At 37.8% G+C, this 72,089-nt stretch overlaps 1 protein-coding gene and 1 non-coding gene across 2 annotated transcripts; one reads left to right on the top strand and one right to left on the bottom strand.

The window, feature by feature from the left end:
• Positions 1-20,596: 20,596 nt before the first annotated feature.
• LOC116144744 lies at positions 20,597-20,703 on the top strand. Its single transcript, XR_004130317.1, has one exon. It is a non-coding gene; the product is annotated as a small nucleolar RNA R71 (small nucleolar RNA).
• A 28,344-nt stretch (positions 20,704-49,047) lies between these two features.
• LOC116144729 (cation/H(+) antiporter 4-like) lies at positions 49,048-51,570 on the bottom strand. Its single transcript, XM_031430166.1, has 3 exons — positions 51,340-51,570; positions 50,246-51,241; positions 49,048-50,148 (listed from the first exon to the last, which is right to left on the bottom strand). The coding sequence occupies exons 1-3, from the start codon at positions 51,568-51,570 to the stop codon at positions 49,048-49,050; spliced, it is 2,328 nt and encodes a 775-aa protein (XP_031286026.1).
• Positions 51,571-72,089: the final 20,519 nt, after the last annotated feature.

Below are 72,089 nucleotides of genomic sequence, written 5' to 3'. Positions count from 1 at the left end.
GGTCAAAAATGGTAAAATCCACGATCATCTGGTAGTTTTCAGCCTTTGGTCTGGCCGACAACAGCCAGATTGATGCACAGTCGACTAGATCTGGCCTTTCCAAAGACTTCCAGTGGAGGTCGATGGCCGGCGGTCGTCTGCAGTAGTTGGGGTATTTTTTTAAATTTAAACTTTTGTTGTTATGGTGTTTTAGATAAATTCTCAAATCTAGGGGGTTAAAAGTAATCTATCTAAATAATAATAATAATAATAATAATAATAATAATAATAATAATAATAATAATAATAATATATTATTATTATTATTATTATTATTATTATTATTATGGGCAATCCAGTAAAAGCGTCTGCCGATAATATTTTATTCCCCCCAACCAAATATTTTAATTATTTATACTCACAAATTTAACCAAACATATTGATATAATATTTTTCCATAATCTTCAAGGTAATTTATCTCACTAGTTTTAGCATTAGAACATTCCCCGAACCAAACACACCCTTACAATGTTAAGAAAGTGGTCTATCAAAAAGCAATACTAACGTGAGTTATATGATAGGATTTAAGTGTTTTTATTTAAAACTTGTTTGATTGAGCTTATGAAAATTAACTTATAAGCAGTTAGTGCTTATAAGCTAATTTGAGCTTATAAGCAGTTAAAATTTAAGTAGTTACGTATTTAGTTAAAGTACTTATAAGTGACTGATAAGTAGTTGACACGTTTGATAAAACGTAACTTATAAGTACATTTTATTATTAAAATGACTAAAAATAGTACTACATTGTTAAAAATAAGGGTACAAGGTGGAATTTTAAAATTAAAAAGGGACAATATGGTAATATATTTAGTTAAAGTAGCTTATAAGTAATAAGCGAGTGGTCTAACAAAAACCAATACTAACGTGAGTTATATGATAGGATTTAAGTGTTTTTATTTAGTGCTTGTTTGATTGAGCTTATGAAAATTAGCTTATAAGCAGTATTTAAAATTTAAGCAGTTATGTATTTGGTTAAAGTACTTATAAGTGACCGATAAGTAGTTAACGTGTTTGGTAAAACGTGACTTATAAATACATTTTATTATTAAAATGACTAAAAATAGTAATACATTGTTAAAAATAAGGGTATAAGGTGGAATTTTAAAATTAAAAAGGGGCAGTTTGGTAATATATTTAGTCAAAGTAGCTTATATTTGTCTGAGCTAATTTTAGCTTATAAGCATTTGAAATTTTAAGCAATTACGTGTTTGGTTAAAGTACTTATAACTTATAAGTGACTGATAAGTAGTTGACGTGTTTGGTAAAATGTGGCTTATAAGTACATTTTATTATAAAATTACTAAAAAATGTACTACATTAAACAAGGGTATACTATAGAATTTTAAAATTAAATAAGGATAATATGATAATATATTTGGTCAAATTAGCTTATAAGCAAAGTGCTTATAAGAAAGAAAAAAAAAAAAAAAAGTACCTCCCCCAACTTTTTTTTGGCTTATAAGCTTAAAAAAGTTATAAACAAATAAGTCAGCTTAATTTGAGAGCTTATAAGCTAGTTTGATCAGCTTATAAGCTTAGACAAACACCCCCTAAGTAATAAGCGAGTGGTCTAACAAAAAGCAATACTAACGTGAGTTATATGATATGATTTAAGTGTTTTTATTTAGAGTTTGTTTGACTGCGCTTATGAAAGTTAGCTTATAAGCAGTTAATGCTTATAAGCATTTAAAATTTAAACAGTTACGCATTTGGTTAAAGTACTTATAAGTGACTGATAAGTACTTGAAACGTTTGGTAAAACATAACTTATAAGTACATTTTATTATTAAAGTGACTAAAAATAATACTACATTGTTAAAAATAAGGGTATAAGGTGAAATTTTAAAATTCAAAAAGGGCAATATAGTAATATACTTAATCGAAATAGCTTATAAGTAATAAGAACGGTACAAGGTGAAATTTTAANACAAATACATTAATTCGGATGCAACCGTTTACATCCGAACATCATTAATCTTATTAATGATATGTATTACTCTCTCTCCTTGAGCTTGGTTTTATGTGTGACCATTTTGGTTCACTGTGATCTAGTTGTGGGCCCAATATCTAATTTTGATATGTTTCGTTATAATTATTTATAATTGAAACTCCCACTGATTATGGTAGACGTCTAGCAATGTTCCATAACCCCTAAAAGACAATGAAGTGTAAACTCCAATGAACCTATTCTGATTGTACGTACCGTGTAGTTAAATCCCTCCGTTATCTAATCCCAATTAAGAATGGTTCATAGTATGTCAAAACCTTTAACTTAATCATTAATCGAATTGTCAATCGATACAATGGAACTCGTCAACATGAAACCACTTTTCATCAGACATTCATTATACTCTGGCCAAAGATTTCCCTTTTCCAATGTTTATTGACATTCATCTAGGAACTCGAGATTGGATTATTATGAGTTAACGGATCCCATCTTGACCATCACTTGTCCTTGCACATGAATAACATATGACCAAACCGGCTTATTACACAAAACATGACTAGTCTCGTGCTTATACACCATATGAACCATATGCATCCTATGTTGAATCCAATCGTGATGTCTTAGGACTAAGAATTAGATGTACAGTAGCATGGTCCTATAATGCATTATTGACCATATCCATGTGATTCATCATAATCGGTCGTATTCGATAAACAGTTCACTAACCATTTATTCATGCTGATGCCTTTGACATACCTCTTATAATCACCCACACTAATACCATCACATGATATTCAATGGAGACATTCAGCATGCCTACTGTGCAATGTTATTGCCCAATTGACATTACTTGCGTAAGGAATTCTTTGATGATTTGATCTTCTGAAGATCCGTGTCATCTAGACATTTCACATGCAATATTAAATATAATATAATATAAATGAAGCAGAAAATCAACATGTGAAATAAGAACACCTTCTTTTATTCATAATACATTTACAAGATATAATGTCCTGAAACCGACAACACGATTGGTTCCTAGGGCATACACTAACAGTTCTCCTAAGTTCTTTATGGAGAATCACTTCGATAACCAAGAGTTTACCTACTGCAAGCTCAGTATATCATTCCCAATCAAAAATATGTTGTCAATTGCAACACCAGGAATGCCATTGCGCTTCCACTTACTTTCTTGTAAACACAAGCCTCATCTTTGTTCTTGATGAAACCAAAGTATTTTATGGCTTTGTCGAAATGAATGTTACAGCTACTTGCAGCTTGCTTGAGTCCATGTATGGACCTCTACAACTTTCATATCCTTTTAGCTTGTCCATCAAGAACGAAACCATTAGGTTGTGTCATGTACACATCCTCTTCAAGGTTTTCATTCAGGAAAGCCGTTTTGACATTCATTTGCCAAATTTCACAGTCAGAATATGCAGCAATCACAAGCATAATCAAGATGGATTTAATTATGGCAACTGGCAAAATTTTTCGTCATAGTCAATACCATGAATTTGTTTGAAACCTTTTGGCGACCAATCGTGCCTTATAAGTATGCACCTTGCCCATTTACTCACTATGGGTTTCACCCCTTCAGGTGGATTCACCAGAAACCATGATTGGTTTTGGTATATAGAGTCTATCAAGATTTTATGGCTTTAAGCCATTTAACAGAATCTAGAACCGTATAGCTTCAACGTAGGTTCTGGGTTCATTGTCTTAGTAAACCAGTACGTCACCATGTTGAGTCACGAGAAAACCATATCTCTCTGGCTCACGACATACTCTCCTAGATCTACGTTGCTCTTGTGCTACCTGAGGTGGTTCACTTTGAACCACAAGTTGTGGAGTAACCTCCTCCTGATGTTCAACCACTTCTTATGGCATGTCATCTTGTCCTTCGTCTAATGTATCTTGTGGTACTAGAACTTCATCGAGTTCTACTTTTATCTCCCATTAGTACTTCTTAGAAAAAATTCCTTTTCTAGGAAGACACCAGTATGAGCAACAACAAGTTTTGTGCTCTCCTGGATGATAGAAATAGTATCCTTTGGTCTCCTGGGGATACCCTACAAATATACTTTCGTAGGATTTCGAGCCCAGCTTGTTCGATGTCAATTTCTTAACATAAGCTTTGCAACCCAAAATCCTTAGATAAGACAAGTTGGGCTTTCACCCACTCCATTGTTCATACGGAGTCTTATCTACAGACCTAGGCGGTACACGATCTGGTGTATGAGTCACAGTCTCTATGGCGACCCCAGAATTATGTGGGTAGATTACAAAAACTCATTATGGACCTAACTCCCCACATACCTTCAAGTATGTTTAACTTAACTTGCCACATTTGGCGTAGGTGTGACTTGTTAGGAAACGATCATGTCATGGCAGCGGAAACAAAAATTATTTACGACATGGATCGTTCCTTAGAACCGAGATCAGGGCACAAATATACAGTTTATACATTAAATAAGAATCTGCAGAAAATTTAGTCTAGAGTTAAGAAATCATACGCACGTTTAGAGGCTCCTCCAACTTGTCTCTGAACGGATTTCGCTACCGACCCAAGAGTAGGATCGAACCAATGTAGTCCACACGAAGACAACCCCAAGGAACTAAAGAGGGATTTGCTAGATTGATTCGTGCAAACACAACACCTAATTTTACCTCACTAAATTCTAATACAAAGTCGTGTAGTAGCAAATGGCAAGTAAGGGTCTTTCCCATAAAGGATTTGTGAACTCAATTAATTATCTACTTCAAACGGGGTTTGTGTAACAACTTCTTTCTACTATAATATTCGTAAAATATATTAATAAAAAGACAAGTATATTTATCAAAAAGGTTGGGCCCAAAAATTTTCTTTACTTAATAAATACATTCTTTACATAGTACAACATCATTTGTACAAAAAGACTCTAAAAAACAGTGGACAGTGTAGCCAAGTCTCCCCGCTTGCCGACGTCCATCCGACCACGTCCTCACCTATGTCCTGTAAAACATAGAAAACAACGGAGTGAGCACAAAGATGCTCAGTAAGTAAATCTTCTACTCTATAATCCCCGTGCATTACTCATCAATTCTGTTCGTACTCTTGTCACTTTCTCTAATTCAATCTCTCTTGCTCTTTCTCTACTTCTAGTTCTCACTATTCTTTTCTTTCTTTTTATTCTTATCACCCATGGAAAATATCATAACCATGCATGGATGAGACACTAAAGCATAACAATGCATTTTCTCTCTTTTCTTTTCTTTCTATTCTTCTCTTATTCTTATTCTTATTCTTTCTTATTCTTATTCTTTGCCGGTCTTGGTCGATGCATGGATTCGGAACCCTTGATCATGTGAGTGTACTCTCTCTCGTGTATAGCTCTCATCCGCATGTATTCTCACGGCTATACAAATTCTTTTTCTCATTCTCATTCCGCTCTCTCATGGCGGAGACCGCTCTCTCTCATGGCCGTTTACATGCGGGAAACTCTACACTCACAGGTTCCCCATCGCACAACCTATTTTCTTTTCTTTTCTATAGCACTTAATATTCATTTTATTCTCTAGTGCTAATTCTTTCTTTCTCTTTATTCTAAGAGAATTGGTTCTTTTCTTTATCTCTATTCTTAGAGTGTTTCTTTCTCATTTCTCATATTTCTTTCTCATGTGATTACTCAATTAAACATATGCATATGGATGGCTCATGCCTAAAATCTTTCTTATATGCATTCATGAAATGCAAATATGCTATGTTGCATAAAGTAAGGTTCTCTACTTCTACTCATGCTTCTTTTAGGCATTTCATCAAACAATATGTGTGCATACATAAACTCTATTCTAACTTTAATTATACTTCTTTCTTAACCATCCAAAATTGGAGTTCAACTCCTTTAAATCATCACACATCCTACAAAGAAAACACACTTCAAATATTCCTCTCAAAATCTTCTAATTCTCTCCATATTTCTACCAAAATTTATCAACACAATCCACCCTACTCATGGTGGAAATTTCTTCATAAAACAACATTGAACTCATTCATGAATTCATCAACTCATTTCAAACATAGAAATTCAAGCATTAATCATATATAAAATCTCTACACATCATTCAATCATGCAAATCATAACTTAGGTGGATTTACTTACCTTAGGCTCAAGTAGAATCCACTTAAGCTCTCTACTCTTGATGGCTTGATACTTTCTCTTAAACCTTCAATACAAACTCAATAAGGATCCTACTCTTTCAACAATAAAAAATTCACATCTAGAGTAAGGATTCTCACCTTTAAGTGCTTAGAATCAACTTGTATCAATTTCTAGTCAAAAGCTCTTCAAAGATCCTTGGAAAATTGAATGAAAGTTTGAGAGAATTGAAGGATGAAAGAGGTGGCAGAGAAGAATGAATGAAAGGGTTTCTAAAGCTAAACCCTTAATATCTCATATTTTATCCACTCTTTCCCAATATATCCTTGCTCCTTCTTTGAATTCCACCTATGACCTTTTATTCTTTGCAAAAACATCCCCATTCAAACTATTCTCCATGCAATTTCCTTGCATTTCATTCCCCACTTTTCCTGCTAATTAGGGGTAGAATGGTCATTAAGTCCCAAAAGGAAGAATTCTCTAAATCTCAAGGGAAAATGTCAGCCGAGTTTTCGCCGCGGCGAAGCTATTTCTTCGCCCTGGCGAAAACTCACAGCAGCTACACGGGGGTTGTAGCACTTCATCGCCGCGGCGAAGCTTCTTCCTGTAACATCAAAATTTCGCCAAGTATTACAAATTTTTTAGGGCAACCACTCAACCAAACCAATACACCCTTTCAACCAAGGGTCAACCAAACAATATTAACAACATACAGACTCAAATGAGGATAAATCAATAAACATTCAAGCCATTATCAAATCTTAATTATGTACCTCAAGTGGGGCGTTACAGTTTGTCATGAATTATAAAAACTCAACAAAAACTATCAAGCTGAAATTAAACAATCATGAAAGAGATAAGTAAGAGAAACTAGATTGAAGGTTTATTCGCCACCACTAGACATGAATTACATATAATAAAAGTACTCTTTAACTTTCTACCCTCTTAATCACATCAGCTCGGAAAATACCAAACGTTGATAAGTTCTATCTCTCCTTACTGGGTCGTTGGATTAGACACGATCATAACCCAATTCCCTATTTATTAGATAACCTAGGATACAATCTCTAGATTCAAAGTAATAAAAGCATTAAGTTGTGAGAGACTTACTGAATCAAGGCTAAACTCATATGGTCGATTTAGTTATCTTGAGTGATTACCCCCCATGTATGCAGGCATACACTTTACCACTAGTTATTTAGGTTAATAAAGTGATTCCGTACTAAACAACCTAAATTGGCATTAATAAATTAATCCTAACTATTTAATTATGCACTTAAACAATTAAGACAATCTATCTAAACCCTATTCACAGAGAAATAATCACATAACCAAGAGGGATCAAAAGATAAATAGATTCAGATTTTATTAATCACAAGACATGTCCAGGGTTTTGAAATCACGCTCAATCACAAAAGAATTAGTTCTTCATGAATAAATATGAGAACATCATTGTATTTTTCATAACAAATAATAATAACAAAGAAGAAGAAAAATTTAGTGAAACTTGGTTGGATTAATGAAGTTGATGATGATCTCCTCTAGTTCTTCTTCTCCAAGCCTTCTTTAATCTCCCTTTTTCTTCAGTTCTTGAATATCTTTGTTTTCTCTTTTTTATCTCTAAAAGAATTCCCCTAAAATAATGCTAAAAGACTTCTATTTATATCCCACAAGGGTTAGGGTTTTGTTTTCCTTAATTCTAGTTGGTTTAGGACTCTTAACCCTATTCTCTTACCTGAAAACGAATAATCAGTTTTTAACTTCTATGACTATGCCCTAGCACTGTGCTGCGGCACAGTAGCTACTGGAAAAGGTGTGCCGCGGCAGCTACTAGTCTTCTTCCCACTTCATTCCATTGTTCTTCAGAGATGGTGACTTTTGAACTTGATAATGATGAAATTTAGAAAAGTGGTAAGCATATGAAATGTATCCCTTTGAATCAGCTTTCCTAAAGTCCAAGAATTGTCTTAATCCAAGCTCTACAGCTAAAGTTATTCTCAAAATACCGAGGCATGCTCAAGTGGGAACGTAATCTATAATCTTCTCTTTACTTCAACTTCCATAACTTCTTCAATTCAACTCTGATTCTCGATCCATTTGTTTCCAGTTGTCACAAATTCTCTCGCAAACATCATCTCTCATTCGAATATTATTTCTAGTCGTTATTCCCTGAAAACACAACAAAAATACCCGTGATCCTGAAAAGTGCGTTTATGAAACAATTAAGTTAATTCATGCGAATTAATCCTAATTTCCCAAAAATGATACCTATAAACCACTAAGCGTATTTTCAAGCACTTATCATAGATCCATTTTAGCCTTAAGAACCAAGATGAAATCAAAAGAGATTTGATTTAAGCAAAAAGGCAATCTGGCGTGGGAAGAAGAGAAAGGGGCTGGAACATTTTATGTTAATGATTGAATGAATTAAATTAATTAATTCACAAAGTGTTTGATGCGTGATTTCATAAACATGCAAATGTAGCAAGTATACCAGTCGCTCAAGTAAGAAAGTGATGAGTGAGTATCGTTCCCACGAGGATTGCTAGCTAAGCACTAAGTTTCCTACTGTTCTCAAGTTGGAGCAATCGACTTCTTTTGGATTAATGGGAGCAAATTAAAAATAAAAACTAAAGCTGAAATTACTAACTTAAAAATTTAACTACGAACGCGAGATGAAGAACACAGATAAATTCAATTCAATTAAAATGGGTAGGGTTTTGACTTCATTCGGACTTTATGGGTTAAACCTATGAATTAAACTAAATTCATATTCATATGCATTGGCTGTTAATCGAACTCTCTAAAGTGTTAAACATACCTTCTCAGGCTATGTTTCCCTACTCTTCTTTATTAACCATCCGCACCTAACAATTTGAAAGTTAACAAATCCAAGCTCATTAAGCATAAGAATCCTATAATGATTTCATTAATTCTTGAATCTATCTCTAGCATCCAATACTACAATGGTTATTACCCAAGAAGCCTTACATGATTCATTTCTCAATCTCATCATGTTCATCACATATAAGCAGTAAAACTCAGAGCAAACACACAATCAAAGCATAATCATATGAAAATAAAACAATCATTCACTTAACCCATTAAAATTCGAATTACAATCAAAACCCTAACCCAAAATGGGTTAGTTCATAGCTAAATCAATACTACAAACAAGAAAAACGAAAATATTAAAGTTCAACATAATGAAAATAATAGAAAAAATAAGAAATCTCCCCAAATGACGAATCCCCTTGGTTCAAAATCGAATCTCCACCCTTGTTAACCTCTAAATCGCTCCAAAATCAATCTCAGAAAATGTAAAAGTTGCTAATCCTACTTCCTGAACGACCCTTTGCCAAAAGGGCTAAGTTTTCGTTTAGAACTTAGCCCCAAAAACCTCAAAAAAACCTAGAAAAATCAAACTGTGCGTTTTACAAAACTGAAAATTGCAGATGTCGCCGCGGCGAAGAAGGAAACAAATCTGGTTTGTGACTAGCGCATTTCGCCATAGCGAAGAACAAATCTTCACTACGGCGAAGCTTCTTGAAAAATTCTGAAATTACAAAATTGCCCTTTTGCTTGTATCTTCACTTGATTCTTCGATCTTTGGTGCTCTCCATTGCAAACAAGCTTCATAGTGCTTTATTCTGCTTCAGAACTCTCCCAACTTCTGAGATCCACTTACTTCTGAGTCCAGAATTTCCAATTTTGTCCTTGTTTGCTGAAAATGTCCATTTTAACCTGAGACACAAAATGTAAAAAATTAGGCAACAATTCAGGTAAAAAATGAACTAGAAAGTACCTGAAATCTGACTAAAAAGTCTAATAAAAATGGTATAATCCACGGATTATCAAATACCCCCAAACTAAAGATATGCTCGTCCCCGAGCATAAGGTACAAAACTAACAGAAACAAAAACAACAAACAACGAACAAAAACACCAAACACACACAACAAAACTGAAAAATGAACAAAAACCAACAAGACTCAAACTCAACATACGAATTGCCTAGAAATTACACAAGTCTCAAAAGTTGTTGAAAAATTATTATCAGAAAATATTCAACACTCCAAGAAGTTATAGGCTATATCGACTGTCTTCCTCAATCGGTCCACCGAGTAGGTGATCCCCACTTCAATCCACATTCCAACTTCCCGGATTATTTTATGCAAAAAATGTAAAGTTATCAAATGGTGGCAGACTCCATAAGCCTAAATATCGAACTACTCTCCACTAATGAGGACTAGACAAAGATAAGAATCAAAAGGTCTTTAAAAGCTTGTAACGTTAGGCTCGGGTAGTGGGTTCCAAGAAAAAGGATAGGAATAACAAAGTAAGAAAACTCGGTTTTCCTAATGCAAAAACTAACATCAAATCGAACTCCACTTCTTCTCAACCACCAATCAAAATGTCCACTAATGCACATCCTTCAATGTGTATCTTTCTTATTTCGGATACCACGAATGCGGCAGGGGAATTGCGTTTAAGGTGTACGTGGCGTTGTTATACCAGAGGTTGCCAAGTGCTGCTAGGCAGTTTTTAAGACGGGTTCTAGTTTCCAGCCGGTATACCCTTAAACTAGGCAGAATTCGTGTTTTTTTATTTATTTATTTATTTATGAAACAATTCAATTGAATTGAGGTGAACTACCTCTTTTGTTTTTATTTCTCTTCTCCCAACCCCCAAACTATTCTTTTGGCTAATTCATACAACTCTTTCTATTCCTTGTGTTTGCATTAGGACCGAATTCTCCTAAGGGTATGATAAAGTGTTTAGGGTAACAGGATTGGACAATTTTTTTGTTTTCCAAGAAAAATAAAGCAATAAAATTCATACGGCTTAAATGGGTGACTAAGGACAATTTCATTCATGGGTCGGCTAGAAAGACTCAGACATTCCGAAAAATGCTTAAATCATCTTCTCAACCATGTCTAATCCTAGAATTTCGCCTCAAGCACTTCTCTACTAGGTTCTAGAGTCCACCAACATTATCAAACTTCACCTAATCACATAAAATGAATCTAAGCATGCCGAAATAAATGAAAATTGTGGCTGAACCACTCAACAAACCTTAATCAAAATCCAGTCAATAAACATAAACTTGAAGCAATGCTTAACATTTCTCAACAATAAAATTGCAATAACCCTATTCTCATCATTGATTTATACAATTCATCATCGGAAAAAACAATCAAACTAAAGAAAAATAACTAAAGTTTTTTTTCTTCATTTAAGGTATACGTCGCGTTGTTATACTAGAGGTTGCCAAGTACTGCTAGGCAGTTTTTAAGGCGGGTTCTAGTTTCCAGTTGATATACCCTTAAACTAGGCTTTATTTCTATTTCCTACCCCCAAACTAAATACGACATTGTCCCTAATGTTCCATTACGCATAAATCAGGAATAGAAAAAAAAAAAAAAAAAAAGCAAAGGTACAAGAAAGCTCCCTGATTAATCCGTGAAGTGTCGCTCCACAATGCACACTTGGTGTCGAACTTTTCATCACCCAGAATTTGTCAAAACAATTGAAACTGTGGTGTCCCTTGTGTTAGCAAAATTCACAAACTAAATTGAAAATATTACAACCTAATCTCGTCCTTGCAACAACTACAAATTAAAAGAAAACAACTAAAACAACTACACAATCCAAAACCAAAAATATAAATTGAGTTTGATGTTTCAAATGAAAAACCAATTCAACTAAAACAAAATAAAATAAAGAAAAACAAAAATAGGTGCTACGGTGCTCATTCTTCTCCTCCCTCGTCTTCCTCATCTTCCTCTTCTTCCTCAGAGCCCATCCACTCATCTGAGTCCCAGTCAGCCCATTGGAATTCCGTAGTGTCAACATTGAGCTTGCTGAAACTGCTCTTCTGCATATCATACATCATCCGGTTCTATTCAGCCAACCAATCCTGTCGTTTTGTCAAACGTTTCATCATGCCCATCATCTGCTACATCATCTCTTTCTGTGTAGCTGTGGAGCTCGAGGATGTGGCAAGGCCTTGTGTGGTTCTCTGTCATTTTGTCCCCGCTCTTGGTTTCTCAGCTGCTGGATGATCAAGATGCTTTTGATAAAAATCTGAATCTAGGATTGGGGCAACATGAATACGTTGCTTATCATCATTAACCTTGGCTCCAGCTTGAATGCACAAAGCTGTGATGAGATGCGAAAAAGCGTAACTTGTTCGCCCTGGTTTGGAAGCATGCTTAATGCTGTTCTAGACAATATCTCCCACATCAATAGTCTTTCCTGTGGCAATAGAGTAAAGCAATATTGCCTTCTCTTTAGTTACTATGCTATAGTGCATTTCTAGCACCATCTTCTCACAAACAAAATACTGCCACAGTCGAGCCATAGGTGTTAAATCTGTTCCCTTGAGGGTTTTCTTTTGTTTCTTCGACACTGTCCAAGTTGCACCTAGTTTTGCAATGACCGGAAGAATTATATTATCGTCATAACTTGACCTCTTAAGACTCGCGTAATCATCCCGAAAAATCCTAAGCAATTTATAGAACTCATTGATGACCTTTTTCAAAAATGGCATATCAACCCCTCTCACAAATGCCATACCCTCATCACAATCCGGAAGGTTGGCATAAAACTCCCTCACAAGTGGCTCTACAGCCGGCTGTGCAGGAGCACTCAAAAACACTTCCCATTGTCTCCCTCGACTCCATTCTAAGGCCTGACTTGCGGTCAACCCGCGCTCAGGGACAAAGCCCTTATCCTTTCTTTTGATAGCCCCTTCATATCTTTGCCGGGCCTCCTCACTCACGAAGCGGTCATCCACTTTCTTTCCTTTTCCCTTGCCCTTGTATTGATGCTTGGCTTTGACCGGCATTTTCTCTAAAATTATAGTTCAACTCCAAAAATGCACCCCAAAAATTCAAGCATAAGGGTCTTACACAAACCAATTCAATCCTGCAACAATTGACAAAACTTCCAAAAATTTGNGTTGCCAAGTACTGCTAGACAGTTTTTAAAGTGGGTTTTGGTTTCCAATCGGTATACCCTTAAACTAGGCTTTATTTCTATTTCCTACCCTAAACTAAATATGACATTGTCCCCAATGTTCCATTACGTATAAATCAGGAATAGAAAATAAAAAATAACAAAGGTACGAGAAAGCTCCTTGGTTAATCTGTGAAGTGTCGCTCCACAATGCACACCCGGTCTAGGACTTTTCATCATCCAGAATCTGTCAAAACAATTGAAACTGTGGTGTCCCTTGTGTTAGCAAAAATTCACAAACTAACTTGAAAAATATTACAACCTAATCTCGTCTTTGCAACAACTACAAATTAAAAGAAAACAACTAAAACAACTACACAATCCAAAACCAAAAATATAAACTGAGTTTAATGTTTCAAATGAAAAACCAATTCAACTAAAACAAAATAAAATAAAGAAAAACAAAAACAAGTGCTACGGTGCTCATTCTTCTCCTCCCTCGTCTTCCTCATCTTCCTTTTCTTCCTCGGAGCCCATCCACTCATCTGAGTCCTAATCAGCCCATTGGAATTCTGTAGTGTCAACATTGAGCTTGTCGAAACTGCTCTTCTGCATATCATACATCATCCGGTTCTGTTCAGCCAACCAATCCTGCCGTTTTGTCAAACGTTTCATCATGCCCATCATCTGCTGCATCATCTTTTTGTGTAGCTATGGAGCTGGAGGATGTGGCAGGGCCTTGTGTGGTTCTCTGCCGTTTTGTCCCCGCTCTTGGTTGCTCAGCTACTGGACGTTCAAGATGCTTTTGATAATAATCTAAGTTGAGAGTTGGGGTAGCATGTAAGCGTTGCTCATCATCAGACACCTTGACTCCAGCTTGAATGCACAAAGCTATAATGAGATGTGGGAAAGTGTAACTTGTTCGCCCTGGTTTTGAGGCATGCTGAATACTGTTCCAGATAATATCTCCCACATCAATACTCTTTCTTGTGGCAATAGAATAAATCAATACTGCCTTCTCTTTAGTTACTGTGCTATAGTGCGTTTCCAGCATTATCTTCACACTAACAAAATACTGCCACTGTCGAGCTATCAGTGTCAAATCAATGCCCTTGAGGGTTTTCTTTTGTTTCTTCGACACTGCCCAAGTAGCACCCGGTTTTGCAATGACCGGCAGAATGATATCATCCTCATAACTTGACATCCTAAACCTTACGTACTCATCCTGGAAAATCCTAGGCAGTTTATAAAACTCATTGGTCACCTTTTTCGAAAACGACACATCAACCCCTCTCACAAATACCGTACCCTTTTCATAATTCGGGAGATTGGCATAAAACTCCCTCACTAGCGGCTCTACAGCCGGTTGTGCAGGAGCACTCATAAACACTTCCCACTTTCTCCCTCGACTCCAGTCCAGGGCTTGACTCGTGGTCAACCCACGCTCAGGAACAAAACCCTTATCCTTTCTTTTGATAGCCCCTTCATATCTTTTCTAGGCCTCCTCACTCAAAAGCGGTCATCCACTTTTTTTCCTTTTCCCTTGCCCTTATATTGATGCTTGGCTTTGACCGGCATTTTCTCTAAATTTATAGTTCAACTCAAAAATGCCCCCCCAATAATTCAAGCCTAAGTGTTCTACACAAACAGATTCAATCCTGCAAAAACAAACAACACTTCCAACAATTCGCACTTCACCCCCCAAACTTCGAATTTTTAAATTTACACAAACACTCAAATATTTTAAAACCCACACTCCTCACAATCACCCAATGCACGAACTACCCTTTAACAAAATTAACGCTCAAAATCACCCAAATTCCACAACTCAACCGTAACAAAAATTTTCAGATCTACAAACTAAAAATTGAAATTGTGCGATAAAAAGGTTACGGAACTTAAGATCTTACCAATATGAAGGAGTATTCACCACCAATTGAACTAGAAACAACCCAAATTGAAAAGCCCCAAATTCTTGATCCAAAAATTTTCGTGAAATTTTCGCGAAAATTATTGTTGAATTGAGTTGTTTTGGTGTTTATGAGGGTTAAAGAGTAAGAAATTTGGTTGGGAAAGCACTGGGAATGCAATGGATTGAAGTTTGAAAAATTTTCTCTCAAGTGGCTATGAAGAGTCGCGTGAAGAATGAAAAGAAAAAAATGGGTATTTATAGAAAAGGCTCGTTGCCGCGGCGAAGAACAAGCTTCGCTGTGGCAAAGTTCATCTTTCAAGAACCCTAAAAAACCTAGGTTTTACCGCGGCGAAGGAAAATTCTTCGCCGAGGCAAAAACCTCCAGAGGCTATACACTCTCTTTTCAGCTTACTTTGCCTCGGCAAAGAATAATCTTCGCCGCGGCGAAATGCCTTAGTCAAATTTAGTCCCACCTTCTTCACCGCGGCGACGACAATTTCTTCGCTGGGGTGAAAACTTCCAGGAGCTGACATGTTTTCCAGGTTGCTTCGCCGTGGCGAAGAATACATCTTCGCCCCGGCAAAGTTTGGGACTTTCAAAAACAATTTTTTCTTCAAAGTGCTTCACCGCGGCGAAGAATACATCTTCGCCCCAGCGAAGTCTGGAGCATTTTGTGTCCTTTCCTTCGTTGAAAATTTCACCTGAAACACCCAAAACATACCGATTAAAATTCAAACAAACTCATCATGAATTCAAACAAATTCAAACAACCAAATGAAAAACAAATAATTAAAAACACTTAGGTTGCCTCCCAAGAAGCGCTTGTTTATAGTCGATAGCTCGACTCTCCTATGTCTTTCATGTCGGAATGTCAAGCCGGATTGGGGTTGATTTGCAATCAACATCCCATCTATGTATGGCTTCAATCTCTGTCCATTTACCATAAAGGTGCCCTTTTCTTCATGTGACACTTCCACTGCTCCGTATGGGTGAATTCTTGTCACTGTGAATGGTCCGGACCATCTAGACTTAAGTTTTTCGGGAAAAAGCCTAAGTCTAGAATTGAACAACAACACCTTCTGTCCTACTTCAAAATCCTTCTTCCGGATATGCTTGTCATGCCACCTTTTTGTCTTCTCCTTATAAATCCGGGCATTTTCATATGCTTCGAGACGAAACTCATCGAGTTCGTTCAAAGTCAGCATTCTTTCTTCTCCAGCAGCTTTCAAGTCCATGTTTAGCTGCTTGACTACCCAGTACACTTTATGCTCGAGTTCAACCGGTAAGTGACATGCTTTCCCATAGACCATTCTTAATGGAGACATACTAATCGGAGTCTTAAAGGCAGTTCGATAGGCCCATAATGCATCATCCAATTTCCTTGACCAATCCTTCCTAGATGCATTAACTGTCTTTTCTAGAATCCCCTTAAGTTCTCTGTTAGAAAGTTCTACTTGCTCGCTCGTTTGTGGATGGTAAGGTGTTGCAACCCTATGTGTCACTCCATACTTATTCAACAGCGCATCCATTTGCCTATTGCAAAAGTGGGATCCTCCATCACTAATGATTGCCCGTGGTACCCCAAACCTTGAGAAAATATTTTTTCTCACAAACCTAATCACTACCCTAGCATCATTAGTTGGTAATGCAACTTCTTCGACCCACTTCGACACGTAGTCCACCGCCACCAAAATATATGTGTTCCCAAAAGAACTTAGGAAGGGACCCATGAAATCAATCCCCCACACATCAAAAAGCTCAACCACAAGGATGTTGTTCAACGGCATCTCATCTCTTTTTGAAATATTACCCACTCGTTGACATTAGTCACACTCCTGAATCATCCGGAAGGAATCCTTGAAAAGGGTTGGCCAATAAAACCCCGATTGTAAAACCTTGGCTGCTGTCCTAGCTCCTCCAAAATGGCCACCTACTTCCTTCTAGTGACAATGCCGTAGAATGTTTTTCATCTCCTCCTCTGGGACACATCTCCGTATTACTTGGTGAGCACAGTGTCTGTATAGAAATGACTCTTCCCAAAAGTAATACTTCAAATCTGAGAAGAATTTTCTCTTTTGTTGGAACGTCATACCACTTGGGAGCACCCTTGATGACAAATAATTTACAAAATCTGCATACCATGGTGCTTCTTCCATGCTCATCAATTTCTCATCTGGAAACGTTTCTCTAATTGGCATTTCCTCCTCAGTTCCCTTGATTGGTCTCTCAATCCTTGACAAGTGATATGCCACAACATTTTTCGACCCCTTCTTATCTCGAATTTCCAACTTGAACTCCTGAAGTAGTAAGATCCATCTTATCAGTCGAGGTTTTGCTTCTTGCTTCGCCAAAAGGTGCCTAAGTGCTGAATGATCCATGTAGACGATCACCTTTACACCTAAGAAATATGAACGAAACTTGTCAAAAGCAAAAACTACAGCCAACAATTCTTTTTCAGTAGTGGTGTAATTCAATTGTGCATCTATGAGTGTTTTGCTAGCATACTGAATTACATGCAACACTTTGTTTTTCCTCTGTCCTAAAACTACCCCTAAAGCAAAATCAGTAGCATCACACATTAATTCAAATGGCATTCCCCAATCGGGAACTACAAAAATAGGTGCAGATACTAATAATTTTTTAAGAGTTAGAAAGGCATGCATGCAATCATCATTAAAGTAAAAAACAACATCTTTATTCAACAGATTGCAAAGGGGTTTAGAAATCTTAGAAAAATCCTTGATGAAGCATCTGTAAAACCTCACATGCCCCAAGAAACTTCGGACCGCTTTGACATTTGATGGTGGTGGCAGCTTCTATCTTTGCTTAATCAACTTCTATTCTGTCCTTGGAAATCCTATGCCCGAGCACTATTCCCTCTTGAACCATGAAGTGACATTTCTCCCAATTGAGCACCAAGTTCGTCTCCTTACATTGCTGCAAAACAAGAGAAAGTTAGTTAAACAATTATCAAAAGACGAAACAAAAACTGAGAAGTCATCCATGAAGACTTCTATGAACCGTTCCATCATGTCTCCAAAGATTGACATCATGCATCTCCGAAATGTCGCTGGTGCATTACATAACCCAAAAGGCATCCTTCAGTAAGCAAAGGTGCCGTAGGGGCAAGTGAAGGTCATTTTCTCTTGATCCTCAAGAGCGATGGCAATCTGGTTATATCCTGAATACCCATCCAAGAAACAGTAATAGGCATGTCCTGCCAACCTTTCCAGCATCTGATCAATGAAAGGTAGTGGGAAATGATCCTTCCTTGTCGCCTCATTCAGTTTCTGGTAGTCAATGCACACTCTCCAGCCCGTCACCGTCCTAGTTGGTATTAACTCGTTACTCTCATTCCTTACTACCGTGATACCTCCATCTTCGGAACCACTTGTACCGGGCTCACCCATGGAATGTCGAAAATAGGATAAATAATCCCTGCATCTAAGAGTTTCACCACCTCATTTCTCACCACTTCCTTCATCGAAGGATTCAATCTTTGTTGTGGTTGCACTCTGGGCTTAATATCATCCTCCATGAGTATCTTATACATGCAAACTGATGGCGAGATACCTCTAATGTCCGAAATGGTCCATCCAATTGCTAGTCTATGCTCCCCCAACACCCTAATCAACCGCTCTTCCTCTAATTTACTCAAACCTGAACTAATGATCACCAGGAAAGTTTTTGAGTCTCCAAGATATACATATTTGAGGTGGGAAGGTAAGGGTTTCAATTTAAGCTTTGGAGGTTCTTCATTTTTTTCCTTCTCCTTTTCTTTGTCAAAATCAAACTCCTCAAATTCTACATCTTGACTCTCATCAATCGGTTGAAGTGCTTCTAACATCCTAGCACATTCATTACTAGCTGACTCATCTACCTCCACTATTTTTTATTTGACTATACATGCTTCTAGAGGTAATTGTGGGGTGTTCTCTTCAATAGCGTCCACAACGAATTTGTCCACCACATCGACACTAAAACATGAGTCTGATTCAGACAGAAACTTCATTGCCTCAAAGACATTGAAAGTTACTTTTTCATCTTGAACTCTCAACAGTAACTTTCCTTCCTGCACATCAATAAGTGCTCTCCTCGTGGCCAAGAATGGTCGGCCCAAAATCAGAGGAATTTCTTTATCCTCTTCCATGTCCAACACCACAAAATCTGCTGGAAAAATTATCTTGTCCACCTTCACCAACACATCCTCTACAATCCCCCTCGGGTGTTTTATTGACCTATCCGCTAGTTGCAACGACATGGTCGTTGGCTTCACTTCACCAATTCTCAATCTCCTGAAAACAGAAAAGGGCATCAAATTAATACTAGCTCCTAAATCACACAAAACACAATCAAAAGTAATATCTCCTATAATACAAGGAATAGTAAAACTCCCTGAATCTTTAAGCTTCGGGGGTAACTTTTTCTGGAGAATGGCACTGCACTCCTTCGTAAGCATCACCATTTCCTCATCTTCTAACTTACTTTTGTTCGATAGGATTTCCTTAAGGAACTTCGCATAACTCGGCATCTGCTGCAATGTATCTACAAAAGGAATGTTAATATGCAATTTTTTAAAAATTTCAATAAACTTTGAAAATTGCTTATCCTAATTCTTTTTCTTCAATCTCTGAGGAAAAGGCACGGGTACGGTGTGATGTGCCAACTCTGGTGGTATCTTGGGGAATGTCAATTTCTCATTCTTCTTGTTCTCTTCCTCTAAACCACTTGGTTTCTTATCAACAATGATCTCTTCATCAACTGCTTCTTCAGAATCTTCCTTTCTAGCTTGTTCAACTTCTTCCAAAACTGTCTCACTCCTCAAAATTATGGCATTTGCTTGCTCACGTGGGTTCGTTACTGTATTACTTGGTAAGGAACCCTGCGGTCTCTCATTTAACTTCTTGGCCAATTGGCCCATCTGTACCTCAAGATTCCAAATGGACGCCCCTTGATTTCTAAAATTTGTTCTCGTCTCATTCATAAAACCTTTGGTCTCCTGCATGAATTTTCCAAACATGTCCTTCAACTTTGTCACTCTTGGATCTCCCGGTTGATTATTCACCCCTTGTTGGTTATTTGGAACTGTCCTCTGGTTCCATTGATTATTTTGTTGGTTCTGATTTTCCCAAGCCAAATTTGGATGATTTCTCCACCCTGGGTTGTATGTGTTGGAGTACGGGTTGTTTGGTTGCCTCTGATTTCCTGCCAAGTAGTTCACTTGCTCCGATGATGAAGATGACGAAGCAAATGTGTTCCCTACTTGACACTCGCTGCTCACATGGTTTCCTGCACATAAATCACAAGTTAGTTGAGGTACTTGTACAGAGTTTACTGCATAATTCCCAACTATTTCTGAAGTGCCATGAGTTAGGCTGAGATGGTTGTGAAGGCATCAACTTCATGAAGACCCGACAATTTTCTTTGTGTTACTCTCTCATTTGGTCTTTGATAGTTGTTGCTTGCCCAAACCTCAAGCAACTCATAAGCCTCCTCTGGTGTCTTACTCTGCAAGGTTCCCCCTGATGCTGCATCCACCATGGTTTGCACATTACCCATCAGTCCATTGTAGAATGTTTGGACTTGAAGCTGAACTGGCAACCCATGGTGTGGACATTTCCTCATTAACTCCTTGTGCCTCTGCCAAGCCTCATACAATGACTCGGACTCATCTTGTAGAAATGATGTGATATCATTTCTGAGTTTTGCTAATTTAGTTGGAGGGAAGAACTTGGCCAGGAACTTCTGTGCTAGATCATTCCAAGTTGTGATAGTTCCCAGTGATAGTGCCATTAACCACCCCTTAGCTTTATCCCCCAATGAGAATGGGAATAACCTCAGTCTAATGGCATCATCTGATACTCCGTTCGATTTGAAGGTGTCACAAATTTCCAAGAAATTTGCAATATGCTGATTCAGATCTTCCTTCAAATCACCATTAAACCTTACCGACTGTTGGATATTTGGATGATTATCAGCTTAATCTCAAAGTTGTTGGCTTGCACCATAGGCCTAGTAATACTCGACCCACTGCCATTAACCGTGGGAACTGAAAAATTCCCTTAACGTCCTGTTCTCTAGTTCTGCCATCTCAAAAACTATTTCTTCTGTTTCAATCACGATATCCTCTCTTTCTCTTCTCTCTCTGTTAAGTCGTCTGGCGGTTCTCTCAATCTCAAGATCAATAGGAACCATTGGCTGACGTCTCGCTCTTTGCATAAACTGCACAGAATTAACGAAAGAAAGTGAGATCACAAACCAACTGAAAATTTAAAACAAAAATTAAAACTTCAATCTAGCTAACTATAGAAAAACTCAATGTTAACTTAAAACTCAATCCCCGGCAACGACGCCAAAAACTTGATGCGTGTTTCCTACAACATGCAATATGTAGCAAGTATACTAATCGCACAAGTAATATAATGATAAGTTAGTATCGTTCCCACGAGGATTGGTCGCTAAACACTAAGTTTTCTACCGTTTTCAAGTTGAAGCAATCGAATTCTTTTGGATTTAAGGGAACAATTAAAACTAACTAAAACAAAATTTTCTAAATTAAAATTAAACTATGAAAGCAAGATTTAAACGGGATAAAATCAATTCAAACAAACAGATAGGTTTTTGACTTCATTCGGACTTTATGGGTTAAACCTTAAGAATTAAACTAAAATCGTAGTCACATGCATTGATTGTAAATCGAACTCTCTAAAGTGTCAAACATACCTTCTCAGGCTATGTTTTCCTACTCTTCCCTATTAACCTTCCNGAGAAAAAAAGGGATCGAAACTGAAAAAATATTTATATTAATTGTTCCCACTGTTCTATTCTCACAAAGCATTTTTCAGCCCTCATTCTAGATTTTCTGTACATAATTTAAGATATTTTAATTATATAATAATTTACCGAATATTTTTCATTATTTTCATTTCAGAAAATTGATATCAAATGCCCTCTTAAACTAATCCTCAAATTAATATATACAAAATTAATTTTTTTACTTTCATATTGTTCAAATAATTTCCTTATTTTGATTCTAGGATTTATGTTGCTTATTTGTTTTAATCTGTTAAGGGTGTTTTTATAAATAATTAATATTATATATATACATATACATATACATACATATGCACTACATTAATAATTAATTAATGGAGCATGTCAAATCCAATGTATAAACATTGATAAAACAAATAGACTTAGTTTCAAAAAACTAGTACATATATCTATGTAGTACTAAGAATATGCAAAGTTATCTTAAAGTTTAAAATTTTGCATCCTCTTTAATATTTTTCTCTCAATGTAAATTCTATAACTACTGTTAGTAAAGGAGTGAAAGTGTCTATATCTCCTCCTAGGTCCAGCTTAAGGGAAGATGTTAGTAAAGGGGTAAAAGTGTCATCTGTTAATCTGTTAGTTGTTACCTTTCTATTAACATTCAGTTAGCAATAACAAGATTAGTTAGAGATTTGTTATACTCATGTTAACACTATAAAAGTGTACAGTGTAACTAAACAAATATCAAGAAAAACTAATATACCAAGTTTTCATATTTCTCTCTTTCTCGTGTATTTCTTTACCTTTCTCCCANAACTTAACCCATTAAAATCCGAACTACAATCAAAACCCTAACCCAAAATGGGTTAGTTCATGGCTAAATCAACAACACAAATGAAAGAAACGAAAATACTAAAGTTTAACATAATGAAAATAAAAGAAAAGATAAGAAATCTCCCCAAATGATGAATCCCCTAGTTCGAAATCGAATCTCAACCCTTGTTCAATCTCAAAATTCCTCAAAATGAAACTAAGAAAATGTAAAAGCTGCTCTAACCCTATTCGAAGACTCCCCAGGTAAAAGGCTAAGCGTTTTTCCTTTATACCTCACCCCAATTCCTCAACAAAACACGCAAAAGTTAAACTGTATGTTTTACAAAACTGGAAATTACAATCGTCGTCGAGGCGAAGAAAGAAGCAGACTTTGCGTGTGACCGGCGCACTTCGCCGCGGTGAAGCTTCTTGACAATTTTTGAATTTACAGAATTGCCCTTTTGCTTGGATCTTCGCTTGATTCTTCGATCTTTGGTGCTCTCCCTTGGGAACAAGCTTCATAATGCTTTACCTTGCTTCAGAACTCTCCCAACTTCTGAGATCCGCTTACTTCCGAGTCCAGAATTTTCAATTCTGTCTTTATTAGCTCAAAATGTCCATTTTAACCCGAAACATGAAATGTAAAGAATTAAGCAATAATTCAAGTCAAAATGAACTAGAAAGTACCTGAAATCTGACTAAAAAGTCTAATAAAAATGGTATAATCCACGGATTATCACCCTCATCCGCGTGTACTCTCGCGAGCTATACCAATTCTTTCTCTCATGCTCAGGCCGCTCTCTCAATGCGGCGTACATGCGGGAATACTCTACCTATCACTCACAGGTTCCCCATCGCACAACCTTTTCTATTCTCTTCTTTAGAACTTCTCTTTCTTTTATTCTCCATTTCTCTTTACTCTTAAAGTGCTTTATTCCTAGAATTCTATACTCTTTCTCAAGCTATTACACAAATGCATGTGGATGGCTTATGCTCATTAAAGGCACTCATGAAATGCAAATATGCAATGCTGCAAGAATTTAAGGTTCCCTACTCATACTCATGCTCCTCTTAGGCATTTCATCAAACAGTAAATGTGCATACAAAAAATCTACTTTAACTATAACTCTACTTCTCTCTTTAACCATCCAAAATGGGAGGAAACTCCCTTGTATAATCATAATTCCTGTCAAGGCAAACACTCCCAAAAAGTTTACTCAAAACTCCTCCAACTTCAACCCAACCTCAATCTCTCATCACATATCCAAAAACACTTCTCATAATTTAAACATATTCAACAACCATAAATAAGTACACATCTCATCTCAATATCTCAACAAGCATAACATATACATACATAAAAAAATCTCTACTCAAGTGATTTCTTAAACCTTAACTTGGATTGGCTTTACTTACGTTGTGATTGAGTGACTCCACTAGAATCTCTTTTCCTTTGGTAGATAGTTCTTTCTCTAAAACCTTAAATAATAATACTATAAGACTTCAACACTTCTATTAATAAATCTCACATATATAGCAAGAAATCTTATCTTATGATGCTTTGGCTTAACTCTTTACCAAAAAAACCACTCAAAAGCCCTCTAAAAGTCCTTAGAAAATGGAGTGAGGAATTGAGAGAAAATGGAGAATAGAAGAGGCGGCAAAGGAAGGGAAATGAAGGGGATTTAGACAACTAAACCCTTAATATCACATATAAGTAACACTCTTTCCCATTTTGCCCTTACTCTTTCTTGTGAATTCCATCTTTGTCCTTTAATTCTTTACAAAATCACCCCCATTCTAAACTATTTTCCATGAAATTTTCTTGCATTTCACTCCCCACTTTTCCTGCTAATTAGGGGTAGAATGGTCACTTTGCCCCAAAGGAAAAATTCTCTAGAAACTTCATCAAGAAGTTCAGCCGGCTCTTTGCCGCGGCGAAGACTTTTTCTTCGCCCCGGCGAAAAATTACTGAACCTTGTCGCCGCAGCGAAGATTATTCTTCGCCCCGGTGAAGTCTATAACTCCAAGATTTCGCCAAGTCTTCACCAAATTCAGGGCAACCACTTAACCAAACCAAATAACTAATTCAACTAAGGGCCAACCAAACAATATTAACAACATACAAACTTAATTAAAGGCAAATCAATGAACATTTAGGCGATACTACATACTTTAACTACATACCTCAAGTAGGCGTTACAATATATGATATGAGTGCACACTAATTGTGAGACTTGAGTCTTGGCTTGTTTCGTTTAGAGTGTGTGTGCACAACAGTTTGTGCCCTCACTCTTGATTCTGATATTTGCAACCCAGCACGAGTTGCATGACTGAAAAACTGAAAAAGATATTGTTTATCTTTGTCTCTCACTTTTTAGGATATTTTTACATGTGTCATAACATCCTTAAATGGTCCTAGGGAATAAAGTATTTTTCCCAATTTGCTTTGTGGTCCAAACCAAAAAGAAGGAAAACTTTCCTTATTTAGACAAACATGCATCAGTCCCTTGTCATTATATAATTCCCCTTCTTGCATGTATGAACCTAACCTTTTGACACTTTGTTTGATTGTATTCTGATTCTCTTAAAGTATTTTTCACTCTTGAGGTTCAAGATTCATTTCCATATTTTGTGCCGAAACCTCACCATGTCAAACACGTTATTGATCCACAAGCTACTCACGGGTGTGTTCCCGGTGTGAAGAAGATCTGAAGAAGTTGCTACGCGTTAAAAATTCAGAGTGTGGTGCTAAGTGTAAAGTTGAACAGAGATTTTTTTTTTACTGTAACTTATATCAACTTTAAACTATATATTGTAATGTGTTTTTAACTTAGTAGATTGCTTCGATCTGGACAAGGTTATATGGATTGTAGGCTAAAAGTGGATTTAGCCAAACCATGTATGGCTGTATTCTTTTTTTTTTTTTTTTTTGGCACTTGTGTTTGATGTGTTCAAATTGAAAATGTTTAATCTACTTGATAAATATTCCGCTGCACTTAAAATGAGCAACCACACTCTCTAATGTGAGTAAATCTCCAACTCTCTCCCCACAAATTTTTTTTTGGTAATTGAGATATCTAGGCACATTGAAGCTTGTCTAATCCTCAAAGCCACGGAATACCCTACGAACCCAATGAACCAAGGATTTATATATATTTAGTTCATGGTCTCTGGTTGACAATGTAACTTATAACATATAAAACAAATTTCTAATACCGAAAAACAAGCCAATTTTGGGTTGGTTTTAATATATTTGCTCTTGCAGCTCTTATGATAAACATGCTTCATTTAAACTATTTTTTAAGGTCGAGCGGCGGGAAGAACCTTTGATTATCTATCTTTTTATGAATTGGATTCACGTTACTGCCACTGAAATGTTAGAGTGTAATTATCTTAATGAATCAAAATATAAAAGCATGATGCATCTTGAACTAGTTGAAATCCAGAAAAAAATAAATAAAATAAAAATTCCTTGGCATATCGAAAGGATAACAAAGCCAAAGTTTTTGTATCCTCAAATTCCGGAAAATGTGAAAAACTTTTCGGTGTTCATTTCATTTGCATTTAGAAATATAAATATTATTGTTTTAAAATTCCTGTGAACAAAGAAAAGAGGTACGAAACTGAAAAAATATTTATATTAATTGTTCCCACTGTTCTAATCTCACAAAACATTTTCCATCCCTCATTCTAGATTTCTGTACAATAATTATGATATTTTAATAATTATGTATAAAACTGTACCTTTCAATTTATAAGAATTTACCGAATATATTTCATTATTTTCATTTTCGGAAAATTGATATCAAATGTCCTCTTAAATTAATCCTCAAATATATACAAACAAAATTAATTCTTTTGCTTATTTTTCAAAGAATTTCCTAATTTGATCTCTTATTTGATTTCTAGGATTTTGTTGCTTATTTGTTTTTTATAGTTAAGGGTGTTTTTTTATAATAATTAGTATTAAATATATATATATATATATATATAATATTATATATTATATATATATATGCACTATTTAATAATTATGGAATTTGTTGTAGTAAATTAAAAATAATAGATTTCTAATTAATCCCAAGATCATGTAACATGTTCATCAATGCAATCACATTAATATAATCAACGAATTGCAATAAACAAAATCACAGCATAAATACTAGAGATGGCAATGGGCCGACATTTCGGGTACCCGGCCCAGCCCAGCCGAAAAGGGCGGGCTTTACCCGAGGTTGGCGGGCTTGGGTTTGGGCTTGATTTTAAGGCCAACCGGGTACGGGCCGGGCATGGGTATATCTTTAGGCCCGGCCGGCCCGAAAATTTTAGTATTAATTTGACTAATTTACCCTTATACTATATATTTAATTACATATTATCTCTATATATATATATATATATATATATATATATATATATATATATATATATAATTTTTTTTTTTTTTTTTCCTAAACCTAACCTCAATTTTCATCCATATGAAGGTTAACATGTTAAAATTGCCTTTAAATAGTTAGATGGGTTGGTTAACTTATAAAAGTGGATTTCACCATAACATATTATGCACTGCTGAAAAGTAGTAAATAAAATATATGGAGTTTTAATTGCCCACTTATACTTAAAATATTGTGGAAATAGCTTCAATTAATATTTAAAAACTATTTCTAAAATTTAAAATATAAAAAAAATTGAAATTTATTAATATTTAAAAAAAACATTATTAAAAAAGGGGGGCTTGGGCCGGGCCTGCGGTTATAACAACCCATTGGGCCGGGCTTGGGCTTTGCCTATCATACCCATAACGGGCTCGGGTCGGGCTTGGGCCTGTGTCATGAGGTGGGCTTGGGCCTGGGCCAAGGGGTACTTGGTCCCGACCCAGCCCATTGCCATCACTAATAATACTCTTGTAGACCCAAGTTAAAATACAGTTTTGCATAGAAAATTCCCTTTTCTCAATCCTCCAAATGCAAAACCAGAGATGAAAAACTAATCCTTTTCTCTTTTTTTTTTTTCTCCTTTCTCCTCTCTTCTAGATCCTTAAAAATCTATGTTAATAATCCTTTACTAATGAGTTAGGATGTGAAAAAACTCTTTACTTTAAAATAGCATAAACTCTTATATTCCTCTGCTAGAGTTTTCACCCTTATCCAATGATAGGTACCCACTCCCAAATTGATAAGAATCAATTTGGTTGGCCAGGGTCCTTTGTGTGGCTTGGGTAAACTCTCTTTAGAAAACGGCTTGTCAATGGAGGGTATCCAAACCCTTATAAACCACTGCACACTCCTTTCTCTCAATGTGGGATCCTAACATTCAAATTAACATAAACTCTTCCTCATTAAAAATGTAGAATAAGACAACTTTTCATCTTTTGAACATGAAGCTTATGAACATGTTTTATCATTTAATTTTACTTTTAAACATGTTTTACTAAACTACCAAGGGCCGGATCAACCAAATACAAATATCTGTTTAGTTTTTACTTAAAACTAAACGTCTTTCACTTTTACGAACTATTTCCAATTTAATTAAATATCTTTCATCTAGTAATTGATGCATCTTAGGGTTTATTTTTTTAGGTAATTGAGGTATCAGTCCCAATTATAGTTACCTAATCCTCATAGCAGGGACACCCTACAAGTCTAATGGATCAAGGATTATATATGTTTAGTTCATGGTCTCATTGGTTGACAATGTAACTTAATAATAGATAAAACAAATTTTAATACCCAAACAAGCCAAATTTTGGGTTGGTTTAATATATTTGCTCTTGCAGCTCTTATGATAAACATTGTTTCCTTTAAAATATATTTGAAGGTTGTGCTGCGGGAAGACCTTTGGTATCTTCCTTTTTTTATGTAACTAGTAAAAGGCCCGAATTGTTCAGGTTGCTTTGAAATTGGTTTTCAGACGCATTTTTATCTTTTGGATCATGTTTATTTGGTTATGAATTTGATTTTGATATATGTTTTTTTTTTTTTTTTTGAAATTTCATATTTTGATTTATCTATTTGTATTTTATTTTATACATTGTTTTGGTAATAGTTTGTTGATTGATAATATAATATATTAGACATATTGTGTGTAGATACAGTGAATAAAAGAATAATATAGAATTTCTTTTTCATTATTACACATTTAATATACTCATTGAATCGAATTTGCTAATATAATTCTAGTGGATATTGATTTTGATATATTAAATTTTTTTAACCTAATTAGTCCTGTCTTCGTGTGGATATCGATAGGGTATTTCTACGTTGGATTTGCTTATGAATTTGTTTTGACATAGTTTCAAATTATATTATCAAATATTTGTTGTAGTGCTTAAGGAAATGTTAAATTAAAGTAATACTTTATTTTAATTATATTTAAATTTTATCTGAAAAAGCATATTATTGTTTTAATTTTTTTTTTTTATATTTTGAATGAACAATTAATAAGTATTTTTTTTTTTAATTTTTCACATTATATATACCGACAATTTGAAAGGCGTACATTGTGCTGGTTGTTAAGAAAGTGGTTTGACACAAATAAATTAATAATTATAATTAATTAGAGAACAAAATAATAGTAGAACATTTTAATGATACGAATATATTTTTTTCAAAGCAGAAGAAGAGGAGTTGTAGCACTTTTCTTATGACAATTTTTCACCAGATAAGATATAATGAACTTTAACTGCAGGTCAAGATTCATTCAAGCCAAAACCAAAATTAAAAATATCCAGCAAAAAATTCTGACTTTTGCATAGCATTTGTAAAACCATCATGCTACAATTTCACATAAGAATACAAAACGATAGAATTTAAGTCTTATCAATAAGCTTAAATTCGTAGACAACTCCACAACAAAATTTTATTCTAGAGAATCCCTTTTAACATGTTTGTATAATAGAAAGATAAAATCATAATAGATTGCAAATTTGCAATGATCAAAACAGGGCAAGACTACAAAAATTGCTTTACTTCAAATTTTGGTTTACATAATCCTTATAATTCTCGTGTCACTAAGTCATGTATTTCAGGTGTGTCTTTAGCAAGTATAGTCCAAATTTTATAGTCACGGATTCACACCAACCCTTTTAACCAACTTTTCAGCATCATCTTCACAAGTATATCTATTTCAGGTGTTAGTGAAAATCAGATGATCATTCTCTTATTGAGTCATCAAAATTTTAAGCTATACAAAGAATCTCATTGAAAACAAAGTGCCAAACCACACCACACAATAAACTTTCTATAACATTGTCAAAATTCTGCATCCTTTCCAATTCAGACAACCAAATGAATTGGAAATAGCAAATATCAAACAATTTCAACAGACGAATATAGCAAATGATACATTTTGGAACTCCATTAACAAAAAATTCCATGTATTTTCAAAATGTATATAAGCATATTGAAAAGATTATCACTCTTACAACGCAACTATATATTTATAGCACAAAGAGAAACAAAAAAGCTTACAGTATTAAAGACGAATTTAAACAAAAATCAAAACCTTAAACTATACTCATTAGTTTGCACCTTATCATCGCTGAGCTCGTCTTCAAGTGCATGAATGCCCATTCTCATGACGCTTCTTTGCGCCATTTCACGACTTTCTCTGCCTCCGGCTAACCTTTTCTTCCTCCTTCATTGCCTTCTTAGCATTTTGCTGCTCTTTCAATGAGAAAACACCAAATCCAGTAAGAACTCATCGTTTTACTAATCACTGATCAATCTTCTTTGCTCTTTGGCTGGTAATTTTCTTAGGAGATACCAAAAACAACCTCTCTTTTTAGGCGGGGAAGGCGAAGCCCCGTGATGAATTTGTAGAAATGAATGGAGAAGAAAACTATTTCAATTTTGATTTGATGAAAAGGGAGCTGACGTTGGACAATGTCAAGATAGCATCAATGAATCTATTGAATCATAATTCAAGTCAACTCTAGTAGGCAAGACCAAAACTCGTGCAAAGTACCAGTTTTTTCCACTTTAGGAACTCCAGTTTAGGTGGGTTACAAGCATTATCTGTTCCATCATCGTGATTTGGCTTTTCAAAATCAAATTTCAGTTTGCTCTTCTTCAAAGGCTCAATCTTCATCTCTTCCACTTCCTTACTGTTGTTTCCTTCTTCACAAACCTCTCCGCTCTTTGTCCTTAACCAAAGATTTCTACCCAATAAAAAGGAAAAACTTGCAATCAGAATTAAAGGAAAAAAAAACAAGCATTGATATAAATTACCAGAACCTGCAATCAGAACTGATGGTAGATTGGTTGTTGAAAGCGTTCGTTTTAAGCCCATCATCAGAACCCAAATATGCAAGTGGGGAACTGAAACTTCAAAAAGTTGAGGCTGGGAATCGAAGCCAAGCCAATAGAAGATGAATTCGAAACCTTGGAAAGTGAAGCATCCACCAAATCTCTACAACCCAAATTGATCCATTGGGCTTCCACGCCCAGCCAACCAAACATGCCTATGGGCCATGGTGGGTTTGTTAAAAATCTCCCATAAAACCGAAGTCAATCCCATGGTATTATTTATTAATAAACCGAAGGATAAGGAATTTACAAATAGGAAGACAACTAGAAAACCCCGATTGAATTTATTCTCCAGCCACATTTAATTGACATGTTTTCTCAATTTTGGTGTAGATATTTCCGATTTCGTCGGTAGCTGCTTGCTTTCAAACTTAACTGCGAAACCAAAGGGTTTGAAGAATATTCAAACTCAACTTTCTTCTCCTTCGTGGCTGCAGATGCCATAGTTAAAGAAAAAGAAAACATAACTCATGAGGGTAGAAAAACAAAATATTATATTGGATTAAAGCTTGCGATTTGGTACCTTTCTTGTTCCCTGAGCCTGAGCCTGATCAGAATTTTTTTACCTTATTCATGTTCTGTGAGCTTTGATTTTCTGATTTCATATATGTCTGAGGATCTGCATAGCCCTCGATTTATGTGTTATTTATCCATACTTACTTTTTTTATGCCAATGTTGGTGATTGGAGATAACTCTCTCAATTTTTTCCTGGGATGGGAGGGCCAGCAAAGACGAAGGCTTTTGTCAGTGGCCGTTTGAGTTGGCGTGCTCGGACCTCCTATAAATCATGCTTGTGCCGTCTTGCATTTCTAGCAAGCGTTGTGATCGTGAGATTGAGTTGCAGAGATGGATCGATTGCTCTTCGTCATCGTCATCTTCATCGAAGATTGAGCGGCTTTCTTCTTTTTATTTTATTTTTTTTATTTTGTTCGATTCTTTCTCATTTAGCTAAGATGTGGAGAAGCAAAGGTCCAAAAAATGATTATGTGAATGTAAATGGTCTGTCTTGGATTGAAATTAATCAAGTTTTCATTAGAATTTTGGATGTCCAAATGTGCTATTAATCAATGTAACAAAATAAAACTTATCAAACCCTTCACCTTTAAATTCACGCGAGTAAGGTTATTAATATTTGTCATCAATAATAAACAATATCAAACACCAATTAGAATAGCTGCATATACTATCAAATCAATCATCCATCATTCCACATTATGATCAATAACATCCAACCAAATGTTAAGAATCCAATTCAACACCAATCAAATGCAGCCATTTATAAGACAATCTTTTACATGACAAAATGAAAGAATTTTACCCCTTAAAATGGCAATTTATAGCCTATGCCTTAAGATTATTATATATATATAATACTGATTGGATTACGTTACTGCCATTGAAATGTTATGTGTAATTATCTTAATGAATCCAAATATGAAAGCATAATGCATCTAGAATAGTTGAAATCCACACAACACACACAACACAAAAAAAAAAAAAAAAAAAAAAAAAAAAGAAAGGAGAATACTTATATTTAAGTGGGAAATCCATAAATGGAAGATAAATAATTGTAACTTGAAGACTCCTGGGCAAACCGAAAGGGTAACAAAGCCAAAGTTTTTTGTATCCTCAAATTCGGAAAATGTGAAAAACTTTTTCGGTGTTCATTTCATTTCGCATTTAAGAAATAAAATTATTGTTTTAAAAATTACTGTGAACAGAGAAAAAAAAGGGATCGAAACTGAAAAAATATTTATATAATTGTTCCCACTGTCTATTCTCACAAAGCATTTTCAGCCCTCATTCTAGATTTTCTGTACATAATTTAAGATATTTTAATTATATAATAATTTACGAATATTTTTCATTATTTTCATTTCAGAAAATTGATATCAAATGCCCTCTTAAACTAATCCTCAAATAACATATACAAAATTAATTTTTTTTTATTCATATTGGTCAAATAATTTCCTATTTGATTTCGGTAGGTTGTATTGTTTTTAATCTGTTTAGGGTGTTTTTATAAATATAATATTATATATAACATATACTATACATACATATGCACTACATAATAATATTAATGGAGCATGTCAATCCAATGTATAAACATTGATAAAACAAATAGACTTAGTTTCAAAAAACTAGTACCTATATCTATGTGTACTAAGAATATGCAAAGTTATCTTAAAGTTTAAAATTTTGATCCTCTTTAATATTTTTCTCCAATGTAAATTCTATAACACTGTTAGTAAAGGAGTGAAAGTGTCTATATCTCCTCCTAGGTCCAGCTTAAGGGAAGATGTTAGTAAAGGGGTAAAAGTGTCATCTGTTAATCTGTTAGGTTGACCTTTCTATTAACATTCAGTTAGCATAACAAGATTAGTTAGAGATTTGTTATACCATGTTAACACTATAAAGTGTAAGTGTAACTAACAAATATCAAGAAAAACTAATATACCAAGTTTCATATTCTCTCTTTCTCGTGTATTTCTTACCTTTCTCCCACTTTCTTTCTTACTTTACTCCAAGTCTCACATGGTATCAGAGCCATGACTAGCATCAAAAATGGTTGATCTGACACATCTTTCCTCTAATTCAGCAATTCAGCTCATAAATTACCCGTGGTTCAGTCGATTACGCAAGTTCCTCGTAATGTCCTACTCAGCTCTTCCAGTAATTTCCCCTAAACTAACTAGGGTAATTACAGATTTTGGAAATCCCAAATTCTGTTCGCAGTTGGATCTCACGATTTAGAAGAGCACCTCACTGGATTAGTCTCATGCCCAGCTCTATTCATCAAGATTCAGGCTGAAAACCGAGGAACCATGGAGAAAAGACCTAACAAGAGTATAATCAGTGGAAGAAAACCGACAAATTACTTGTAAGTTAGCTTATCTTCAATCTCTGAATCTATGTTTAATGTTTTGTTCAAAATGTCAATTTATGCCGACATGTGGATTACCTTGGAGAAAGAATTCATTACGATCAAGAACCAAAACCTTGCATGTTAAGAATTTGTTGCAAAATACCAAAAAGGAAAATCTAAATATTCATGAGTATTTCATTAAAATGAAAGGATTTGCAGAGATCTTGCTGGTAGTGGAATGTTGTTATGTGAGGAGCTTTTGAACTTTATATGATGGATTAAACTCTGAATATGATCCTGCTATAGTGAATATAACTACCAGATTGAGTTCCGCTTAGATCCATTAACAATTCAAGAAGCACAAATCATTCTGCAGAAGTATGAACTTAGGTTAAAGAACAAAGCTGGCTATGAATTCTATTATCAACACTGAGTTGTGGGGGGTCAGTGCATCTTGCTAATATCTCTACAAATGAACCAGAAAAGAAGTATCAAAATGAATTGCAATCTAAGTTCAATTTTGGACAACCTAGCTCTAAGCAATCTAGTTTGGACAGTCTCAAGTTCCCAGCCAGTTTTTCAAACTCCTAGTTTCAACCTCATATATACACCTCTACACAATCCATTCCCAATCTAACCACCTATAACCCATCATTTTACAACCCATCTTACTCTCCACAATTGGTGGTGGTCAAGGTAAAGGCAGAGGTTTTGGAAGAAACAGGCTGGTATGTCAAGTTTGTGGAAAAACTGGAAATTTAGCATTAAACTGCTATCACCGATTTGATACTAGTTTTACTAGAGCAAATAATGTGCCAGGTAGAAACAATTTTGCTCAGAATTATCTCAGATCACCGGAGAACTTTCAGCCACAATTTTACCCTCCACATGTTCCTTACAACTCTAGTGCACTTAATCCTATGACTTCACAACTTGACTTCTCCAATACTGTCTCACACAGCTCAATTGCTAAGTCAGTTGGATTTCCAGTCATTTCTCAATCAACTCCAGTGCAGCCTCAGATATCACATGGATCATAACCATCTATGCACAATCCTCAAAATCAAGCATTTTTGTCTCAAACACATGTTCCTCCTGGATCTAATCCTGTTGCACATTACATTGCCACTCCAGCCATGGTTCAAGATGTCTCTTGGTACATGGATTCTAAAGCAACAGAACATGTGACCTCTGATGTATCTCAGCTTACATTGAATTCAAACTACACTGGCAATGAGCAGCTTCAGGTTGGAAATGGTGAGCTACTTCCTATCTCTCACACTAGTTTTACTTCATTTGCATGTCAATCTAGGTCTCTTCATTTGAAATATGTGTTATGTGTGCCTTCTATTACAAAAAATATATTAAGTATTTCCAAATTTACCAAAGACAATAATGTCATTGTTGAATTTTTTGATGATCACTATTTGGTTTAAAGACAAGCACTCCAAAGATATTTTTCTTCAAGGAAAGCTTAAGGCTAGCCTATACCAACTCCAAACTTCAACCAATCCATCTTTTTCAAACTCAAATTTGTCTACTGGTCAGTCAAATCCTTCATCTTCAGCTTTCAACTTGTCAACCAAGACTGCAAGTTCATTGCACTTTAAGTAATCTCTGCCATTTGTAGTTACACAGTCATGTCAAAATAATGTTGCTAGCGCTTTGTATGATTTCAAATAGTCTAATGTTAATTCTGATTCAGTTTCTGTTAAGGCTGATTCAATTCCCTCTAATCTGTCCAATATTGTATCTGCTTGTAATAACGCTACTAATGATAATAAAAGCAAAACTTTTCAATTATTTCTAGTAGAAAAGACCAACTGCATGTTATGGCATAAATGTTTAGGACACCCCAATCCTACTATCCTCGCTAAAGTCATGAGTTCCTTGTACAATTGCTCAATTCAAGGATCATTAGAGTTCTACACAGCCTGCTAATTTGGAAAACTTCACCAATCCATATTTCCCAAATTAGCTTCTAAAGCTTCTCAACCTTTAGAATTAGTTCATTCAGAACTTTGGGGACCAGCACCCAAATCATCCTCTAAAGGCTTTAAATATTACATCCAATTTCTGGATGATTACAATAAGTTTACCTACATTTTTCCCTTAAAAAACTAAGTCTGAAACAAACTTGGTTTTTCAACAGTTTCATAAACTTGTACAGAGACAATTTAATAAGCCTTTGAAATGTGTTCAAACAGATTGGGGAGGTGAGTTTAGGAGTCTAACATCTTATTTTGTTAATCATGGTATTGTTGTAAGACACCATTGTCCTTATACACACCAACAAAATGGAAGGGTTGAGTGCAAACATAGGCCAATAGTTGAGCAAGGATTGACCTTATTGGCTCAAACTAGCATGCCTCTAAAGTACTGGTGGCATGCCTTCCAAACAGCAACATATCTCACAAATAGATTACCTACCCCTATTTTGTCCAATTCCTGCCCTTTTCAAGTTTTATTCAAACAAAATCCAGATTATTTAGTCATAAAAGTTTTTGGTTATGCAGTCTACCCCTTTATCCGACCCTACAATTCTCATAAGTTTGCATTTCACACAACTCAATGCACCTTTATTGGATTTAGTATGCATCACAAGGGATACAAGTGCATGGACTCACATGGAAAAACTTATGTCTATTTAAGTGCTAAGTTTGATGAGTCTACTTTTCCTTTTGCACAAAATTTCTCTTCACCATCATAGAATAAATTTCCTCTATCATCATCAATATTTCCTTCTTATACCTCTTCTACTGCCTTTATTATTCCTACTCCTTTGCCTGCATGTGATTAGCAATACTCAACATTGTCAAAATCCCCTAATTTTCCATTATCCTGCTCTCTACTAGTAAATCACAAGTCTGTATCTACTCAGTCCCCTCCTCTTGTCACAAAACCTGTTGAGTCTTTATCTTGTTTTGATCAGTCTCACAATTCATATGTATCTACTCAGTCTTTTCTTTCAGTTCCAAAACTCACTACGTCTTCCCCTGGTTCTGATCAGTCTCCTAATCCCTCTGTATTTGCTCCACCTTCTGCCTCACCTTCATTAGACACTTCTCCTAAAAATATCCATCTGACAATAGACCTACCCTTTGATCCTCAGTCTTCACAATCACAGTCCTCTCATCCACCTCACTAAACTGATTTTTTGAAGGGTATAAATCTCACAATTGAACTTTTTTTGATTCCCAATCTCTCAACATTCACCCTATGCTCAATAGATCTAAGGCCAAACTTCATAGCTCCATGTTAGCTTCCTCCATAGTCTCCTCCTTTTCTCTTGATACAACTGAGCCTACTAGTGTCTATGAAGCTCTCAATCATCCTTCCTGGAAAGCTGCCATGCAAAGTGAGTTTGATGCCTTGCAATCAAGTAACACTTGGGAACTTGTCCCTACTAAACCTAACATGAACATAGTAAGCTGTAAGTGGGTTTTCGAATCAAACACAACTCAGATGGTTCCATCCAAAGATACAAAGTAAGATTAGTTGCTAAAGGTTTCCAACAAACCCCTGGAGTTGACTATCTTGAAACCTTTAGCACAATCATTAAATCGGCTATAATAAAAGTTGTGTTAAGCTTGGCTATCACCTATGGATGGGATATTCAGCAGGTGGACATTAACAGTGCATTTTTAAATGGTGAGTTAAGTGATACAGTCTACACGACTCAATGATAAGAGCTTGAAAATACACATTTAGTTAGTGGTTTTTGGGGGATTAATTGTGGGAAATTAGGCTTAATTTGGTAAGTTGCTTAATATTTTCATAATTGCCTTTTACGGGATCACGGGTATTTTTGAGTGTTTTGCAGGTCACTAGTGCTTAAATATTATGCTCAAATGAAGAATCATGTTGGAAATGGAATGAGTGACGAGCGGAAACAAACGGATCAAGAATTGGAGTTGAATTGAAGAAGTTATGGAAGTTGAAGTAAAGAGAAGATTCTAGATTACATTCCAGCTTGCACATACCTCGGTATTTTGATAATATACTCATCTGTAGAACTCGGTTTAAGACAATTGTTGAACCGTTGGAAAGCTGATTCAAAGGGCTACATTTCATATGTTTACAACTTTTCCAAATTCCATCATTATCGAGTTCAAAAATTAACATCTTTGAAGAACAGTGGAATGATGCGGGAAAAGGGCAGCAGCTACTGTGCCGCAGCACACTTTTTCTAGTAGCTACTATGCCGCAGCACAGTGCCACGGCACAGTCACAAAAGTCACTAGTTTGTTGTCCGTTTTTAGCCAGGAGAATAGGGTTAAGGGTTCCAAATCAAATAGAATTAAGGAAAAACAAACCCTAACAATTGTGGGATATAAATAGAAGTCTTTTAACATTATTTAGGGGATCTTTTGGTGAGAAGAAAGGGAGAAAAATCTGGAGAGAAGAGAAGTAACAGAAATTCTGGAGCTTTGATTCACAATATAGAGAAGTTTTCCTTATTCTTTTCTTGTAAACTCATGATGAATGTTTCAATAAATATGATTGTTTTTTTCATGTTTATTATGAGCTAATTCTCTTTTCTAGGGCTAAGATGTAGCCCAATTTATGAATATGTATTGACTTAAATTGTTGTTAATTCCTATTGAGCTTTTAATTCTAAGTTTTATTATTGTGCATAATGCTTTCAATTCTTAAGGATCCGAGAATTGAATGATATCATGGGTTGGGTTGAGATCGAGAAATGAAACCTGATTTGTCTAAGGTAATAAAACCATAGATTGAGCGAATGCTAGAGATAGGTTACCGCGATCTGTGAGGCTCTGGTAAATTCTATAGAACTTAATGATCTCTTAACTCCTAAATCCAACTTAGAGATATTTTGGGTTGTTGCTTAAGGGTTAATTTGCTAATTGTTCGAGAGAAAATTAGTGGAATTTTAGGGAATTTGGCTTTTAGAATATGCTTAATTAGGTTAGCAATAATTGTCAATGCATATGATTAAATTGGTGTGAAATCTGTGCCCTAGGTTTAGTTATATTGATCTTGACTTCAAATTGTTAACAAATTCTGCATTTTGTTTAGTTTTTAGTTTATTTTCTTTTTCATTAAAGTCATTCTTAAAATTCTGTTTTATCAAATAGCAATAAAATAGACTAGTTTGGTACTTGGTAGGTAGTTCCTTTGGGATTCGACACTAGTTTACTCGAGCTTTATTACTTGCATGATTTCATATACTTGCGAAAAGCCTATCACTCAACCTACAGGCTTTGTTGATGCTCAAATCCCCTTTATGTTTGCAAGTTAGTTAAAGTCTTATATGGGTTAAAACAGGCCCTTAGAGCCTAGTTTGAGAAGCTAAAAACTGCATTTCTTCAATGGGGTTTTGCACCTTCTATAGCTAACTCCAGTTTGTTCATTTATAGACATAATGATCAGACCCTTTATGTTGTTGTCTATGTGGATGACATCTTGTTAATAGGAAATGATTCTGAGTTGGTTAAAACTATGGTTCAAAAGTTGAATGATGAGTTTGCATTGAAAACACTAGGATCTCTCAAATATTTTTTGGGTTTTGAAGTCAATAGAACAGCCTCCAGCATTCACATGAGTTAGGAAAAGTATGCTCGAGACCTCTTAATCAAGACAACAATGATGGATTGTAACCAGTGCTCTACACCTATGGCAGTAGGCAACAAGATCACATTTGAGGACAGTGAATGTTTTGACAAACCAACCCTATATAGAAGTACAATTGAGGCCCTCAATACTTGCCATTATCCCGGCCTGACATTGCTTATTCAGTGAACAAGCTAAGTCAGTTTCTCAAGGCCCCTACTCATCTTCATTGGTAGGCTTGCAAGAGACTCCTTAGATACATTAAAGGAACTATGGATTTTGGTGTTACATTTCACAAAGTCCATAGATTTCACCTAGAATGCTTTATAGATGCTGACTGGGCAGGTTGTATCCAAGATAGGAGATCCACAAGTTGCTGCTGTCAATTTCTCAGTCCAAACCTACTTCAATGGAGTTCACGCAAACAAAAGTAGTAGCTCTATCCTCCACTAAAGCTGAATACCGTGCCCTTGCACAAGGAGCCACAGAAATAGCCTGGTTTCAAAGTCTCTTCTCTGAAATGGGACTAACTCTTCATACTACACCTATCATTTGGTGTGACAATCAAAGTGCTAGATCACTAGCTTCTAATCTAGTGTTTCATGCAAGAACCAAACACATAGAAATGGATGCCCATTATGTTCGAGAGAGGTTGCAGCTAATCATCTTAAAGTCCAATATGTGCCCACTGATTACCAAAAAGCTAACATTTTTACTAAAGCATTATCCACTACAAGGTTTGAGGTTCTTCGAGACAAACTGACTATTGTGGCTAGCTTTCTTAGTGATACAGATACTAAATCTACTAATGCTAATGTTGTTGATGCTGATAACTCACTTACTAATGCGAAATTGACAACATATTAAGCTTGATGTTCTTTTGATTTTTTTTACAACAGAGTGAAAGGCAACAGAGTAAGCTTGATATTCGTTTGATATTTGACAACAGAGTGGAAATTGGCATGTCTTTGTGATAATTAGTAGCAAAATGTGATTGCGATGAATGAGCTGCTTCATGAGCATTGTGATTAATACAGTTGTACTAAACATGTTGTGTTGATAATTTGTAACGTGAATGAAGTTGGTAATTGAACTAGTAGTAGACTGTGATTGTGATAAATGAGCTGCTTCAGGAGCATTGTGGTTAATGCAGTTGTACTGAACATGTTGTGTTGATTGTGATTAATGCAGTTGGTACTTGACTCTACTGAAAGTTGGAGCTACGAGAGATGATTCAATTCTTTTGATTATTGCTGATTAATTTTGAGCAGGGGTGTTGTCAATTCTCCTAGGTCCAGCTTAAGAGAAGATGTTAGTAAAGGGGTAAAAGTGCCTGTACTTCCTCCCAGGTTCAGCTCAAGGGAAGATGTTAGTAAAGGAGTGAAAGTGTCTATATCTCCTCCTAGGTCCAGCTTAATTAAGGGAAGATGTTAGTAAAGGGGTAAAAGTGTCATCTGTCAATATGTTAGTTGTTACCTTTCTGTTAACATTCAGTTAGCAATAACAAGATTAGTTAGAGGGGAAGATGTTAGTAAAGGGGTAAAAGTGTCATCTGTCAATATGTTAGTTGTTACCTTTCTGTTAACATTCAGTTAGCAATAACAAGATTAGTTAGAGATTTGTTATACTCATGTTAATACTATAAAAGTGTACAGTGTAACTAAACAAATATCAAGAAAAACTAATACACCAAATTTTCAGATTTCTCTCTTTCTCATGTATTTCTTTACCTTTCTCCCTTTTTCTTTCTTACTTTGCTCAAAGTCTCACAAATACATAGTACTACAACACAAATCATTTTCCTAAATAACTTTAAATAGATATTTTATTTCATCTTAAACATTTAATGTAACATAGTATATATATTTTTTGCAATATACAAATAGTTATCACTATGTGGAGGCAAGTTCCTTAAGACATGACTTAAAAAAATATAATTTATTATAATGTGGAGTTTATTCTTATTTATAACTAGTCTAAGTTAGACCGAAATTTTTTATGACTACATGAAAGTTATTCTTATATTGAATATCACTATAGAGAGGTGTGTGTGTGTGTGTGTGTGTGTGTGTGTGTGTGTGAAAGTTTCTTATGCGGAATGGGTTAATTTGTTCATTTGTGCTTTTGTGTGTGTGTGTGTGAAAGTTTTTATCACTTTACTAAGTTGATTAAACTTATGCGAATGGGTTAACTTGTTCATTTGTGCTTGGGTGTGTGTGTGTGTGAAAGTTTTATCACTTTACTAAGTTGATTCAACTTATGCGGNCATCCCTCAGGCTGAACTTAAGTCAAAAAAAAAAAAAAAAAAAAAAAAATAAAAAATAAAAATTTGATACTCCAAAGATAGGTTGGGTTGATTCAAATAGATTGGACTAATTCTCCTGCTGCTATTGAGAATTGTTTATTTTTGCTACTGAATTTGTAGAATTTGAGGCTTGACATGCTAAGGATTGTCCCCCAAGCTCAAATGGAGAGGAGGTTGCAACAATGTGCAGATCATCATGGAGAGTTTTAAAACGAGAACCAGACAACGACTTGGTCAAAATATCAGCAACCTGAAACTGAGAGGCAACATACCATCAAGCGTTTTTACTGAATCATTTCCCAAACAAAATGACATCAATTTCAATGTGTTTGGTGCGTGCGTGGAACACGAGATTGGTGGCAAGAGCACCTGCATTGGTGTTATCACACCAGAGAACGAGAACACTAGGGATGGTAATATGAAGCTCATGAAAAGGATTTTGGAGCCAAGCCACTTCAGTGGAAGCTTGAGCCAAGGCACGGTACTCAGCTTCAATGGAAGAGAAGGCTACCACCTGTTGCTTTTTGGACTTCCATTGGATTAAATTTGACCCAAGAAAGAGATAATAGCCACTGGTAGATTTTTTATCATACAGATTACTTTCCAAATCGGCATCCGCATAGCCTTCAAGGTGCAAGGTAGAACTCTTTCGAAAGGTGAGGCCATGACTCAAAGTGCCTTGAAGATAACGAAGAACATGCTTACAGGCTTGCCAATGATTAGTTGTGGGGGCTTTAAGGAATTGGCTCAGCTTATTAACGACAAATGAGATGTCGAGTCTAGTTATTGTAAGATATTGGAGAGCCCCAATAAGGCTACCATACAGAGAGGGCTGATCAAAGAAAGGTCTATCATCAAATTGCAGCTTGGAACCAAGCACCATGGGGGTAGTACACAGGTTGCAGTGTTGCATACCAAAACACTGGAGAACTTCTTTAGCATATTTCTGCTAATTCAGCTAAAGACTATAAGATGTATGAACGACAGAAATGCCAAGGAAGTAGTGGACAGGACCAAGAATCTTGAGGCCAAAAGTATCATCTAAACAAGTGACAATATGTTGAATAAGAGAGGTATTATTGCCAGTTAACAGGATGTCATCTACATAAACAAGTATGTAGACAACTACGGTATCCTAATGATAGTGGAACAGGTTGGAGTCTGATGTAGAATTTGTTAAACCATGACTGACCAACGCTGACTTAAGTTTGTCAAACCATGCTCGTGGTGCTTGCTTCAACCCATATAGGGCTTTGTGAAGTTTACAGGCGTAGGATGGTTTAGAAGAATCAACAAACCCCTTTGGTTGAGACATATACATATACTCGGTAAGGTCGCCATTGAGGAAGGCGTTGTTAACGTTGACTTGTTGCACTTCCCATCCATTGTAGACAACAAGAGAGAGTATAACTTTAATGGTGGAAGCTTTAATAACAAGAGAAAACATCTCAAAATAATCAATGCTAGGAATCTGATGAAAAGCTTTTGCGACAAGCTGCATTTTATACCGTTGAAGACTTCCATCAGCATTTAACTTGACCTTAAAGACTCATTTATTCCTAACCAAGGTCATATCATCTGTATATGGAACTAAAGTCCATGTATGATTGACTTGTAGTGTTAGAGTAGGTGCCTTAGAGCCAATCAATTATTGTAAATTGACTCTGTAATAAATGTTTATTTATCAATATTCTATATCGTGTATGTAATGATATATGTCCTTAGGATGGTAGAACCGTGACGAGGGTATCAAGTGTTTCAAATCTTGATAGTGAGAACCCTATGATTACATATGATGGCCATTCTAGAAACGTCTGTAACCCCAGTATTATTCTGACCAAGGACATAGACAATACGGTAAGACTATCATAGTATTGAACGACCTTGTTGAAAGACGGTGACTGATCTCACTTGTCAAGGCTGTTTGCCGACAACCTGGTGCAACGCATGGGTGCTCGCTAGAGGTAAGTTCACTGGACATGCCCATCAGAGGATTCCATATGGATGGTAACCCCAGTGTCTATGGAATAAATCCTTTAACGGATGGTGGTGCATGTGATCCTTAGACTTGAGATCACTGGAGTGCCTTGTGCACAAATTTGTGTAGTTTGACACTAGCCCAACGTAATTCTATTTAGAGCTATCAATATGGTAGTGATTGGCTACATTGAGAAGTGTATCGAGACTATGGTGGATCGACAAAGGATTCATCACTCCTAGGTACGAGAGAAGTTATCTCACTGGGTAATTAATGAATGGCAATGACACTAAATCTGTGGCCATAGTGGGATTGAGTTGATGCTCAATCCAATTTAATATTCTTGTCATTGGTATAGTAACTGAATACAAACATGTCGAGGATATCTGAGGTTAACACTATCTCTATACCTCAGTCTCGATGTAATAACAGTTGATGAAATGATTTGATTGCACGGTAACCATATCGCTGACAAGCTGCAGTTTCGTTGAATCCGAGTCTATTGGGTGGCCATAATGCCTTGCTAAGGGCCAATCTTGGTCTGGGTGTAGTGGGACGATTAATTGGTGTTAATCGCGATAGTACACACTGCCGATATGATGAGGAGCCTACGGGTCACACACTTAGAAAATAATTTAAGAATCAATTTGTGAGAATGGTATTTTTTTTTTTTTTTTAGGATGAAAGGGTATTTTGGTAATCTCACAGTGCAATTAAATTTGCTAAGGTTGTTGCATGTATTTAATTTTAATATTAAAATTAAATTAGTGAGATTATATTTAAATATATCTTTGTATATATTTAAGTGAATTATTATTATTAATTAAATATTAATATATTATTATATATTAATTGATTTTAATTATAATAATAATAATTAATTAAAATACCATAAAGGGTGTGTTTGGTTGCAAGGGTAAACTAGGCTTGAAGTATTCTAATCCTTGAATGGATATACTTTATACAGATTTTGTTTTTAAACATGTAAACGGTATAATCTATACTCGGATGTTGGCAAAGAAAGGTAATTGATTTATCGATTGAATTTTTGTTTTTCCGCTGCGTATGGTACATTGATTACTAACATGCAGTGCATCAAACTCAGCTATCATGGCTTTGATCCAAAGAGGGTGCTAAAGCGCATCAGCAACAAAGGAAGGTTCTTAATGAATTTCAGGAAGAACATAATTGATGAGAGCTTTTGTTTTCTGTCTAGTTGTCATGGGATGGATATTTTGAGTAGAAGGGTTAGATGGTGGAAGAGAGGATGGAGGTGCTGTAGTATGATAACCCCAAAGATCAAACTCCAGTTGAAATGAGAGAGGTTGCGGGGAAGTGTTGATAGGTATTATGGAGGTAATAGGATTTAGAGCAGGAGACGTAGTGGAGGATAATGAAAATCGAGAGGAATCTGACATAGGCTGTTTTAGAGAAGAAATGTCAACTGGAATTTTCCAAGACTAAGAAAACTGCGGACAGTTTATGGTTTCAGTGGGCATAGGTGTAAAAGCGAAATCATGAGCAAAAGGGAAGACTTCCTCATTAAACTTTACACTCTGAACAGTGTAGACCTTGCCATGAGCATTAAGACCCAAATATCCCTTATGATGTGAGCTATACCCCAAAAGAACACATTGCTCAGAATGGAAGGCAAACTTATGTTTTGGTTGTGTCTGATTAAAGGAAAACATTGGCACCCAAAGATCCAAATAGCCTGGTAGTTCAGGCACTTGTGCAGAAGCCCTTGAAAAGGAGTTTGATTATGTAGAACCACTATAGGTAGCCTGTTAATTAGATACACAGCCATGTGAAATGCAAACCACTAATATTCAAGTGGCATGGAAGCTTGGGCCAACAATGTTAATCCCTTTTCAGTCACATGCCTATGTTTGCATTCTACTTTACCATTTTCTTTGTGTGTGTGAGGGCATGGATGCCTAAAATGTACCCCTTGTTGAGCAAAATATACGACTAAAGAATGAAACTCTCCACCCCAATCTGATTGCAATGTCTTTATCTTTTTGTCAAATTGCTGAGTAACTAGTTGTACGAATTGTTGTATTATATTGTTAACTTCAGATTTGAGCTTCATTGGATAGATCCACGAGTACCTAGTGTAGTCATCAACCAAGAGTAAGTAATATCTATAACTAGTAGCTGAACTAAAAGGGGTAGGTCCCCAAACATCTACAAAAACAAGCTCAAAGGGCGTATTTGTTTGAGAGTTGGAAGAAGGAAAATGACCTTGATGAAGCTTCCCATACTGACATGCTTCACAAAAACTAATTCTATTTAAGCTATGATCTTTAACATTCAAATTTGTAACAAGAGTTTTAAGTACAAAAGAATGAGGATGATCAAGTCTTCTATGCCACAACTCTCCCACTTTATCAATAGCTGAATGTAAAGATTCATTATTTGTTGTAGTAGTAACTGGACATGAAGTACTAGGATGAGATGAGTTATTCAAATTTGCAGTCGTAGATGTAGTAGACTTTGAACTGATGGAGGAGTCTGCTGAATAAAGGAACACTTGAGAGACTTGCAGTTGTGGAGATAATGTTGTAGAGGACTCAGCTTTTTTATTGTGGAAGTCAGTTAGAATGTCGAGCTGATAAGTCCATTATGTACATAGCCTTTAAATAGAATCACCTGTGATGTCTTGTCCTTAACAACACATTCATCCACAAAAAATTCAACAGCCACATTATTGTCACGTATAATCTTTGAAATACTTAGAAGATTTTTTGTTACTTTAGGTACACATAGAATATTTTTAAGTTGCAAAGACTTGTTTTTGCAAGAAGAAGGAAAAAGAGTCAAACCTGTGTGAGAAATGTCAAGACATTGACCATAGCCCACTTGAAGATACTCTGAACCATTGTATTGATTTTTGAAGGAAAGATTCTGTAAATTTGGGGTGATATGGTAAGTTGCTCTTGAATCAATATACCAAGTAGGATTTGCTATGGTGAATGGAGTGGCTGTTTGAGATGTTGATTTTTCAGCTGAGTGGCTTTTCATTTGTGTTTCTCCTGAAGGTTCATAAGGTGACTATGTTTGATCAGCATGAAAGGTTGAATAGGTGTACTAAGGCTGATTTGCTAGTGCTAAGTTTTGAAGCTGTACTGGATTGTGACTTATACGTGTGGAGATATAAGGAAACTGATTTGGAACATGGCTGGCATATGGATGTTGTGTGCTTACAAAATAGGCTTGAGCAGGAGGTGTCATTTGTGCAGATTGATGTGTCATATTGTAGTCCATTCCAAAGTGAGGTTTATGATTTTGATTCCCTTAAAAATTAGTGTCAAACCGATGGTAACATTGAAGGGCCATGTGACCAGTTTTCCAACACAATTGACAAAATAATCTTGGCTTATAAAAATTCCTGCCTCTGCCTTTGCCAAAACTTGGATTATAATTCCGGAAATTTTGACCAATTTGATAGGTGTTTTTGTGTTCATTTTGGTTTGGAGGTAGAGATTGAGTGAGATGTTGTGTTGGTTACTCTAAGCTATTTTGTAGTGGCATGTTTTGGGATGAAGAAAATGAATGTTTAGTTGCTAGGAATGCAGCAACTTCATGAAAGCCTATATAGGCTGTGTGTTGTTTTTCTAACCTTCATGTTTGTGCAGTAGGAATTGAGCTTCTTGTAGAGATACTTCACTACTCTTTGACATTAAAGTTGCTACCATGACATCATATTCAGGGCCAAGGCCATCAAGGATATATAATAGCAAGTCTTCATCATTTATGGTTACTCTAGTGGCAGTAAGAAAACCAGCGATCTCTTTCATCTTTAATACTTATTCGTTTATGCTAGAATTCTCTTTCTTAGTGGTTTGCAACCGGTTTCTTAAGTGCAACACTCTAGCTTTAGAATCAGTCAAGAAATGCATCTCTAGGGTATGCCATATATCATAGGCTGTCTCCAATTTGCTACATGCCTAAACATATAGTTTCGGATATGGATGAGATTAACCAGCTAAATAGAAATTGATCTATTTTCTTCCACATGATATGTTTAGAATTGATTACTTTCTTAGATTCATCGGTTGATGACGAAATAAAGGAAGAGGGACACGATTTCTCACCTGTGACAAAGCTTTCTAACTCATAAGCTTTCAGAACTGGGAAGACTTGAGACTTCCAATACGTGTAGTTCCTCTCTCATGGCTTCACAGTGATGGTGGGGAAGGTGTTGTTCAGAGCTTTGGATGAGAAAGAGTTTGTCATTTTCTCAATCAAAGCAAGACCGGAAGGTGAAGGCGTACTTGGATTTGCAACTGATGTGTGTCAAGGCAGCTCTGATACCATGCCAAATTTTCAACACAGTAGAGAGAGAAAGAGGTGAGAAAAGTGTGAGAAGAGGAAGAAGAAAACATATCACTATTATATTTTCATTTTCTCATACTGTAAACAGGAAATATTACAGAATTTATAATGTAGAATATTCTTCTCCACCGTTCGATCATTAACTAACTAAGTATATAAAGAGTTTTGGTTCGTTTGATCTACAACTTGCGTTTCCACTTGCATGCTAACTTGTGTCTGGTTTTGCAACTTGTAGTGCAAGTTGTTTTCCACTTGCATGCCGTTAGAAGATGATAAAGGAGTGAACAAAGTTGGCGTCAATTTGGCTTTGAGCTTGCACTGTATATAGTTTCTGCGGTTTGGATCTTTTTGCTAAAGTGAAGCTTGACCTTTTTTGGTTAACTCCTGGAATGTTTGTGAAATATGTGAGAGTGTGGTTATATGGTTATATGGTAACAATTTAACAAGTCCCATTCCAGATTGTATTGGGAATTGTTGCAATCTGCAAGTGCTTTATTTGAATGACAACAAAGTTGTGGGAATTTTGCGGCGGGAATGAATTAAAATACTATTTTAAGTTTGGAATGAATTAAATAATTATGAAACTCTTTACTAAATGACTATAACTTAAACGCTATAAGTTTATCGTTTAAGTGATGTAAACTTATCTATAAGCTTATCTCTTAAACGATATGTTTAAATCGCTTAAGTGATACTGCAGTTGAAACTTCGTGACTATTTAATTCATTCCAAACATGAGATGGTGTTTTAATGATGTGCTTCGAATTTGGCAGAGAGTCTAAACAGTCTTGAAAACCTTGTTTATTTGGATGTTAGCAATAAAAGCCTTGAGAGTAGAATCACTCTAGGTTCTAGCAAATGCAAGATAACAAGAATAAAACACCTCAATTTTGATATTTGAAATCAATCAAATCTTCCCAATTGATATGTCTAAGGGAAATTTAAACAAATCAAAGAATAAACTACAAAAATTTATTTATTCTACAAAATATGTACCGACTGATATACTGTTTCGTCCAAAATTATTACTGGAACTTCTAAACTGACATAATTCTTGGCTTAGTTAATTAATAATGAACATAATAATTAAACTATATGTTGTTGCTGCACAACCAAGACTGAACATTTCCCAGTTAAATCTTTTGAAGCAAGCAAGTCTCCCATAATTCCAATCTCTGGAAACTCACTCCATTCTTTGAGTCCTGAAGTTTGTGGATCTTCTATGTTGTATCTTCTCCCAACAATGATTAGATCAAATTCGTCAACCATTGAATGAACAATGTTTACTGTTTCAGGCCCGTCGTTTACGACGTGCTTAATGTAGTTGATACGATCATTACTCTTAACATTCTGCAGAACCTCAGAATCAAGAATTATTTCCCAGTCTACTTCGCCGTCATCACTCTTGGCAATAAATTGTGCTACTGTAAGCCTAACTTTGGTGTTCCTAGCCATTCTTTTAGCTAGTGTCAACGCCTCACGGTCATCGTTGCCGCCAAAGAACAGCATAGCAACCTCAGAGTATGATTCTGCTGGAGCAGCCGAAAAGATGGGTCGTCTTATGTTGCCATGATCGATGAGGATTCCTACGGAACAAGGAGCTTTTTCTAGGACTCTTTGATTTAGATTCCTGACGGTGGTGTCTTCGGATTGGACTGAGCCATCAATATACCATGTTCTGTGAAATGGAAGGATGATAAGAGAGGCAAGCTTGTCAAGTGCAAGAGTACAAATATCATCATGCATGAACTCTGGTGGTGAGATAGCTGTGAAGGCATTCAATGTTACAGCTCCCCAATGATTTCCCTCAAATTTCTTGAAGGAAAGGATGACATTTTCGGAGTACCAGTAACCAGTGAGGCTTTTACTTCTCTTTTGATGGGAAAGGAAAATTGGGCCATCAAATCCACTAAGCTTGACAAGGTGAAGCACACTAACAGCTAAAGGGGTTTCTTTTGTGGGATATGAGATGTTCAACATGTTGATGACTGATGTGACATTGTTTGGAACATGAATGCAAGTAATAATTTGTAGTTCTGCATCAAGCTTGGCATCCATAATTTTCCTTATTTGATAGCCGGCATATTTCCGTGAAGGATCATACAATTTTCTCACCAAAACAGGCACAATGCTTCCGCTGATTGTGACAAAAATGAGTCCTGCATGGAATACTTCTGGAGACAAAACCTGCATTTGATAATAAGAATAAGCAGAATTGTTACTACCTTGATTTGATTGAATAAAAAATTAAGTTTTAGATTAGCTTTCAAGGTTGATTAAATACCTTTCCATCACTCATTAATGTATAGGCAGCTAACTCAATAATTCCTTTGGCGCTCAATATGAGAGCAAGAGCAAACGCATCAGGTTTATGCATTTTCTTATACAACAATGGCCCCAAACATGACAGAAATTTCATTAATAAAGTCACGGTAGAAATAATTGCATGCTCTTTTACCATTTCGTTACTGAAATCTAGACTTAACTTCCGTAATCTCATGGCACATGTTGTGACAAATACTGGAACAAAAAAACCTGAACCCATAGTGTCAAATTTCTCCACCAGAGCAGATCCTAATGGGGGTCCATGAGGGACAGCCAGACCAAGAGCATAAATCACCAACAGGGGTTTATTCTTATTAAAAACTTCAGGAATAAGCCTCATACTGCACAGTAACACTATAATTATTGCATAAATGCAAGTTTGGTTTACCTGTCGCCCTTTAGGAGTTAATTTCACAACCAAAAGCATTGCTGGTCGGAGCACAACCATAACGATAATAATGAAGAAAAATATAGGTACTAGTTTAGGAGAAAGGGATGTAGGAATTCCTTGAATTGTTCCTAAAGTAGCAGAAGCACTAATTACACAAATAAAACTAAGAAAGTCAGCAATAATAGCGGTTGAGTGTGCTAGTCTACCAAGTTCTGAGTTAAGGATTTTCAGTTCTGTTAGAAGGCAATGAATGACTGGAAAAGATGTGATATAAAACAATGGTGAAATATACAAGATTCTGGTGAATTCTTTCTGGTTGTTGCTCATCATTACTGTGCTTGACATGGCGTATATCATCGGTGGGAAGATCGATATTAAAGCCAGATAACAAGCCTTTGATCCCACCCTGGTTACCATGCTTATGTCCATTTTCACTCCACTCAGAAACACAAAAAATGTATAGCCAAACTCCCCTAAGGTGCCAAGCAATTGTACAGTTTCTTGAGACATCAGAATATCTGACCATTGTTTTGGAAGTACTGCTTCAGATAATAATACACCAGCCTTGTTTAGAACAAATTAAAGGAGAAATGCAAATTAGTAGCTCAAACAAAGAATAATAAATGGAAAATTTTATTGAAATTCCTGAGATTTTAACATACAATGATCTGGGAGGTCATGACTGGTAGGCCTAAATGTTTGAGCATAGAATGAAAGCCTTGAGTGAGGACAATGATCAAAACTATGATCAACTGAATTCTTGGAGACGCATAATCAAGCCACCTATAATTTGTATCATCAAATTCCCTCAACAAACCAGCAGAGCTGATCCTTGGAGGAAGTATAACACAACTCTCAATTGGGTATCTTTGTTGGCTTGTAACATTTTTCATATTCGAGTATCGAAAACAAAAGAAGAAAGAATATAATCTAGAACAGAAGAGAAGAGAGAAAGTCTCCGCAATGAAGAAGTTGTTTGCATTGGAATTGAATGAATGAATGAAGAATGTGGATTGAAAGAGTAGATAAAAAGGAAGGGCTCAAAAGCTGGAAACAGTTTCGGGTTTTGTTTATTTTAAACATCTAGTTATTCCCAGCTGTGAAATCCGGTTTTTCACAACACCAACCATAATCAATTGACCAAACTGTATGAAGTTGGTGCCTGCACAAACAAGATCTACTGTTAATTTGTTATACTAACTTCACATTGGAACTCAGGTGTCAACTTCTGCTATTTCATCTAACCATATTTTTTCACGACTCTTTTAAGCTTGACTTTTCTGTTACAAAATTAATGATTCTCATCTTATTATTGCCAACTTCTGCAACAAATTTTTTGGCATCTTAGTTGTTTATTGGCTTGCTTAATATAACTTATATTGGATGGAATTTCGGGCAATGTTGAATTATGTTTGATAGACGTAAAAATGGTATGAAATTTGTTTGCATACGTTTAATATTACATGCCATATTTCATTTTTATCAGTCATTATTTACTATGTAATAAATTTCTGTTCCATGTTAGTCTTTACATTGTATGTTACAAGTTTTATATAAATGTTAATGTTCTTCGTATCTGAGTCCGAGGAACTATTAGTATCATAGAAAATTTGGTTTTATCGTTATGTAATGGAAAACTCTAATTAATTTGTTTATTTTCGATGTAATGTTATTGTTCTTCCTACGTACCCAAAGAACTAGTTCGAATTCATATACAATATTAAATTAAATTGAATGTATATACATAAATTTGAAAGAAATTGGAGGCTTGGTACATTGAGTATTGGTTAATAATTTTTTTAATAACGTCCATGATTAGTTATGGATTGAATTCCTAACATCCCAGGTGGAGGATAGAGAGGGTTAGCCCGGGCTTGCTTTGAGAAATTTTTTTATATATTATTAAGAAAAATAAACTTATACATTTAAGAAAAAAATAACTGTAATGTTAAAATCACAAAAATGTAATTAATCATTCTAATTGAATTTTACATTCTTAGCTATCATCTATGTCAAAAAATTTTAAGTATTAGGAAGTTCTATTTGATACTTTATGTATTTAAATGCAATTTAAATCTTTTTATATATTTTAAAATTTTAATATATTTGCCTAGAAAGGCATCTCTCTCAATTTTTATTTGAGGTATCCGTTAGGATTTTTTTTTTTTTTTTTTTTTTTTTTTTTTTTTTTAGTTTTGTCATTTCAATTCATTTCTTTGTGTATTTAGATATATATGGTAAATACAATATCATTTTTCTATTTTCAAAATACTATATTTTGCATTTTCGTTTTCAAACTCTAAGAATAAATGTTTATTGTGCGGCAAGGGTCTCTAGCTCGGAACTAGTTAGGAAGCTCGAAGTACGCCCCCATTCGAGGCAGATATTGAGCCCGGTGATGACGCAAACCGAGGAAGTGCAAGCGAACATATATGAACATGACATTTGACGAGACAGAAAAAGGGCTTGCCATGTGAATCATCCTTTTATTTTGCTAAATCACTTTGCCACATATGAGTTGCCTACTCCGATCAATAGCATGCGGCCAAGCAAACTCGACGTGCCTTTCATGTAGCTAAGCTAACGGAAGGCCTATAAAGGCACTTGCAGTCAGGAGGGACACCATCATTCTCTACAGTGCAGGGGCATGTGAGCCTCTGGCTACCGTTTAACATACAACGATCTGGCTGATGCACCTATCATCATGACATTCCCAAGGCTTCTTATAAATGAAGAAAACAGCAAAATTGAGAGGGGGTTTGAAAAATAAGAGAGGGAGTGAGGAGGATTGAGGGGATTGGAAGAGAAAATCTGTCGAATCTAGTAGGAAGAAAATCAACTTTTGTAACTCAATTCACACTCACGCCTTTTGAGAAGACCACTTGACGATAGTCCTTTAGGCCGACGTCCATCGTCCCAACTCAAGGAATAGAAAACAAGTGGTTGTCAACCAACCCTATAAGCAAAACAAGGCTGATGACCTACTTAGGACTTCAGAGGCACGAGTACCCCCTCGCGACTCAAAACCGGGAGAGCATGAACCACAAATAAACACACGACAGCCCACCACAAATTGAAACTAGGCATTTTTATTTATACAAAAATCTGATTACAAGGGGGGAAACAGCTACAAAATAAAGAAAAATAAAGAGAAAGGAAGCTTGGCTAAGGTTAGGGGGAAGGAGTAGAAAGGTCCTCGGGAATGAAGGCAACCTTGGTAGCCCCACCCCCCGACAAGGGCAGCTCCACCAGTAGCATCGGCCTTGAACTTCTCTAACTCCTCTTGGTAGTGACTAGGGAGGAAAGAGAAGTTGGCATTGGGATTTTGTTCCCAGAAGTACGTCAGAAAGAATACCGACGCCAAGCAATATTTGTTGATGCTCAGTTTAAGCACCAACGAATTTTCACGTGTGTAACGTTGATTGGCCCGTTAATACCCGTGAAAATGGAATATGCCAAGCGGAATAAATGTAAAAGGAGTTTTTTAAGTGGTTCGGATGCTGAGGTAGCAAGTACTACGTCCACTGATTTGTATTGATATTAGTGTGGGTCAGGTCGCGGTTGCGAGCTGACTTACATAAGATGAAAAAGTCAAAGATGATTACAGGAGAGAGATTTCCTTTTTTTTCTATGAAAAACGGCCGAATCCCCTTAATGAAGGGGTCTTCTTCATTTTATATCAAACTGAAGCGTATAATCATCACTAAATCCATGGTTTGGTGTGATTGTCAGAATGTAATCTGGCTTTACGTCCCATTTTCCTTTTCCCAAGCTGACATCGCACGACTTGTTGCAGAAAAAAGGAACGCGTGTGGGCTCCATATCACTTGGCAGGTCTGACGTGGGCGTGCTGCTCTGACGGGAGCAGGTCACCCTTCACGTGACTTTCCCACGTCAGCCTCTCATTTTCCCGGGCATAACAATATTCTACCCCATACGTCTTTCTTCTTGAATGGTCATTGTCAATCTAGCAACCTCACCCTCCAACTCGGTGACTTTAGCCCTGTTGGCCCACCTCTCCTCTTGTAAGGTAGCAGTCATTTTAGCGACCTTGCTTTCCAACGCGGAGACTCTGGCCCGAGACGCTTTCAAATCGGACTTAAGGGTCTGAATCTTCTTTCGAGTGTTGGTAGATTGGAACTGAAGCCCGCTCTTGTTCGACTCAAGTTGTTCCTTGAGATATGTAAACTCTGCTTCCTTCGTCGTCGTAGCCTCAATTCTCGTAATCACCAATTGACAATCACTATAGCGTTCAACTCATCATGATCATTAACTGACGAGAAGGGGCCTTCCATGTCGCCCAATCTTGCTCTCTTTTGGGGGTTGACGCAAAGGTCGTTTCCCCAGTAGATTCCTCTCCCCTCTTTAAAACTACCTAATACATTTACAATTCTTAAAACACTTGTAAACACGAGTGGACAAGGAATTACAAGTCTTAAAACACTTGTTAATTTAGTTGAATCGAAGACTTTCACTTTAAGTCCTAAAACACTTAGATTATAGAGTGTGGAAACCAATAGAGGAAATTCAATCCTAGCAAGTTCCAAGAAGGGAAAGAGTCCAAACATTTCGGCCCAAACCATTCCAAGCCTAGGCTTAACAAAGAAAGTTCAAGCCCACCAAGAAAGAAGCCCAAGTTTTGAAAAGGTCCAATCTAGCCCAAGTCTCATTCCAAAGGGGAAGATCCATATGAACCCTTATTGAATCCATTTGCATGATTCTCAAGGCGCAAATTCTTACACCCTTATTAGTATACTTAATTAGGATCATTGATCAAATTTTGATATAATGAAGTAAGTTTATTTCAACTAATGGGGTACCTAGTTAGTAAATACGGGTACGGCAAAAAAAGGGTACGGAAATTTTACAGGTAAAATACGACAAATAGTAAAAAATACGTTTATAAAAATTCGATCATAAAATTCGGATACGGAAAAAATATGATACGGATATATACGGGTTTAATACGATATATTGTCAATAATACGTTTTAAAAAATACGGCAATATCAATTCTAATTTTCACACTTTTATGGACTAATTATTAATGTATCTTTGCATTATTGGCTTCAATTAAATCTTTTGCTTTTGCGTATGGTAACGTTAATCTTTTATTTGCCTTAACAAATTCCCAAGCCCATGTCTTGTTCTAATCTACCAGTAGAAAAGATGTTTATTTATTTTTTTGTTTGTGGAATAGAACGTAATCTGTAGTGTTGAGTGTTGACACGTACATTGAAATCCACCACAAACACAAAACACCCATGACCCATCTTAAAAACCCCCCTCCCTCTCTCTTCTTCAATCAAATCATCTCTCAGTGTCTCACCCACAAGGCCAACTGCTTCTTTCAGAGCTCCAACAATGACATCTGCTTTACAGGCTATTTTTTCTGCCAATACTTTCCCTTCCTCAAACTTTTTCTTCTCCCCCAAACACAAACACAAACCCGTTAAAAATCTCAACCAGTTCGCCTTCCTCAAATTTATTCTTTTCCCCCAAACACAAACACAAACCCGTTAAAAATCTCAACCAGTTTGCCGTCCGAGCTGAGGAAGGGAAAGTATTGACAGAAAAGCTAAAAACGTCAAAGAACTAAGGAAGAAAAGCTGAAAATGTCATCCGTCGAAGAACTGAGGAAGAAGAAGAACTAGAGAAGAGAAGAGATACTGTGTAATTTTGAATTAAACCCACTAAAACGACGTCGTTTTGGGTGAGCAATGGGTTTTTTTTTTTTTTTTTTTTTTTTCAATAATACGCGAATAATTATCGAATTATACGGGTATTCATATTATACGCGTATAATTCGACAGTTTTTATAACATATATTAAAACGCGTTTTATACGCGAATTATACGGTTGGGCATATAATTCGCATATAAAACGCGTATTTACTAACTAGGATGGGGTGGTCAAAGACATAGATCCTAGAATTAGGGAATTATGTATCTTTGAATAGGCATAACTTTGCTTTTTGAATTAATGGCTTATAATATTAGTTAAGGTTATTTCCTTTTTATTGTATTTGTCAATTACTTGTTTATCATTATATTTGTCTATATAAGGACAACTATTTTATTGTAACAACTAGTTTTTGAAATATATGAAATTGGTTTTTATCCATTTGAGAGAACTTTTGTGTTCTTGAGTGTGCATTCTTTATCCAAGTCTTGGCCAGGGGATTGGGTGGTGAATCAATTCAACTTGGTGGAGTAATCCTTTGGGCTTGAAGTGTTTATACTTGTCTTGGTCCGGATTTGCAAGTAAGTGTGGTTTCGTTTGGCCGAATTTCTACTTGATTTTAGAGTATGTTGTGTTGTTGAATTAGTTGGAAATGGATCACTATCGTGGTAGGTTTGTTCTTCGGCCTGCTAGATTCCTAGCACCCCAAGATCTTTTTCCTCGGAGCAGACCCTCCAAGAGTTTGATCTAGTTTCCGAGGGTACATCCCTGCATAAACAAACACGAAGCTAGCATGCATACCACCTCAGATGAGACAAGAAACCAAGCGAGCCCTACTTATTGGTCTTTTTTTGGCCTTAGAGAAGATGGTCCAAAACTTTGTAGACGTAGGGCAGAAGCCGAAAATGATCAGATTCTTGAATGTAATCAGTTTCCCCATGTGGCGGTCGTCTTCAGGGAGCCTGGAGAACTACTAGATCGAATGCTTGGGATTCTCAGAGACCTCAGGTTGGACACAACTAACTATAAAAGAAAAGGATAAGGAGCGTTAGTGATAATTCGTTGGCCTAGCAACCCACGAATGAAAGGGATGATTACCCACTGGCATCCCTAAAGGAGCCATCCCCACTCCATCGGCAAAAGAAATAATATGAGTCCCAACCATCGATCTTGCTAGGGATCCTCACCATCCCGTAAAGACCAGGTCAGTTCGGCTTGGAAAGGTAGTAGGTCCCTTTTTTAATCTTCTTTAGATTGTAGACATGGACAAACTCACTCACTGTGAGCTCACCCAAACTGGCCTTCTTGAAGGCAATGTACAGACCGACCAGATACAAATAGGAGTTGGCCGTATCTACACTGAGGCAATCCCAAACCGTTGCAAAACCAGAGAGATAAAACTGTGAGGTAGGACTAACATGCCACACCTCAAGAGGACTTTCGACATCGCCACCCAACCATCAGATGGTTTCTCGAGTGAATGACCATCTATTACCCGCAGCTCGACAAACAACCCATAATCCTCATGAACATGGACTAGTTTGTCCTCGGGCAAGGGGGAAGAAGAGTGGCCAGTCAGCACACCCTTTGTCGTCAGAACAACATCCTCATTATAGCCGCTATCTTTGACCCTCACCACAAAGCCCCTAGCGTCACTAGGGCGGTCTTCTCCAAGTCTTCCGACCTCAAGAACAACTCTTTCTTCAAGGCCATTTCTTTCCGATAGTCGTTCTGGTAACTTGGTTTTGCTACTGGCCATCTGGTGAAATCACTTTCAGGTGACCTGACACATTCAGAGACAAGCATCAGAACCTACTATGCAAAAACCCTAGAAGGTCAACTTGTTTGTGCCAGCCTCATGTCTCGAGAACCCAATGACAAACTTGGACCAACAGCCCAAACACTAGCAATCGCCTCAAAAAACCACCTAGGTGACACTCCTAAAAACCTAACTCTCTGGTGAAAATCCAAGCCTGTTCTCCAACTCTAGCAAAAAGGGATCGACAAAAAAAAAAAAAAAACACCAGAAAGCAGAAAGGGAAGGGAACGACTTACTGTGGGAAATGTCAAGAAAAATATAAGTGAAACCCACGCAAATTTATCACTTTCTCGAACCTTGGAGAGAAGATTAGTTTGGGAAAGAAGTTTTGAAACTTGAAAATGAGAAAGCCTGGGTAAGATATGCTTTTTATAGTGTGTCCAAACAAGGAATGATTGAGACCTTCCACCAATCCACGTGGCGTCATCCGAGGTGAGAAAAATAATTGCCATCTTGGTAATTGAGGCGCCAACTTGTCGGACGGAACGACAAAAGCCTTCCATTTGTGTGAGCATGACGATCCACTTGATGCCCCATTAAATGCGCGGATAAGACTCCTCAAATTTCCTTGATTGAAATCACATTTCTACCTTTTCACAAGCAAGGCTCACTTGGAATTCAAAACGCTACGAGCTCCCGACCTCAACGGATTGAGGTCGTAGCTCGCTGCACTCTACGAACAAGTAAGCTCATCAAGGCAATCCTCAGGGTGACAAGCAATTCACGAGGTCAAAGCGTGTGCTCGTCGCACCCAAGTAAGAAAATTTTCAAGAGATTCCCAAAATAAAAAAATAAAAAATTACATGCATCCAAAGTAACTAAGTTGCTCATAAAATTAGGCAAATAGGTAGGGACAGAAAAGTAAATCTTTATTACTTGTCATCAATTTTAGTGGGATTTACAGTAAAAATAAAATAAAATCTGGACGAGCCTTAATCCTTGCCCGGATGAGATGAACCTTCAAACCTTGCACCCTGAAATGACGCAAGACAACGCTTTAGTCATGCCCTTTCGAATTGGAGGACGTTAATAGCCCCCTTCATCCATCGCACTTGCGTGTGCAACTCTCCAATTTGTTTTAGGAGGGTCTCAATTGTGCTCACCTTTAGCGTCTAGACCTTGGAGCAACTAGTCCTTCTCCTTATCGTAATCCTCATAGATCGAGGCCAGAGTCATCCTTAACCTATCACGCTTTTCTTTAGACTCTCGAAAATGTGCCAAGGATACCTCCGGATGCCGCAACCTTGAGTAAGCCTTCTGAAAGAACATTTTCATCAGGGAGAGGAGTTGCAGAAAGGCAAAAAGTTTGCATATAAGCACCATAGTTAAGAAAACAAGCGAGAAATGAAGGGGTTAGTGCTAACCTGGGTTTGATCCGTAACCGCCTTCTGTAACATGGCAGTTTCCTCCAACCCCTTCATCTCCTCTAAGCCAACCTCAATGGTAGACTCAAAGAAGGCACACAACAAACGTTAAGGTGCTTCGAGAGCCCACCAATCACTTGCGCGACGGTACCAACCTCTGGAGCCAGTTTCACTCAAGCTTCCTCTTTGATCACTACCTTTGCGAAACTTACATCAATAGGAATCCTCATTTTGAACCCCGTAGGACTCAAAAACTCAGCGGTAAGGCCCACTGGTTGCCCGACATGTGGGTAATCATTCTCCTCCTCCTCAAGGGATAAGCTACAGATGAGCCCCCCCTCTAACTATTGGTATCGTTGTCTCTGTTGTTCTAGCGAGTAAGAGACACATAAAATGGAGATAGAACCCGTTCGGTGCTATCTCACCCTCAACGCACAGACAAATGAATAGCTTTACTGCCACAGGTGGCACCGTAGCAGAACTAACAGGTTCGAACGCCACCTAGCATCATTGACAACATCTCAGGTACCTCATTGTTCGAAGAATCAGCGTTTTTGCCAAAGTAACCCCTAGTAGATGACATCCCTAGAGCAAGGGAGGAAAGATATAAGGAGAAGCCTAAAAAACTAGAGTTGGCAAAACATGTAAGAAAAGAAAAACTGCTCGACAGGTTTGGACAGAGCATAACAAGAAAACGAAGGAGGATTGTCCCAACTGAGATCACCAACATTTATAAGAGGGGGAAACGATATGACTAACAACGTCTCCTCGATATCCCAAACGGTTGGGGCTCCTGATGCTTTGGGTACGAGATGACGTAATCAGTCACATCTTATTTAATGTGATGTAAGACAACGCTTGAAAACCCGTCAAATACAAAAGGTTGAAGTCAGACGAAAAGGCTATAACAAGTGATAAGACTAGTCAGGCTGGCATTGACTTGTTTAGACATAAAGACCTACTTTTCAAGGCTCTCCACGACCCTTAGAAAATTGGGGGACAAATGTTGTTGGGTAAGGGTCTCCAGCCTAAAACCAGTTAGGAAGCTCAGAGTATGCCCCCACTAGAGACAAACACAGAGCCTAAGGATAGAGATGAACCGAGGAAGTGCAAGCGATCAACAAATGTATACGAACACAACATCTAACGAGATAGAAAAAGGGGCCCACCATGTGAATCATCCTTTCATTTGGCTAAATCACTTTGCCACATATGAGTTGCTTACTCCGATTGGTGGCATGCAGCCAAGCAAACCCATGTGCCTTTCATGCAGCTAAACTAATGGAAGGGCTGTAAAGACACCTACTGTCAAGGGGGACACCATCATTCTCTACGGTGTAAGGGCATGTGAGCCTCTGGCTACTGTTTAACATAAGACAATCTGGCTAATGCACTTTTCATCATGAAACTCCCAAGGCGTATAAATGAAGAAAACAACCAAATAGAGAGGGGGTTGGAAAAATAGGAAGAGGAAGTGAGGAGGATAGAGGGGATTGGAAGAGAAAATCCTTCGAATCCAACAGGAAGAAAATCATCTTTTGTAACTCAATTCACACTCACATCCGTATAATATACTAATGGATGTAGGCTCTATTTGTTTTCCGGTCCAACCACTCTAAAAATGTTTTGTTCTTGCATCACTTTCTAGGAGACCTGCCACTATCATAGCTACCATCATGCATGGGTTTGTTTGTTCTCATTGATTCCTTGGAGTCACGCCCCATCTTACTCGGTTCCTTCCTTGGTCAACTAAATACCTCAGGTTGGTAAGGGTCCTTGCCTTGACTTTTGGGTTGGTATAGGATTTCACATTAATAAGGTTTAAATAGGGGCTGAAAAGACCCAAAAAAAAAAAAAAAAAAAAAACCTAGAAATCGAACCAAATCGGGAAATCAGACCGAAACCAATTCAAAAAACCAGTTTTTTGGTATAACCGGTTCAGTTTCAGTTTCTAAAAAGAATCAAACTGGTTTTATGGTTTAGTTAACAGTTTGGGGACATTTTCAAATCGGTTTTGCCTAAAAATCCCTTAACTTATATATTGACTAAAAATCCCTAATACCTTGAACCTGCTTATGTCGAAATCATACCTCCTCCCTCTCATCTCTATTATGTCGTTGTTCTCTTCCTACTTCTTCTCTCTTATTTCGTTCTCTTCCTACTTCCTCTCTCTCACTTATGTCATCATTGTTCTCTACCTAATTCTTTGTTCTTCATCTAAATCTCCATTGTTTGGCAATTCTCCGTCTATGTCATCAGTGTCTAGCTGTTCTATATCATTTATTTGTTTATTCTATTATTTATTCATATAGGATAGGTCAATATCATTGTTCATTTTTTGACATCAAATTTGGCTACATTGAATGCGAGAAAAATTGGAAATTTTTGGCCTTGGCTTACCGGAAGGAGTACTCTTCGGTCAGTTCAAATTGAGAGGGAAAGAGCAACCCTAGGCTTCGCTATGTATCATCCATAGAATTCTTCTTATTCTTGGTGTGGTGAGTCTTTTAGCGAATGAAAAAGAAACCTTTCATCATATTTTTGTGCTTTTGAAAGAGTTGTTTTTGCTATTTGTTTTGTTAGTTTAAGATTATTGAGCAATCAATGTTCAAAATATTGGAATACCTAATCTGTTAATCAAATTAAAAGATTAATGGATTAAAAAAATAAATTTACATTTTCCATCATGTGCTGTAGCAATTATTCTGTATACAAAATCAAATTTGAAAGAGGGAAACAGTAGCAAAATGGAAATTAGCTCAATTAAGGATTGTTTATAAAACCAGTTAATCGGTTTTACAAACCAAATTATCGGTTCAGTTAGAAACCAGTTCAAACAATATTCCGATTCGTTTTCAGTTTAGAGTACTGCTTGAACCGAAAAACCGGTTCAGTTAAGAAAAGTCCCCATCCGGTTTGGTTAACTGTTTTTCCACACCCCTAGTTTTAAATATTATCATAAAACACAAAACCAATTGGTAAATGAACTACACTTAATTTCTATGACAAGCAGTAGGGTTCCAACTGAGAATTTTATTTCATTTGACTTATATCGTCATCAACAAGAATAACATATTTTTCTTGGAAGCTTTTTAACTCAATTAACGTCTTAATTTATGTATAGTACAAGACCAAATATTAAACTAATTGGCAGCCAAGATAGACCAAATATTTCATTTTTTATTTATTTATTTTTTGCCAAAGACTACATCGACAACAGTTGGGCGGTGGTCTATTCTTTTCAAGAAATTTATTAAAAGTATGATCCACTATTTTCTACAATCATTCTATTGTTAAAGACTATTCTTGGTTCTTGGTAATAAGGTAGTCCAAATAATATTACTATAATTAAGCTTATTGAATTGGCTATTCAAACATAGAATGTGAGGCAATTACATTCATGGAACTTCTGTAACCATAAATATATTAATTACATTCTCTATTTTAAAGGGTCAAATACTTATCACTTCCAAGATTTGACGTGAAAATATCTCCTCTCAAATTTGGGAAACTAACGTTTATCACACTCTTGACCACTATTAATTTTGGTTAGCAACAATATGCGTTTGAATGACTTTGTTGAGTGGTTAATCTTTTTTTCTCATACATTCCTCAAGCTTATTCCCATAAATATCTACTCATACCTGTGTATCCCCATTATTACAAGGAAATGTATCATTAAGTACTTATTTTACTTCCATTTCTCTTTTTAATAATACATGAACAATCAAACTTATTTCAAATGACAAAGGCTTCCAAAACCGGTCAAAGCTTGTTATGCCTGAAAATGTAGGGCTGACGCAAGACTCAGTCAGCATAAAAAGTCAGAGCTTAGGTAGGCCCGCAGCCAGTCAGAGGCAGCCATGTCATACAATGACAGGGGCAGCATCCTCGTGTCAGGGCAGTGGGTGCGCGTCAGACCAGCCAGGAGCTATAGCAATTCCACGTATCCAATCCCTGCACCAAATCACGTAAATCATTCTAGAAGGTGGGCAATGAGACATAAAGAAGGATTTGCATGGATAATCCCACCAACTCACAAATTTAGTAATGATAACCTTAATCCATCCCACTATAAATTGAGGACTCCTCTCTCATTTAAGGGATTAGCTAATCTCTCTAAAGAAAAAATAGCATTCTCTCTCTTGTATAATCATTTGTAAGTCAGTCCGCTGAACGCGACCTGACCACCATCATTAATACAAAATTAGTGGATGTAGGATTTGCTTCCTTAGCATCCAAACCACTTTAAACGCTATTCTCTATTATTTTTTCCTATTTCTCTCATCCACGTGTGTCTTCTGGGCCAGCTCAGCATTTCACACGTGCGTTTGGTTGGTGTCAAAATCACGCATTAACAGTTTGGTGCTAGAAGGAGGGCCTTGATTTAGTATTCATCCTTCATCAGGAGAATCTCTAACTTACTGTTCCTACAACAGAAAATGGCCCGCCGACTTGAACCTGAGCGAACCAACCAGGGTGCTGAGGAGATCCCCCAAGTATAGGAGGACACCTCTCTCGAGGTACCTTCAGTTCAGTAAAATGTCGGGGGGATATCCCATCAAGTTTACAACTTGACCCTACCATCATGAGCTACCTAGAGAGGTTCAACAATACTCTCCAAACGGTCAAGCAAAGGTTGGACCGTTTGGACCAGGGCATGCCACCCGAATCAAATAAGGCGGTGGAACCACCAAAAACGCCTGCAGGTCGCACAAAAGCGCGACAAAAGGCAATAGGCCGTGCTGCAAGCACTGCAGCATGCTGAAGGAAGGGTAAGCAAGTGGCGAAAAATGGGACTAAGGGCTCCAAAGGGTCGGCGAACACCGATCACGTCCCGAGCAGAATACCCGTGGCATTAAGACTAGGTGAAAAGTCATAGCCCGAGCCGTCCCATGCCACGTCGCATGGAAACCCCCATAAAGTACTGGGTGGGGCAATTCTCATCACTGCCAGAGAAGACATCCTAATCATAGTCGTGCGAGGGGTTCCCACACTCCGTGGGCTGGTTCTTACCACCGCGGAGGTCGTGAAAATTCCCTGCATCATTCATCGCCATCACATGGCTCTAGCCAGCGTGTGTTGAGAGCGGCCAGAATTGTCGGCTGAGGCGAAGTGGAATCCGACCTCTAGACTTTCCTCAACCGCAACCGCAAGGGTCAAACTCGTATGGGGGAATACAACCCCAGATAACTCCGCTGCCCAGATTGAGGAGCTGCAGCGAGCTCTAGACCAGCTAAGAGCTCAGCAAAACGAGTAGGGGCAGGTCACATCAATGTCTCCATTTTCTCCAACAATGTTAGCTGCCCCACTCCTATCAAGATTTAGAATGCCTGACATGCGGGCGTTCGATGGAAATTCTGATATGCAGGATCACTTGTATGAATTCAACGACCTGATGGAGCTTCACCAGGTTTCAGACTTGGCAAAGTGCCGTTGTTTGGCGGTAACTCTAACCTCTCATGCCAAACGATGGTTCAGGTCGCTCCTAGTCGGATCGATCAACTCGTGGCCTCAAATGACTGCGACGTTCCTAAGGCACTTCCAAGCAAACTGAAAGTCCTCAATGCCTTTGAGCTATCTCAGCAATATAAGGCAAGAGAGAGATGAATCCCTCCAAACTTACATCGACCGATTCCACAGAGAACTAAATAAAGTAGCTCACACTCCCGAAGAGTCTGTTCGGACTCTCATCATAGCAAGAGTTCGCCCATAGACCGACCTGTGGAAAGAGTTACAAGCTGAGGATGATGTTTCCCTCACCCGTTTCTATAACCTTGTGGAGAAGTGTCTCCGAACTGAAAATTTCATGGCGGCGCTCCACCGTTGTGACCCCGGCGCTTCAGGTAGTGCGTCTAGTCAGGGGGAGAGTTGATCATAGATGGACTACTGACGATCAACGAAAAGGAAAGAAACCGCACTATGACCCCAAAAAGTCTTATGCTCTCGTTCCTCGTCGCGATCGTGATAGAAATCAGTATACGCCTTTGAATGCATCTATATCTGCTATTCTTGACAAGTTAGAAGAAGCCAGCCTGCTCGGAGAGCCTGAGCCCATGAAAAATCCCCCACCAGCCAGAAATAGTAAGAAATACTGTCGCTTTCATCGAGATAATATGCATCACACCGATAAATGCCGAGCTCTCAAACAGGCAATCGAAGACCTCATCAAACAGGGGCATTTCAAGGAATATATTGAGGACTCCACTCCCGCACAAGAAAAAAATCAAGGGGAACCAAGAAAGAAGCGACGTGATCGCAAAGGTATATGCAGCGTCAATTTGATCTTTGGAGGGCTACACCTCGCGGGGAACTCGTGAGGTGCCTAGGAAAGGTATGCTCGAGCAGCCCATCACGACCTTATCAGTGTGATGAGCATGACGCGACAACCACAAAAGGTTCACAGGGAGGAGGAAATTACCCTCTCCGAAAAGGATGCAGTTCGATTGCATCATCCCCACGATGACGCATGCAGTTCGATTGCATCATCCCCATGATGACGCTCTTGTGATCACAGAATGTTGGTGGATAACGGAAGTGCTATGAACATCCTGTTCCAGATAGCTTTCGAAAGAATGAACTTGGACGAGACCAACCTGAAGCCCGCCTCGATCCCCCTATATGGTTTTATAGGGGACCACCTGATCCCCAAAGGAACGATCTTGCTTCCAGTCACGCTGGGTGACTTTGACGAACTGACCAAGGTAACTGAATTCCTGGTAGTGGATTACCTATCCACTTTTAATGGAATCCTGGGATGACCTCTATTGAGAAACTTCAAGGCAGTCACTTCGATATACTATCTGAAGATGAAGTTTCCCACCCCGACAGGGATAGGGGAAGTCAGCGAATCTCAGTGCGCATCTCACGATTATTATGTGAAAGCAGTGCAGATGGCCTGTAAAGGAAAATGCATCTCGCACGGCATTCCTCGACAGGCAATGGCGATCAGTCGGATCGAGCCTCAACCCGACCCAACCGAGGATAATGTGGATCCTTGTATTCAGGAATGCCCTTCTAGTGGGCCAGTTGAGGATCTGTCTGAAGTATCAGTCGACCAAAGCGAGCCGAGCAAGGTGTTGAGGATTGGGAGTAATCTCAACGCTCAGCTCGCCACCGAACTAATCAGCTTCCTCAAAGAGAATATTGATGTGTTTGCATGGTCACATGCAGATATGGTCGAGATTAGCTCGGATATTATTTGCCACACTTTGAACATTGACAGTGAAGCCAAGCCGGTTTGTCAAAAGAGAAGAGCGATGAATCCGAAGCGATATGATGCCTTAAAACTTGAGGTGGATAACCTCATTCGAAATGGATCCATCTGAGAAGCGCTCTATCCGACCTGGGTTGCCAACCCGGTTCTAGTAAAGAAGCCCAACAGCAAATGGCGGACCTGCGTCGACTTCACCGACCTCAACAAGGCATGCCCAAAAGATAGTTTTCCTCTTTCCAAGATCGACCAGCTCGTGGATGCCACCTCAGGGCACGAGCTGCTGAGTTTTATGGATGCGTACTCGGGATACAGATCGGGGGCTGTACTGCTACAAAATTATGCCTTTCAGCCTCAAGAACGCTGGCGTAACTTACCAGCGGTTGGTTAACCGAATGTTCTCTGAATAGATCAGAAAATCGATGGAGGTCTATGTAGATGACATGCTGGTCAAATCCTATGTCGCTTCAGATCACATAGTGCATCTCGCTGAGATGTACGACATCCTCCGATAATACAGAATGAAGTTAAACCCCCTCAAGTGCTCATTCGGAGTATCCTTGAGAAAATTCCTACGATACATAGTCAACCAATGGGGAATAGAGATCAACCCCGAGAAAATCCAACCTCTCCTCGACATGAAAAGCCCGACCAACAAAAAGCAGGTCATGAGCATTAATGGGCAAATAGCGGCACTAAGTCGCTGCATATCGAGGGCAACAGATCGTTGCTTGCCATTCTTCAATGTTCTAAGGGCCAATAAAAAGTTCGAGTGGACTCACGAGTGCGAACAGGCATTCCAAGTATTAAAGAACACCTCGGGAAGCCACCCCTTCTGTCTAAGCCTCTCCCGCAAGAGATCCTCCTCCTATATATGTCCATCTCTCAGTTCGTGGTCAGTGCAGCCTTAGTTCGGGTAGAGGATAGGGTCCAATGGCCTGTGTATTACGCGAGCAAGCGTCTATTAGATGCCGAAATGCGGTATCCAGAAATAGAACAATTAGCTTATGCCCTGCTGATCGCTTCCAGGAAGTTGCGACCTTACTTCCACGCTCATACGATCCATGTAATGACCAATTACTCGCTTAGGCAGGTCATCCAGAAGCCAAAGGCGTCAGGTAAATTGCTTAAATGGGCTATAGAATTAAGTCAATTCGATCTGTAATACAGATCGAAATCAACTATCAAAGGGCAGGTTGTTGCTGACTTCATATTAGAATTCTCATATCATCCAACAAAATGAGTCAGAGCAACAGCCCAGCGAAGTCATTCAGGAAACTGCCCAGAATCTGTTGACTTGGAGCCTCTACGTTGATGGATCATGGAATAGAAAGAGGGCAGGGGCAGGTCTTCTCCTTTTGAGTCCCGAAGGGGCTCGCATTCACTGCATTCTCCGATTCAATTTTAAGGCAACCAATAATGAGGCCGAGTATGAAGCTCTACTCGATGGACTGCGGTTGGCCAAGGAAATGGGTGCCACTATGATCAGTATCCATAGCGATTCCATGCTGGTCGTTAACCAGATTTTGGGAGAATACCAAGCCAAGGAAGAAAATATGATCAGCTATCTGAAGAAAGCTAAGGTCGTACTCGAGCCGTTCAAGCACTCGACGATCACATAGATTCCTAGAGATAGCAACTCTGTGGCAAACGCTTTGGCAAGGATAGCCTCGTCATTGGACTTAAATGTACTGGAGAGCATTCCTGTTCGATTCATCGAGATCTCCAGTATTAGCCCGATCGATCAGGCCGTGAATGTAACAGAATCAGATTCCTAGATGACCCCTATCATTCAGTATCTGAGAGATGAAACCTTGCCCGACGACAAGACCGAGGCTAGGACCCTCCGGACAAGATCTACTCGTTACACCCTCATCGGAGACTAGCTGTACAGGCGAGGGTTTAGCGCCCCTCTCCTCCAATGTGTGAACAGGGAAGAGGCAGATTACATCATGAGGGAGATACATGAAGGGATCTGCAGTAATCACACCGCCGCACGAACTCTCGCCAACAAAGTTGTTCGACAAGGGTACTATTGGCCCCTAATCCAAGAAGACACCTATAACTTTGTTAAGAGGTGTGATAAGTACCAACGGTTCGCGAACATACCGCGAGCTCCTTCCCACAAGCTGATAACCATGACCAGCCCCTGGCCATTCTCCATATGGGGAATCGATCTCATTGGCCCCATGCCAGTTGGTAAAGGGGGAGTAAAGTATGCTGTGGTCGCGGTGGATTACTTCACCAAGTGGGTCGAAGCAGAACTATTAGCCGCGATCACGACCAGAAAGTTCAAGGATTTCGTCTTCAAGAACATTGTGTGCCGTTATGGGATTCCTCATACTCTTATTTCGGACAATGGTAAACAATTTGACAACGAGGAATTCAAGCAGTTTTACGATGAGTTGGGTATTCATAAAAAATTTGCCTCAGTCACAAGGCCGCAATCAAATGGTCAAGTTGAAGCTGTCAACAAAACTATCAAGCACACTCTGAAGGCAAAACTTGGTGCAGCCAAGGGAAATTGGGCCGACGACCTCCCCGAAGTTCTATGGGCATATAGGGCAACTTCGAGAACCTCTACCTCAGAAACCTCTTTTTCGCTAGCATATGGCTGCGAAGCAATGATCCCTGTAGAGGTAGGAACCGGTTCACTTCGGAGGGATCTATACAGCGAAGCCGACAATGAAACGCTTATGCATGCAAGTCTGGACCTAGTTGAAGAACATCGCAGCAAGGCTTAGCTAAGAATAGTAACTTATCAGCAACGCGCGAAGAGGTTCTTCGACTCTAAGGTCAGGAGAAGAGACTTCTAGGTCGACGACCTTGTTTTGAAGGAAGTTCTTCTCAGTACTAGAGAACCAAGCGCAGGAGTTTTAGAACCGAACTGGGAAGGTCCATACCGCATCTCCAAAGTGATAAGACCGGGGACTTACCATCTCAAAAGGCTGAATGGTTCCGAAGTACCCCGAGCTTGGAATGCTAAGCATCTCCGACCATATTATCAGTAATTCCGAACTTAGTTTTTCCTTGTAAAGATTTTATTTTTCGCAATCTTTGTAAATGTAAATAACGAGTGTATTATCCTGTTCTTTTGTAATAATCCTCGCAGGTAATTTTGTTCGTATAGACGTGTTATAATTATGTTCGTATAGACTTGTTCTAATGTTATAAACGATTAGAATGTGATCTCATAGGGTATAGAAATTGTAAGTGCCCGAGATTTAAGATGCATTTCATTAATAAATACAGCGAACAAGACAAGATCCCAAAAACAAATTACAATTATCGGTCCTGATTCTCAACTCCTAGAGGACCGACCTCATCATCTCAAGGCCGGTCGCTATCTGCCTGGTCAGCTACAGGTTCCTCAGAGGCGTGTCCCGAAGCATCTCCCTGATCAAATCCTCGGGCAGCCCCTGCTGCTTCCTCATTCTCGAGCCGTGCCATGGAAATAAGAGTTTCCAATCAATCCTCCGGGAGGTCAGACATATCAATCTACGGGTTCTTCGGCCGCAAGGCATAGATGGACTCAATCGCCCATTCAGTAGCTTTTGCCTCGATCTCCGCTACTTGGTTCTACATCTCTTCGGTCAATGAAGTAACTTTTCCCTGACTTGCTTGGAGTTCGGCCTCGAGAGCCTACCTTTGCTTCTCTAAGATCTCCCTCTCCTGCTTTGCTCGTAAGGCCCGCTCAGAGGTCGTTTTAAGCTCCTGATCTTGCTTGGAGGGCCTGGCTATGGTTCTTTGGAGTTCCTTTATCTCCTCCCCGTGCTTCTCAAGCTCGGCCTTTTGAAAATCCACCGTGCGAAGAGTTGCATGCCTTTCGTTCAGGTACCGGATCACCGATTCAGTGGATAGCCTCTTTTCTGCTTCGACGGCTTCCAGGTCCTGTTTGAGCTTCGAATTCTCTTCCTTCAGCGCGACCTCTCTCGCAACAGGTCCCAGCCGAACCTTTTGCAAGGATAGTTGCATGGAGAGCAGAGCCTGCGAACAAGAAGAATGTCAGTTTCTTACCAAGAACAAAAGGGCAGTCCTCACTGAGGACAATTCGTTTTACCTTGCCTATGTGCTGGATTGATATAGACATCAGGTCCACGTGGTCAGAACCCACGAACTCTTCAAATACTTTCGCGAGTTCGCACTCCAGCAAGGTGAAGACTGTCGGCTGCAAATGGTCTGGCAATTGTCCCATCGAGTCCAGCACTGGAGTGTCTTTGCCAGTGCCCCTGGTAGGGGTGTCACCCATCGGTTCCTTACCCGACCTCTTTCCAATTCTTGCGACCTTGCCTTGCCCAGCTCTAGATGCTCCCAAAGTAGTGGGAATGCCTGGTTGCGACCTCCACGGCTGAATGCCCAGATCCTTCGGTTTGGACTCAGATTCTTCGACCTGAATTTGTCGCCTCTTTCTGGGTCGCTTGGCCGTTGTCTTTTGCTTCAGGCGAGCAGTTGAAGGCTGGGAAGCGCTTGTAAGTCAGATCGGGGGGCCAGCCGAAGGTTGGAGAGTCTTAACAGGAGACGCCGAAGCCTTCGATGTTGCCCCTTCGGCCGGGGGACCACTGGGAGCAGCTTCGATCATCCTAGCGATCCTCGCCTGAGGGAAGGAAAACTGCCTTCGTCGTGGCGACCCTGGCATCTTCGGAGGCATGGTTGCTGTATATGAACGTCGTTAGTAAAAAATAGTTCATTGCGCAATCAAAAAGGATCCATTTAATGCAACTTACTCGATAGAGGCTCTAAGGTCGCGTCTACGTTGAAGAAGCCATACCTCTGCAGATTCGCGGTTATCACAAGCAGTTTTGCATCGCGACTCACTTCGAGCAAGAAACCGAAGGCTACGATTCTATCCAGATCCGCGAGTAGCTCCAAAATGGTCGTTTTGTTAACTGCCAGAAAAATAAACAGTTCGTTAGTAAGAAAAACAAAGTCAATGAGCTCGTTAAGGAAAAAGAACCTACTTGGGTCTTGGAAGCTGCAGAGGCCGTCGTAACCAAAAAAGAAAAACTTCGTCTCATAAGCCCCCGCGTTGCTAGGGTAACTGTGTATCCCCGCTACGATAGTAGGTCGCTTGGACAAGTAGTAGGAGTCCTTGTCCTCGCTCTTTTTAGGATGCACGAGCAACCGAGTTCTACTGCAGTTAGCTCGCCTAACCCATTCTCGCGACATGCGATGTACATGGCAACCGTAATCATGTACGCGTTCGGCGTGAGTTGCATCGGTGCAATCCCGAAATGATCCAAGACCGACCTGACAAAAGGGTGGAAATGGATCAACCCCCCACCCTTGAAGATTTCCTCGGAGATCGCGGCCAACCCACATGGCGGATGCCGAGCTA

The sequence above is a fragment of the Pistacia vera genome, unplaced genomic scaffold (genome assembly GCF_008641045.1).
Source record: "Pistacia vera cultivar Batoury unplaced genomic scaffold, PisVer_v2 Contig454, whole genome shotgun sequence".
In the NCBI taxonomy this organism is placed as follows: Eukaryota; Viridiplantae; Streptophyta; class Magnoliopsida; order Sapindales; family Anacardiaceae; genus Pistacia; species Pistacia vera.
This window is presented reverse-complemented; position numbering and strand designations above follow the sequence as displayed.

Bases quoted from the DNA above. Each gene is read 5' to 3' on its own strand.
- LOC116144729 (XM_031430166.1), bottom strand. From the start codon at position 51,570: ATGAAAAATGTTACAAGCCAACAAAGATACCCAATTGAGAGTTGTGTT. The intron at 51,242-51,339 runs GTATGTTAAAAT...GTTCTAAACAAG, and splicing joins TCATGACCTCCCAGATCATT to GCTGGTGTATTATTATCTGA. The intron at 50,149-50,245 runs GTATTTAATCAA...TATCAAATGCAG, and splicing joins CATTAATGAGTGATGGAAAG to GTTTTGTCTCCAGAAGTATT.